This window comes from Staurois parvus, unplaced genomic scaffold (assembly GCF_062004578.1).
Source record: "Staurois parvus isolate SC_StPar_1 unplaced genomic scaffold, SC_StPar_1.0 ptg000087l, whole genome shotgun sequence".
Lineage (NCBI taxonomy): Eukaryota > Metazoa > Chordata > Amphibia > Anura > Ranidae > Staurois > Staurois parvus.
The window spans coordinates 9,651,143-9,723,231 of record NW_028317883.1 but is presented as its reverse complement, the minus strand read 5'-3'; the positions used below and the strand labels follow the sequence as shown (position 1 = coordinate 9,723,231).

Genomic DNA, 72,089 nt, shown 5'->3' with positions numbered 1-72,089 from the left:
TTCCTTCTTTCCCATTTTCTTTCCCTCTTTTCTTCTTTCCCTCCTTCCCTCTTTCTTTCCTTCCTTCTTTCTCTCTTTCTTTCCCTCTGTCTTTCCCTCCTTCTTTCTTTACCTTCTTACTTCTTTACACCTTTCCTTCTTTCCCTTTTTCCATCTTTCCCTCTTTCCTTCTTTCCCTCCTTTTTTCCCTCTTTCTTCCCCTCCTTCCTTCTTTCCCTTCTTCCTTCCTTCTTTCTCTCCTCCTTACTTCTTTCTTTCTTTCCCTCTTTCCTTCCATCCTTATTCCTTCTTTTCTTTCTTTCTTTCTTTCCTTCTTTCTTTCTTTCTTTCTTTCTTTCTTTCTTTCTTTCTTTCTTTCTTTTTCTTTCCCACCCTTCTTTCCCTCCTTTCCTCCTTCAGTCCCTCCTTCTTTCTTTCCCACCTCCATCTTTCTTTCCCTCTTTCCTTATTTCCCTCCTTTCTTCTTTCCTTCCTTTCTTTTTTTCTCTCCCGCTTTCTTTCCCCCTTTCCTTCTTTCCCTCTTTCCCTCTTTCTCTTTGCCTTTTTTTCCCTTCTTCCTTCTGTCCTTTCTACCTTCCTTATTTCCCTTCTTCCTTCCTTCCCTCTTTATTTCCCTCCATCTTTCTTTTCCTCCTCCTTTTTCTTTCCCTCTTTACTTCTTTCCCTTCTTCCTTCTTTTCCTTTTTCTTTCCATACTTCTTTCTTTCTTTCTTTCTTTCTTTCTCTCCTTCCTTCCCCCCTTCATTCCTTTCATTATTTTCCTATTTCCTTCTTTCCCTTCTTCCATCTTTCCCTTCTTCCATCTTTCCCTTCTTCTTTCCCAGTTTCTTTCCCTCCTTCTTTCATTCCCTCCTTCTTTCCGTCTTTCCTTCCTTCCTTCTTTCCCTCCTTCTTTCTTTTCCTCTTTCCTTTTTCCCTCCTTCTTCGTTCCCTCTTGCTTTCCCTCTTTCCTTCCCTTCCTCCTTACCTCCTTCCTTCCTTCTTTCCCTCCATCCATCTTTTCTTCTTTCTTTTCCTCCTTCCTTCTTACATTCTTCCTTCTTTCCCTCCTTTCTTTTTTTCTTTCCCTTTTTTTCCCCTCCATCTTTCCCTACTTCCTTCTTTACCTTCCTCTTTCTTTCCCTACTTCCTTCTTTCCCTCCTTCCTTTTTTCCCTCTCTCTTTCTTTTCCTTTTGTCCCTCCATCTTTCTCTCCTTCCTTCTTTATTTCCTCCTTCATTCTTTCCCTCATTCCTTATTTCCCTCTCATCTTTCTTTCCCTCTTTCTGCCTGTCCCTTCTTCCTTACTTCTTTCCCTCCCTCTTTTTTCCCCTCCTTCTTTCTTTCCCTTCTTCCTTCTTTCACCTCTTCCTTCTTTCCCTTCTTTCTCATTTTCTTTGTTCTTTTTTTCCCTCCTTCCTTATTTGCCTCTTTACTTCTTTCCCATTTTCCTTCATTCCATCTTTCATTTTTTCATATTTCTCTCCTTCTTTCCCATTTTCTTTCCCTCCTACTTTCATTCCCTCCTTCTTTCCATCCATTCTCCTTTACCTCCTTCTTTCTTTCCTTCTTTCCTTTTTACCGCCTTCCTTTGTTCCCTCTTTCCTTTTTTGTTTCCCTTCTCCCTTCCTAACCTCCTTCCTTCTTTCCATCCATCCATTTTTCCTTCTTTCCATTCTTCCCCTCCTTTCTTTCTTTCTCTCCCTTTTTCTTTCACTCCATCTTTCTTACTTTCCCTACTTCCTTCTTTACCTTCCTCTTTCTTTCCCTACTTCCTTCTTTCTCTCCTTCCTTCCTTCTTTCCCTCCTTCTTTCTTTTCCTCGTCCCTTTTTCCCTCCTTCTTCGTTCCCTCTTGCTTTCCCTCTTCCCTTCCCTTCTTCTTTACCTCCTTCCTTCCTTCTTTCCCTCAATCCATCTTTCCTTCTTTCTTTTCCTCCTTCCTACTTTCTATTCTTCCTTCTTTCCCTCCTTTCTTTTTTTCTCTCCCTTTTTCTTCCCCTCCATCTTTCCCTACTTCCTTCTTTACCTTCCTCTTTCTTTCCCTACATCCTTCTTTCCCTCCTTCCTTTTTTCCCTCTTTCTTTCTTTTCCTTTTGTCCCTCCCTCTTTCTCTCCTTCCTTCTTTATTTCCTCCTTTATTCTTTCCCTCATTCCTTCTTTCCCTCCCATCTTTCTTTCCCTCTTTCTGCCTGTCCCTTCTTCCTTCCTTCCTACTTTCCCTCCCTCTTTTTCCCCTCCTTCTTTCTTTCTCTTCTTCCTTCTTTCACCTCTTCCTTCTTTCACCTCTTCCTTCTTTCCCATTTTCTTTTCTTCATTCTTTTTCCCTCCTTCCTTATTTGCCTCTTTCCTTCTTTCCCTTCTTCGCTTTCTTCCTTCCCCTAATTCATTATTTCCCTTTTTCTTTCTCTCCTTTTTTCTTTCTTAATTTCTTTCTCTCTTTCCCTACTTCCTTCCTTCCCTCCATCCTTCTTTCCCTCCTTCCTACTTTCTTTTTCTTTCCTTTTTTCCCATCTTCCTTCTTTCCCTCTTTTTCTCCCTCCTTCCTTGTCTCTTTCCTTCTTTCCCTTATTCCTTCTCTCTCTCCCTCTTTCTTTCCCTCCTTACCTTTTTCTTTCTTTCTCTTTTCCACCCTTCTTTCCCTCCTTTCTTTCTTCCCTCTTTTTTCCCTTCTTCCTTCACACCCTTTTTTTTCCCTCCTTCCTTTTATCCCTCTTTTTTCCCTCTGTCCTTCTGTCTTTCCCTTATTTGCCTCTTTACTTCTTTCCTATTTTCCTTCATTCCATCTTTCATTCTTTCATATTTCCCTCCTTCTTTCCCATTTTCTTTCCCTCCTACTTTCATTCCCTCCTTCTTTCCATCCATTCTCCTTTACCTCCTTCTTTCATTCCTTCTTTCCTTTTTACCGCCTTCCTTCGTTCCCTCTTTCCTTCTTTGTTTCCCTTCTTCCTTCCTAACCTCCTTCCTTCTTTCCATCCATCCATTTTTTCCTTCTTTCCATTCTTCCCCTCCTTTCTTTCTTTCTCTCCCTTTTTCTTTCCCTTCATCTTTCTTACTTTCCCTACTTCCTTCTTTACCTTCCTCTTTCTTTCCCTACTTCCTTCTTTCTCTCCTTCCTTCTTTATTTTCCTCCTTCCTTCTTTCCCTATTTTTTGCCCTGTCCTGCTTCCCCTTCTTCCTTCTTTACCTCATTCCTTCCTTCTTTCCCTTTTTTCTTCCTTCCCTCTTTTTTTCCCTCCTTCCTTCATTCTCTACTTTCTTATTTTCCTCTTTCCCTCCTTCCTTCTTTCCTTCTTTCCTTCTCCCCCCCCCCACACCATTCCTTCTTTCTTTCCTCTTTCCTTCCTCTTCTTTCCATCCTTCCCAACTTCCTTCTTTCCCTCCTTCCTTCTTTCCCTCCTTTTTCTCTCCTTCCTTCTTTTCATCCATTCTTCTTTCCCTTCTTCCTTCTTTCTTTCCCTCCTTCCTTCTGTCTTTCCTTCTTTCCCTCTTTATTTCCCTTCTTTCTTCTTTCCCTTTTCTTTCCCTCCTTCCTTCTATCCCTCTTTTTTCCCTATGTCCTTCTGTCTTTCCCTTATTTGCCTTTTTACTTCTTTCCTATTTTCCTTCATTCCATCTTTCATTCTTTCATATTTCCCTCCTTCTTTCCCATTTTCTTTCCCTCCTACTCTCATTCCCTCCTTCTTTCCATCCATTCTCCTTTACCTCTTTCTTTCTTTCTTTCTTTCTTTCTTTCTTTCTTTCTTTCTTTCTTTCTTTCTTTCTTTCTTTCTTTCTTTCTTTCTTTCTCCATTTCCCTTCTTCCTTCTCAACTTCCTTTTTTCTTTCATTCCATCCATTTTTTTTCTTCTTTCTTTTCCTCCTTCTTTCTTTCCATTCTTCCCATCCTTTCTTTCTTTCTCTCCCTTTTTCTTTCCCTCCATCTTTTTACTTTCCCTACTTCCTTTTTAACCTTCCTCTTTCTTTCCCTACTTCCTTCTTTCTCTCCTTCCTTCCCTCTTTCTTACCCTTCTGTCCATCCCTCTTTCTCTCCTTCCTTCTTTATTTCCCTCCTTCCTTCTTTTCCTATCTTTTTGCCCTTCTTCCCCTTCTTCCTTCATTATCTCATTCCTTCCTTCTTTCCCTTTTTCTTTCTTTCCGATCTTCCTTCCATCTTTTTTGCCTCCTTCCTTCATTCTCTACTTTCTTCTTTTCCTCTTTCCCTCCTTCCTTCTGTCCTTCTTTCTCCCCCCACCCCCTATCATTGCTTCTTTCTTTCCTTCCTTCTTTCTTTCCTCTTTCCTTCCTCTTCTTCCTTCTTTCCATCCTTCCCAACTTCCTTCTTTCCCTCCTTTTTCTCTCCTTCCTTATTTTCATCCATTCTTCTTTCCCTTCTTTCTTCTTTCTTATCCTCCTTCCTTCTCTCCCTCTTTCTCTCCTTCCTTCCTTCCTTCCCTCTTTATTTTCCTCCTTCCTTCTTTCCCTTTTCTTTCCCTCCTTCCTTCTTTCCCCCTTTATTTCACTCCTTCCTTCTTTCACTTTTTCTTCTTTCCCTTCTCCTTTCTTTCCCTCCTTCCTTTGTTCCCTTCTTTCTTCCTTCCTTCTTTCCCTCCTTCCTTCCTCTTTCCAACCTTCCTTCTTTCCATCTTTTTTCTCTCCTTCCTTCTTTCCCTTTTTCCTTGTTTCCTTCTTTCTTTCCCTCCTTCCTTTTGTCCCTCCTTCCCTCTTTCTTTCTTTTGTTCCCTTCTTCCTTCTTTCCCTCTTTCCTTCTTTCTTTCCCTCTTACTTCCCCTTCTTCCTTCCTTCTTTCCCTCTTTCCTTCTCTCCCTCTTTTTTCCTTCCTTCCTTCTTTCCCTCTTTTTTTTCTCTCCTTCCTTCTATCCCTTTTTCCTTCTTTCCCTCTTTCTTTCCATCATTCTTTCTTTCCCTCTCACTTTCATTCCTACCTTTTTTTCTCCTTCCTTCTTTCCCTCCTTCCTTCTTTCTCTCTTTATTTCCCTCCTTCCTTTTTTTCTCCTTCCTTCTTTCCCTCCTTCCTTCTTTCTCTCTTTATTTCCCTCCTTCTTTTTTTTCTCCTTCCTTCTTTCCCTTCTTCCTTCCTTTTTTCCCTTCTTTCTTTCTTTCTTTCTTTCTTTCTTTCTTTCTTTCTTTCTTTCTTTCTTTCTTTCTTTCTTTCTTTCTTTCTTTCTTTCTTTCTTTCTTTCTTTCTTTCTTTCTTTCTTTCCCTCTCACTTTCATTAGTTCCATTTTTCTCCTTCCTTTTTTCCTTCTTTCTTTTCCTCCTTTCTCTCTCTCTTTCTCTCCTTCCTTCCTTCTTTCCCTCTTTATTTCCTTCCTCAGGCAGGGCTGGCGTGCGGTCTCCCCTCTGGCTGGAGTCTCAGGCAGGGCTGCCATGTGGTCTCCCCTCTGGCTGGGGTCTCAGGCAGGGCTGGTGTGCCGTCTCCCCTCTGGCTGGGGTCTCAGGCAGAGCTAGCGTGCGGTCTCCCCCTTGGCTGGAGTCTCAGGCAGGGCTAGCGTGCAGTCTCCCCTCTGGCTGGGGTCTCAGGCAGGGCTGACGTGCGGTCTCCCCTTTATCCTTGGGGTCTTGGCAGAGTTTAGCCATGAGGGTCCCGCCGCAGCTGGGCTCCCTCAAGGGATGATCGGGAAGAGTCCAGAACTGATCTCTTAAACCAGTGTAGGACGCTTCCCGGTCGCCCTGGCAACCAGGGGCGAGCCGTGGGCGGCGTGCCTCGTTGTTCGGCAATGGGGCTCGGATTCAAAGAGACGAGGCAGGATGAGAGATAGCAGGGGGGTGGTCATCCTGAAAGGGGGGAAGTGGTTAACGAAGTTTGGGCTAGAATACACAAATAACAGAGAGTAAATTGTTAACAAAGTTTGGGTTGGAATGCATTATTGCAGGGGAGGAAAGGCATTAATTGAATTTGGGAACATAAAGCAGGATGACAGTGGAGGAAATACATTGATTGAATTTGGGAACATTTGGCAGGATAACAGGGGGAAATGCATTGATTGAAGTTGGGAACATTTGGCACAAGAACTTAAGGAATTAATTAAGGATGTACTTCATTTGGGCACAAGGAATTAAGTATGGGAATAAGGAAGAAATTAATAATTGGGGCTGGCAGAGAAGCTATATTGTGACAATTTCCCTCCTTCTTTATTTCTTTGCCTCCTTCCTTCTTTCCCTCCTTCCTTTTTTCACCGCCTTCCTTTTTACCTCCTTCCTTATATCTTTCTTTCCTTCCCTCTTTGTAAAAAAATTAAGTAAAAAATTAAATGAAAATAAAAACTTAGTGACACTAATGGTGGAACTACCAGGGCTGCAAACATCGCTCTTGCGACCGAGCCATGGCGTTCTGCCACTGGGACCAAAAAAAAGGGTCCCCAGACTTGGGGCTGCTCAGTCCAAAATGCCCGGACCTTTTTTTTTTGTCCCAGTATGGGCCTGGTGATAATGATATCACAACCAATACTGTATGTTGTGCTGTTTCTGTGTTTACTACAGAAATGGAGAAGCTAAAAGATGTATTCAGTCTACTGTGCATCAGTGCATTTGGAAGCATCTCTAGGGCAGACTTTAACAAAGGTAACTCTACTAGGATTGTAGGGTAGGGGTACAAGGGTGTCTGGCATAGTTCCTTAACTTGGCCACTAGAGATCACTATATTAAAAGTGAACCTTTCCCCCTTCACATCAGCATGAAGTTCTACATGCTGAATGCTGATGTGAAATCACCTAGCATTTGTCTTTTCAAAACATTTTTTTCATTTACCCACCATTTTGTGTTCACTTCCTGGTTTCCTTGAAAACAATTGTGATGTCACCAGTGCCTTCAGAGAGAACTGGAAGATCATGAAAAAAGTGTTTTTTACAGATTAGTGTACTTTTTTATGATTCATGCATGACATGAAGCACACAAGCGTATGTGCCAATTCTCATGCATGCATCATACAAAATTTAAAACATGTTTGAAAAAAAAAGTAAATTTTTTTTCTGAGATTTTATGATGTCTCAGGGGAAAACCTTTTTTTTCTTCCCATTAAAGTAAAGCGCTATGACATGCACCAGATGAGGCAAATTGTCACTTGCATCCACCTTCTTCTATCTCTGTCTCAGTGACATCATGCATCTCATGCATATGTGCCTTACCAGATGTTGACCACATTAGTTTATGACCAGCAGGGGACATGAGTCCTGAGACTTGGGAATCTGTGTAAGTAGGGGACAGGTGAGTACTACTAACTTTTTTAGTTTTAGTTAGTAAAATGTTTGCAGGTAGTCAGGTTTATTAGGTCATTGAAGGGAGAAGGTCCACTTTAAGGTCAGAAACCTTATAGTTATAGTAGGCAATGTAGGCAGGGCATATTTACCATAAGACAAACAAAGCATTTGCCTAGGGCAGCATGTTTCAGGGGGGCAGCAGCATTTGTCAGGGGGCAGTGCTGCCTCCCTGAAAGAAGGGTTGGAAGATGGGACACACGCAGCATGGGGAGCAGGTGGGATCTGAGAGAGGCTGCGGGCTGCTTGATGGTGTATGCAGAGCCTGACTCTTGTTCCTGGGGATGTCTGGAGCTGTGAAGGTGTCTTCTCTCTCGTGAGGGTGGTGGGAAGTTGTCAGTGTATGGGGGGTGGTGGTAGTGGAGGGCTCTCTTGGGTGTGGGGGGTGGTGCTGGGGTGTTGTTGGTCAATGTCATGCTCTCTTCATGGGGGAGGGGGGTGTTGGTCGGTGTCAGGGTCTCTCTGTGGGGGGTGCCGATATTTGTGGTGCCTAGGGCAGCATGAAACCTAAATACACCACTGAATGTAGGTGCCTAGGTATCTTCTAGAAGTCCTCTGAGTCGTGGGTGTTGTGTACCATAGATAGTGAGGAAGTGCTAGCCCTGCCACTGGCACTGTGGGGCATCTTGGGAAATGGGAATCTGTATAATTAGTCTAGTGGGACTCTGCCTGGTGGTTGATGTTCATGGGAAGTAGGGATGAGCTTAGGGTTCTGTCTGAACACAAGTTTGGACTAAATCTTGGTTGTTCAGAGGAACGTTTGCACGTACTTCTGTGAGGCGGAAGACAAACCTCATATACAACAACAGTATTGTAACCACTATTATACATGAGAGCTTCCATTGTCAATGGTTGTTAAGAATGCCAGTGAGTGTAGACACTGCTGAGCCAGGGATAGTAGAAAAAAAAGGTGGACCAAACCATTTAGGTCTAGTACAAATTTTAAGGGGGACCCCATACTTACAAAAACAAAAAACAGCATGAGGTCCCACCCCCCACCCCCTCCCAAATTTTATACAAAACTCTTCAGTTCTGGTATAGATTTTAAGGGGAAAACTTATGAAAAAAAAGTAGGAGATTTCTCCTAAAAAACATACCAGACCGTTATCCAAGCATGCAACCTGGCAGGGGGGAACAAGTCTGTGCCCCCCCCCTTCTCCTGAACCATACCAGGCCACATACCCTCCTCATGGGGGGATATCTTTTTAGGAGGGATCTCCCTTGCAAATCACCTTGTCTCCATCTTGATGAGGACAAAGGCCTCTACCTTGGCACACTGCTTGTGGGGGTTTGTGGCAGGGGATTATCAGAATCTGGAAGCCCAATTAACAATAAGGGGGCCCACAGATACTGCCCCCTCATTTTTAATGAGTTAGGCATAGTATCCCTACTCATTTACAAAAAATATGGTCTTTGACCATATATCAACATGACTATATATGGACAATGAAGAAATATTAGTATTAATCTTCCAATGACTGCAATAGGGTTCGGATTCAGCACTCGAACTTTAGTCATGTTTGCTGAACCCTGCTCGAACCAAGCCCAGGTATGTTCAGTTCATCACTATTGGGAAATAGTGCAAGAGCCAAGGCAGAAAAGAAGTGATCTTTGAGGATCTACCTTATGGGAACTACCCCCCTTAGAGGGGAAGCAAGGAAGGAGTGGTGCAGGGCTATGGGACTACCCATATCCCTGTGGTTTAGGAGGAAAGACTTTGGCAAAACCCTTAAAAGGTATAGGATGCTCCTTGATTCTACTGTCATCTTTGTTGTTATCTCTTTACAACTGAAAGAATGTGCCATCACCATTGGGATGACTAAAAGATTACTGTGTAAATATGTATATCAAATGAGTTCCAGTAAAAGTAAAGCCTGAGGGAGGTATGTGACAGACTGCTGTTGGTGCAGGCTAGGCTGTGCTGAGGGCCTCCCAGAGGATGCCTCTGTCATTGTGGCCAACGAGGAATCTGTGGCATAAGCGGCTCAGGGAGTCTAAGGAATCCAGCCTATGCCAAGCAGGAGTTGGTTAAAGACTACCAGTGCCTCTACATCACAAAGCTTTGCAAAAGGAGGACATGCAGACCAGCTCATTGCAGAAATTACAGAGCCAGGGTGGCTGAATTATTGGTTGTGCCACCAATAAAAATGTACACATTATGAAAGGACAGTTGCTGACAGAGTTCTCATTCTTATTTTTCCATATCTCTGTTTAAACGCAGTTTCTCTAACACTATTACCACCACTTCTGTAAGTACCACTGTAACTAGTAATTTGTGGTATTGCTCAGTATTTCAGTAATTATATTTATAATAGGAGTAGGAGGGCAGGAGTGCTTGACTGACACCCTATATGGCCAAAAGTTTGTTGATACCTGACCATCTCCCCTATATAAGCTTGCAAGACATCCACTTTTTGCCTGCTCATCAACCCCTTCCCAATTGTGGCAACCATTTCATGCCTATAATACGCAGAAGAGCCTCATCTTATAAGAACTAGGCTGAAGAACCTGAGGGGGTTCCAATTTAAAAACTTGAAAACTATTTTGGGCTGGTTTTAGCATAGCTAGGGCAACCACACTCTCCTTTCCTGCTTGGTATGAAATATAAGCATGTCATACCCATTGTGTTTGGCCCGAGAGATCTTCACATTTTAAAATGTGTGCAAAAAATGTTAACATGTTAGAAAGAAGAGAGAATGGGGCGCTCGGGAGCAGCGCAGGGAATGGCCGCCTAACCTCCGTGCTCCTCCGCCGCCGGGCACATTTCTTCATTAATTGGCCTCCTGGGGAGCCGGTTCCATCCTCCACCTTTGAACTCACTCTCCGCTGACTCCCCCGCTACCTATGGGGAAAAAAAATGAGGCCTCCCGCGCCTCCAGCACCTCCAGCGCTCGATTACAGAGCCAGCCTGCTGATGCGGCCTACTCATCGGCAGAAGCCCCGGCCTCGATTTTGGCCGCATCCCCGCTGCTACCCTCGGGCTGGCTGGACACCTTCTCGGACATGGAGAGCCTGACAGACAACTCTGCAGACCTCCCACAGCCCCCTCTGTGGGACACTGACCCCCCACAGCCCTCCTTGCGGGCCACAGACCACCCACAGCCCTCCTTGCGGGCCACAGACCACCCACAGCCCTCCTTGCAGGCTGCAGACCACCACAGCCCTCCTTGCGGGCCGCAGACCTCCCACAGCCCCCCTTGCGGAATACGGACCTCCTGGCCAGGTTTAAGACCATGCTGCAGCAGGAGCTTCACACCGTTACATCCAGACTAGCGAATCATCTCACCCGGAAAATTCACGAATTGGGAAGCTGCACTGATGTTCTTGAAGATAAGATGGACGCCACGGCTATGGTGATCAAAAATAATGAACAGGACCTTTCAGATCTGAGAAGAGAGCTTGACGCGACTCTCTTGCGCTTGGAAGATTTTAAGAATAGGTCCCGTCGGGGTAATCTTCGCCTGCGTGGCCTGCCCGAAGCCATCGTTGACCTCACGTCCACTGCTACCGCGCTTTTTCAAGAGTTGGATCCGGCGATACCGATAGACCGTCTGGAGTACGATCGCATTCATCGTGCCCTGGGTCCGAGGAGGTCTGAGGGTCCTCCTAGGGACATCATAATTAAATTCACCTATTACCGTACGAAAGAATCGCTCCTTCGCTCAATGCAAGACAAGCAGGATCTTCGCTTTCAAGGTCATCCGAACCAGCTGTCTGCGGATCTGGCACTATCCACCATACAGAAACGTCGACAGATGAAACCCTTCACGTCAGTCCTCTTGAACCGTCACATCAAGTACCAATGGGGCTTTCCATTTAAGCTTACGTTCGCGTACCAAGGTCGTAGCCATGTTGTCCACAATCCGGAAGAGGCCAAGTCGACCCTGGAGGCGCTACACCTTCTGCCCTCGCAGGATACCTCCGACAGCCCGGTGCGGCCCTCCGGTTCCCATCCTCCTTCATCTTAGCTGGGGCGTATATGGGAGAAAGTTGGTAGCCGTAAACGCTCCCTCCCTAGTACCCCTCTGTTGTCCGGATCCTCCTGCTCTGATCCAGGTTGAGTACGGTTGGATGGGTAAGACTTTTCACTTTTCAGATGGCTTGATCCACACTTTTTGTATGTTTTTGATGTTGCTTTTTTTAGTTTTACAGTTTAAAATATTCTTCTATGCAATACTGGTCTGTACTGGTGGTGATCCTCGTTCCCCGACGGCTCCTTGTGATCCAATTTTAAGTTGAATTTTTCATTTTTTATTTTAATTTTTTAATTTATTTTTAATTTTTTTTATTTCCGCTAATTTTTTTGTTATATTTAGATTTTGGTTATGTGGATCCCCGGCTCCCGACAGCTCCTTGGGTTTTTTTTTGGGGGGGTGTTATTGTACCTCTTTATATATACCGGTGGCCTCCCTGGCTCATGGTCCTATGCCTTATATGATTGGTGGCGGCTTCAGATCTAATGGGGCCATGACCCGGCAATGCCTCATTTCTATTTTGCTGATATGTCTGTGTACCTGTTTACATTTTCTTTATATATTATGATCTACACCTACCCTCTTTAACCAATGCAGCCCGAGATGCCCTGAATGTGGATATCTCTGAATCTGAACTCTACCAAGCCATCAAATCTTTGAAGGCCTCCAAGGCTCCAGGCCCAGATGGGTTTTCTGGGCTCTACTATAAAAAATTTGCCACCGTTCTGGTTCCTCATTTGACGGCCAATTCTTTGAAGCAGGGTTCCCGGCTTTCTTTGGGGTCTCTTCAAGCGCATATTACTATGATCCCTAAGAAAACTGAAGATGCCTTTGAACCGCAAGCTTTCAGACCGATCTCGCTGCTAAATGTGGACTTGAAGATTCTGGGAAAGGTTCTGAGCAATTGATAAGTATCTACTCTCACTTATTCATCGAGATTAGGTTGGCTTCGTTCTGGGCTACAAGCTGCTGATAACATCCTTAAAGTCATCCATCTCATTCATATTTTACATCGCCGCAGGATACCAGGGTTCCTTTTATCCCTAGACATTTATAAAGCGTTCGATTCACTTTCTTGGGAATATTTGACATATACGCTGTCTAGATAGGGGTTTGGTGACACACTTCTGGCTTGGTTCTCGGCTTTATATATTTCCTCCCTCGGCCTCTGTTAAATATGCATTTTTTTTTTTCCTCATCCTTCCATATTTTCAGCGGCATGAGACAGGGTTGCCCATTATCACCTGCTCTTTTTGTTCTTGCTCTTGAACCTCTAGCTGCATCCATTCGAAATCACCCAGATATTTCTGGTGTCCCCTATGCCGGCACTCAGTACAAGGCCAACTTTTATGCAGATGATGCTCTTTTGGTTTTAAGCAATCCTCTCATCACTCTCCCCAATCTCCAGGTCATATTGGACTTTTTTTTGACTATATCTGGCATTCGCATCAATTTGTCTAAAACCCCGGCATTGAATAGTACACTTATTGTTGACCAGGTTGAACAGTTGCAGACACAATTTCCCTACCGTTGGGCATCCCATTCTCTGGCTTATATTGGCATTACACTTACTTCCTCCTACTTTGCCTTATTTTCAGCTAATTATTATCCCTTATTACACTCTGTTACTTCCCTGCTTCATTCTTGGCAGTTTCCTTTTTTATCATGGATTGGCCGGATGCATGCTGTCAAGATAACTATCTTGCCGAAGATCCTGTATTTTTTCCGTACTCTCCCTATTCATGTCCCTGCGTCTTTTGTTCATGCACTACAGAGACGGATTCTCAGTTTTATTTGGGCTCATAAACATCCCAGAGTGCCTAGAGCCACTCTGTATATTCATAGATTACAGGGAGGTTTGGGAGTTCCACACTGTCAGGAATGGATTCAGCACTGGTGGTGGGACTCTCCTGCCGTGTGGGCTGCAGTACCAGAGCTGACCAGCGGGTGCTCTCAGCACTGGTGGTGGGACTTTCCTGCCGTGTGGGCTGCAGTACCAGAGCTGACCAGCGGGTGCTCTTAGCAGCCAGAAGCTCACAATCAGCCAAACCTGGGGCTGATTACAGAAAGGTGTATATAAGCCATGACCAGGCCTGTGCTCTGGGCCTTGGTGTATGTCCCCCATGTGCCCCTGTATCCTGTGCCTAGTTCCTGTGAGAAGATACCTTGTTGCCGACCCTGTCTGATCCTGATTCCTGTTGACCGTCTCCTGTTCTGACTACTGGCTCATCCCTGACTATTCTTCTGCCTGATCCTCTGTACTGCGCTGTCCGTGAGTTACTGAACCCGGCTTGTGACCTTGACCATTCTCTGCCTGCTCCTTTGATACCTTGCTGCCCGCACGTTGCTGACTTGGCCCGTCTGACCACGCTAACTACTCTGCCATCCATCCATCCTGCACGGATCCAGCCGTACCTGCACATACCTCTGGCGGATCCCTCTATCACTAGCAGGTGTACTCAGGGGCCACGACCTGGTTCCTGTCTGCTCCAAGTCCATCCCCACCATCAGGGGCCCTGGTGAATAGCAGACTGGGACTTAGACTCCGCGCCCTGGGGAATCCTGCCCTGAGGACCGCTAGAGGTACCACCAGGCAGTCGTTACAGAACCCTACGGCCGGCCTGACCATTCCACCTCTCCAGCCCTGACTACGCCTGTGTTCCTGCACCTCCTAAGATTAGTGGAAGGTTAGTTTGTTCACTGTGCGTTTATATATATATCTGGGTGGCTAATAATACCTGTATAATACTATACCTGAAACCTGCGTTTCCCTGTGTCAGTCCGCACCTTTCTGGTCATTCCTTGATTCCTGACACACACTTTTCTAGATACTCTTTGGCGGCTCAGATTTCCCAGTTGTCTATGCTTCATGCCACGACAAATATCCCATTATGGGTACTCTTAGAATTACCCAACTGTGCTCCGCTTTCCTTAACTACATTGCTTCAGCTCCTGCCTAAGTTGCGCCCTCCGGATTTGAGCCCTATCATGCTTCACAGTTTAAGAACCTGGGATTCTGTAAATTATTCGGGTAATTTGATTTCGTCATTTCTACCTCTTTTGCCGATTATGCATAATCCTTTATTTCCGCCAGGCCTAGAACATCACCCTTCTTTCTCTTGGTGTACCTCCCGTGGCTTTGTTATTGCACATGATTTTCTGAGCACTCGTACGCTTCCATCTTGGAAGTCTCTTTGATAATCAAGGAGGGTCCTGCCACAGGAATACTATCGGTATTTGCAATTGCACCACTGGGTCCTATCCCTCCGTCGTACCTCTACATACCCTTAACGCAAAACTCCCTTTGAACACGCTTGTCAGCATTCCCCAGGGTCCCCTGGTCTCATTTCTGTAATTTATGCCTCCCTTAACAGTAGGTCTTCCTCACCATGCCTGTCTTATGTCTCTCAATGAGAGCGAGATCTGGGTGTCTTGATTGCGGAGAAGGATTGGCGTAGGGCCTGTGGGATGGTGGTGAAATGTTCATTCAATGAAGTCACTCTTGAGGCAGCCTACAAAGTTCTACTGTAGTGGTACTCAGACTGCTCACTTTAATACGACTGGCACAGTTAGGTGTTTCCGGAACTGTGGTCTACACGGGAAAGTCTTGCACATTTGGTGGTTGTGCCCGTGATTGATAGGCTTCTGGTCTAGGGTTTTTGGTTTTCATATTATGGTCCATAGGAATACAAAGGTGGCCCTCCTGCATTTCCCAATTTTGGGTCTGTCTAGGTCTCAGCAGACATTGGCATCCTACCTATTCATTTCGGACAACCGTGCTATAGCTCAAGCTTGGAGAACCCCTTCTGTAGTCTTCCAGCGGGTGAAGACCCGGATGAATGCTATGTTGTTCAATGAACAGATGTCTAGCATTCTTCATGATTCTCACCTGAGATTCCTTAAGGTTTGGGAACCTTGGATACGTTATTCCTTGCCATCCCTGCCTCCTACTAGTTATGGCCTCCTATAGTCGCTGCCTGTGATAGCCCTGGATCCGTGATCCCTCTAGTTTCCCTTCTTTCATGTTTTCTTTCTGATTCCCTTTTGGTTTATTTTCTTTTTATTTTCTTCTAACCTGTTTTCTTTTCTCTTCTTTTTCGATATTGTGTTGGATTACTGCTGCTATTTGGGTTGGCTTTTTGCCGTCCCTTCTTCATGTCATTGAACACGTTATTTGGCTAATACAAGTCAGCAGGATGTCTCTGTTTATGTGTTATTGTTCTGCTCTGCCCCTGCGAGGGCGTATTTTAAGCTTGTTGTGTTCTTAAAAACAAAACTTTCCTAATAAAAATATTGAAACAGAAAGAAGAGAGAATGTGAAATTTCAAACCTTGCAGAGAAGATAATTGTTGATCTTTAGTGGTAAAATTTTGAAGGATTTTTTTGTCTTCTGAAACACGCATAAATGTTGGAAAGATATGGCAAAGAGCACATATTAACTCCAAAACCAGTATTGGCATTAGTACAAAGCTATATTAGTTTTAATCTGATTCTGTTCTGAAGTCTGAACTTCAGGCAGAAATAGAAAACACAGAATAATGCTGTTATGTATTCCTTAAATTTAAGGAATATGCTTTTAAATGTATCTGTTGCAAGTACTTAAAGTGTTACTAAACCTACAACAGTAAAATCAGTCTGTATATGCAGTAAAGCATGCTTGTTATACTCACTGTAGAACCTAAGGGGTTAATCCTCCACATTGTGTAAAAAGGCTGTTTGCTCCTGTTTCCTCTGATCCTCCCCTTCTTCTGCTGTCCCCAATCCATCTGCTGATAGTTTGGAGCTCTAGAAGTCACTCTGCACATACTCATTTTGGTGTGTAATGAAGAGTATTTTTGTTTTCTTTTTTCTGGGAGGGTATTTAGCAGTTTATATTTACTAAAATAATTGCATTTCCATGTTCTGTGTAGTGTGGGAGACCAGATATAGTGAATGCAGGGTCCTGGGTAGTAGCACTTTAAATCTGACTTCATACCAGCTTTTTGTAATCTACTGTGCAATATATAGACTCATAGAGAGAGTGATAGCTCTAGGAACCAATTAAATGTCCCGTGTGCACATGTGCTGGCAGGAAAAGAGAGCTTAAAGAGGATCTTATCAATTTGTTGCTGTTTGTTCATTATTCAGTAACAGGCTGGGTAAGAAGGTCACCAAGCTTTATTGCTTACTGTAGTAGAAAAAAGTCAGGTCATCAGGTTGGCTGTGTGACATACGGTAGGACTATGAACATCTAAAGCAATGAATGGATGCAAATACAGTTGTGACCAAAATTATTCAACCCCCACTGAAATTGAGTGTTTTGGCCAGTTTGACATTGCTTTTGATCATTCAGTCATCTTGCTTACATTTACATTAAAGAGGCACTTGTAGGTCAGACAAATATAACATAACAGTTATAATGAAATAACCACAAATGTCTTTTCTGTGCTCACAGCATTATCAGTTTTATTCAACCCCCAAGTGACATTCAATCTTAGTACTTAGTACAGCATCCTTTTACAGTTATAACAGCTTTTAAACGTGAAGCATAGCTTGACACAAGTGTCTTGCAGCGATCTACGGGTATCTTCGCCCATTCTTCATGGGCAAAGGCCTCCAGTTCAGTCACATTCTTAGGCTTGCGCACTGCAACTGCTTTCTTTAAGTCCCACCAGAGGTTCTCAATCGGATTTAAGTCTGGTGACTGCGATGGCCACTCCAAAATGTTCCAGCCTTTCCTCTGCAACCATGCTCTAGTGGACTTGGAGGTATGCTTGGGATCATTGTCCTGTTGAAAGGTCCAACGTCTCCCAAGCCTCAGGTGTGTGACGGACTGCATCACGTTTCCATCCAATATCTCCTGGTACTGAAGAGAATTCATGGTACCTTGCACACGCTGAAGCTTCCCTGTACCTGCAGAAGCAAAACAGCCCCAAAGCATGATTGACCCTCCACCATGCTTCACAGTAGGCAAGGTGTTCTTTTCATCATAGGCCTTGTTCTTCCTCCTCCAAACATAGCGTTGATCCATGGGCCCAAACAGTTCTAATTTTGTTTCATCAGTCCACAGAACACTATCCCACAACTTTTGTGGTTTGTCCACATGGCTTTTGGCATACTGCAGTCGACTCTTCTTATTCTTTGGAGACAGCAAGGGGGTACGCCTGGGAGTTCTGGCACGGAGGCCTTCATTACGCAGTGTGCGTCTTATTGTCTGGGCTGAAACTTCTGTACCCACATCTGACAAATCTTTTCTCAGTTCCTCAGCAGTCACACGGGGACTTCTCTCCACTCTACGCTTCAGGTAGCGCACAGCAGTCGAAGTCAGCATCTTCTTTCTGCCACGACCAGGTAGCGTTTCAACAGTGCCCTTTGCCTTGAATTTGCGAATGATGCTTCCTAAGGTGTCTCTTGGTATGTTTAACATCTTTGCAATCTTCTTATAGCCATTGCCCTTCCTGTGAAGAGAAATCACCTCTTCTCTTGTCTTCCTGGACCATTCTCTTGCCTTCACCATGTTTGTAACCACACCAGTAAATGTCTAGAAGGAGCTGAGTATCACAGTCATTTTAAAGCTGCCTAATTGGTGCTTATTATGCTTGATTGCTGCTCGGTGACATCCACAGGTGTTTTCAATACCTGATGGAAAGCACCTGTATGAACCTCTGTTCTTCAGAGTGGTAGTCTTTAAGGGGTTGAATAATTGTGGCAATGAAGAAACCACATAAGAACCATTTACTACTGTATTACATAAACAATTGATGTCATTTTAGTTGCATTTGGGTAGTTACAACGTCCTTGTAGGATTTGATTCTGAATACAATTCCAAATGTACACTATAGTCCCTAAACCCCTTTACAGCATTGGGGGTTGAATAATTTTGGTCACAACTGTATCTTATGCAGGTACAGTATCTCCCATTTGCAGTATGTATTTCAGCTATGTGTATAGCTGGTTGCCTGGACCTATGCTTACATTTTTTTTTTTTTAGATAATGCCCATATTTCCAGTGCAAAATAAATAAGGCTCTTTTATTCCCAGGAGCTGTTACAGATAAAATGTATTACAATATACTGTATAAAGCATATTTATTATACATGAGAATTACTGTTTCCTAAACCCTCTGTTTTAAAGATCTGTGGAATGCATGTGTCCTAGGCTTAACAAGCTAAAACATGTTGTATACTTATTCCTTGCCAGCAAAGCTGAACAAGGCCTTTTAAAACAGGGGCATACATTCTACTTCTTGACATTACTTTTCAGCTTATATGAGGAAAAAAAAGGAGATTTACCAATCCAAAATCAGACAAGGATATTGTGTTTATTAAATGAAGGGCCAATGTACCCAGAAATAGGGATGGGTTCAAATGAAGCACGTTAGAGGTATTTACAATAGTATAGAGTAAAGGAAGAACTGACAGATCTTAGGATAACACTGTGAATATTAAATGCAATAGTCATTGCAGTGATTAAATGTAGCCATTGGATTTAAGAAGAGTCAACCACAACCACAAATGGCAAACACTCCTAAATTTTTTTTCTTAATGCAGACCTCTTCTTGTAGCAGCTGCAGGAAGATATTTGGATGTGAACCACCTGTAGACCCATGTGTCCGAATCTCATAGTTCTCAGCAAACCATACACATCTTGCAAAGGAGTTGTGTGAGCATGCAAGAGGGTCAAGTCATTTTAAATTATGTATACTAAAATTGTACTTACCTGCTATAGGGGCCATAACTGACTGCTAAACCTTTGTGAGGGTTGGTAACTTCCATTTGCATCTTTTCCAGTTAGTGGGCATTGTTATTTAATGGTAAGACCAAGCAGGCACTAAAGACGTTTATTATTACTTGCAAGTTAGGAGGAGTTTCTTTAAAAGTGTTAATAAACCCACAACAATAAAATCAGTCTGTATATGCAGTAAAGCATGCTTGTTATACTCACTGTGGAAACTAAGTCTCTAATCCATCTGTTGTCAAAACAGAACCTTGGGGGCAAGCTGCACATGCTCATTTTGATGTGTATTGGGAGAGTGTATGTGATCAGCGCAGGGCCAATCAGTGCTGTCCAGACAGAGGGTCAGGGGTTTTGCAACCACATAGGATAATCAGGGTAGAATGAAAACTCCTCCTACAAGCTTTAACCGGTGCTCTGCTGGATACTGATAGAACTCACAAAACCGATCTAACTGCTGATGAGAAAAGGTATTTAGCAGTATATATTTACTAAACTAATTGCATTTCTATGTTCTGTGTGCTGTGAGAGACCAGATATAGTGAATGCAGGGTCCTGGGTTTAGTAGCACTTTAACATTGCCACTTGTTCCTGTAAAAACTATTTTGAATTATTTGACACAAATTGTACTATAAAGTACATCCCAGTCAAATGCAATTAAAGTTTTTTCTTTAATCTTGTATAAGGTAACTCAGTGGCTAGCAGTTAGCACTTGTGCCTGGAAGCACTAGTGTGGTCAGTTTGAATTCCAACCATGACAGTACCTGCCTGGAGTTTGCATGTTCTCCCTGTGCATGCATTAGTTTCCTTCAGGTATTCTGGTTTCCTCCCACACTCCAAAGACATGCTGGCAGGTTAATTGTCTCCTGTCTAAATTGACTCTAATATGTGTTTGTATGAACTTGAGTTATGGACCTTGAGGGTTAGAGACTGATCTGCATGTACAATATACAGTATATGTAAAGCGCTGCATAAACTGATGGTGCTATATAAGTACCTGTAAAAAATAAATAAAAAGACTGGGGAAGGGCTGGTGCTTATGTCAGGTTTCAATGCTGTCCTGGGTGCCCGCTAGGGAGATTTGCTCTCTCTATGGTAAAAATAGGAGAAAATCCACTATTTTGTGTTGTCACCAGAGTAGGAATAAAGGGAATATCTTCCAATGGGAACAATTGTTTCAATGACAGCTGTCTTAGCAGGAGAAATTTCCTCTTGACTTCTTGTTGTGCCTACAAAATAAGAAGTGAAGGGAAGCCCAAAGTAAAGTAAATCAGGAGAATTAACAGATCACAGAATAATATTGTGAATTTTAAACACAATTGTTAAAGTCTTAGTTCAACATTACAGAAAAAAATGTAAAGGTGAATACCCTCCCCACTCCCACTGTCCCCACTGTAATTAACTCATGGGTTGCTGAACTGTCATCACCCTCGAAGCTGCTCCAGTGGTCCAGGGATTTGAAATCCCTGTTCTAGTCCCTCTTCTCTGCCATCACTTCCAGGATAGATCAGATAGATTCTGAATGGTCAGCACACTGATCAGTGGTCACATTGTGAACAAGGAGAAGGGATTTCAAATACCTGGATCACTGGAGTGGCTGTAAGGATGCTGACAGCTCCTTGACAGGTAAGTACAGAGGAGTCCAGAGGGGATGGGGAAGGTGTCCAAGGTTAGTTCAACTTACATTTTTTTTTCGTAAAGGGAAAACAACCCTTTAAAAGCAGAACAAGAAGTGAAGGGTAGCATTCCCAAGGAGATAGATGGCAAAAGAAAAAAAAAAGTACAGAGGTTTTAACTCTTGCTCACTGTACGCAAAATGAAAAAAAAATGTTTTGAATTTAGATGTATTTTCTTTCAGGTGAACGCACATAGATTATGGTATTAATACAGCTGGTTAGCTGATCAGAAAATGTATATATTAAAGTGGCCACTGGATGATGTGCTCTATGCCCACCTATAATGGTAATGAGGTCTAAGGAAGAGGGTGTCATAACTAAGATTCATATTTTGCCATACAGTTCTGAAAATGAGTGCTCACACGTTTGCAATAATATATTACATCTAACGTTTGTGTGTCTTATTACAGTCAGCCAGCAGTGACCCTCCTACACTGCACAACACAATCAAAGAAAATGATAAACAGAACTGTCCGCTAAGCTACAAAAAGAACATAAATATTCCTTAAATATTCCCTAAAGTGGAGTTCCAGCTGAAAATACATAAAAGTCAACAGCTACAAAAACTGTAGCTGTCAAATTAGGGTACCCACTCCCAAAAGGTGCCAATGGGGAGTGGGGGACAAAGGCTTAAAATGGAACTTCCCTTTTTGGGTGGAGCTCCTTTTTAAGCAGGCTCGAAATTTGGCTGGTTCAGCAGGGACCCAGATGAATTTAGGTACATGTATGGGCAAGCTGGTTGTACAGAAGTTAAATTGCCAATCGACTTCAGTACAACTAGCTTGTCTATTTTTTATGATTGTAACTACTTTGAAGAGCAGTTATTGTATTAAACATCCAAAGTCTTGTGTTTTAATGGTTGTAATTAGCTGCTGTAAAGTCACTGAGCAAGCCTACATTTAAGAACTTGCAGGATCTGGCCTAGAAATTACATTTTTCAGGTAATTCAGCTCTCAACATTTGCACATAATTCACAATTTCTGTTTTGATTAAATTACATTAGTAACAATCTGTTCCCCAAATGTAGAAGACCATTGCATTAATTTTAAGAATCAAAAACATCAGGGGGCCAAGAGGACATATTATCCCTTTTTAGAGAGTCACACATAATAGATATGCCAACTTTAGTCATGTTTAAATTGTGAAAGCACAATGCACTATAAAATAATGAATGCTAGAATAGGTATTGGTAGAGTAAGTAACTGTATTTGGAGGAAGGTCTGTTGATTACCAAGGAACACTCCCACATCCTTCAGCCCTCCTCAGTCTCTTTAATTAGTCAGGTCGTCAAACTCTCCATCTACTACCCAAAACTATCTCCTACATGCTGGAGACAATGTGGTGAGCCAGGCTCGACACTACATATTCTGTGGTCATGCAAGTCACTTTGATCCTTTTGGAATACTACTTTTCAATGAATATCCGAAATAAACAAAATTTTGAAAGCCCCGAACCCCTCATTAGCACTCCTACACATCGGAATTGAGAAACTCCCTCCCCAATCCTGAACAATTATCACCCACATACTCTTTGCCACCAAAATTAATATCACTAGATTATGGAACACAAACAATACCCCCTCAATCACTTCACTAATTACAGACCTTAACACCCAATGTCAAATGGAAAAATTATCCGCAATTAACACTTCTTCCTATTACAAATTCAATATCCAATGGACCTGATGGCTAAATCACCCAAAATGCTCAGTACAACCCTGATGACATTTCATGAGATGTAATCACACCCCATACCAAGACTGGTATCTCCTCAAATACCCAGTTACATCCCTCCTCCCTTCAATCCTATCCTCCCCTATCTCTCCACCAAAAACCCCTTAACACCCCAAACTCATCACCAAGGTTCATCAATTGCACACAAATACCTCTGATGATATTGCTAAACAAGACCAACACCTCATCCGTCCAACGGGCAGAACTACAACAAAAATAATCAACTATAATTTTCTATTGAAATATTGTATGCATGAATTAACCATATCTCTTGGCACTGTTTCCTTTTTGTCCTGTTTATCTCTAAAAAACTTAATAAAAATATTGAAACATAATTAGTCAGGTCAACACCCTCCTCAGGGACCAGAAAAGAGAGCTGAATCTGCATTTTGACAGCTGTCCATTCTACATCAGAATATATGCATTCATGTTGTGAATCATTCTAAGGGCCAATGATTCTGATACTTTATTCTACATTGTATTCGACTCTACCGGCACCAAAGACCAAGAACCTTGCTGAGCACTTTTTCCTTATTAATGCAATCATACTTCCTGTTTCTGCAGTTTTTTAGTTTGTGTGATCTTTCTCTGTAAATATTTTATTTGCACCGTTTTGTGTGTCTTTTTTCCTATTCCTTTTACTGTTATTATTAAACATTATTTTAAATTGTTATGTCTTATCTTTAACTAGTTCCAGACTTTGGGCACACTACACATGCTCAAAAAAAGGGCTTTGTAGTACACAGGATGTGTGTAGCATGTCCAGTCTTTCTGCCCTGCTCTCCTCTCACAGTATACAGTAATTCAGCTCTGATTAATCAAAACTTGGATTAACCACTTGGCAACCGCTCTATAGCCGAATGATGAATCATGTCCAGTCCTGGGAGGCCATCATATGACGTCCTCCCAGAACATGCCCTCCCACACGCCCCCCAGCGGCGTGCACCCGGCGATCTCCGTGATCGCTGTGTCCTACGGACACAGTCGATCACATGATGTGGTAAAAGGCCAATCACAGATGGGCGGGGTGGGTTAGGGAAATATTGGAAAAGCTAGGATATAATGCAAAAATCTGCTATAATTGAGCAGTTGCAGCAATCATTGTGTTATGGGAAAGATTATATTAAAGATGAAATTTGAAAGAAAAAAGGCCAATCACAGAGACCTTTTGCCATGTGATCAGCTGCGTTCAATGGCACAGCAGATCACCGGATAAATACAGATCGGCACTGATCATCAGGGCACTGATGATTAGTGCCCTGATGATCAGTGCCCTGCAGTGCCACCCATCTGTGCGCATCAGTGCCAACCCACCTGTGCCCAGCATTGCCAGCCACCAGTGCCCACCAGTGCCCCCCACCAGTGCCACCCATCAGTGCTGCCCAGAAGTGCTGCTCAGCAGTGCCGCCAGTCAGTGCCATCAGTCAGTGCCGCCCATCAGTGCTGCCCATCAGTGCCCATCAGTGCTGCCTATCAGTGCCCATAATTGCTCCATGTCAGTGAAGCATCATCAGTGCTGCCTATCAGTGCCGCCTATCAGTGCCATCTTATCAGTGCCCATCAGTGCTTTCTATCAGTGCTGCCGATTCGTTCCACCTCATCAGTGCAGCCTCATCAATGCACATCAGTGAAGGAGAAAAATTACCTGTATGCAAATTTTATAATAGAAATAAAGAAAAACTTTTTTTTTTATTTTTTGCTCTATTTATTTTGTTTTATAGTGCAAAAAAAAAAAAAAACCACCCAGCGGCAATTGAATACCACCAGAAGAAAGCTCTATTTGTGTGAAAAAAATGATAAAAAATGTCATATGGCTACAATGTTGCACGATCGCGCAATAGTCATTCAAAGAGTGACAGCGCTGAAAGCTGAAAATTGGCCTGGGCATGAAGGGGGGTATAAGTGCCCGGTAGGTAAGTGGTTAAAATGTATACATAGAGAAGGCTTGAAGAAGCTACAGTGGGAAAATGGTTATCAACATGCTGCTCAGAGCTAGAAAAAGATACAAAGTAACATATTGTTACTTTTGTATCTGTTCTGCTCATTCATCTGCTGATCAAAGGGATATCAGTTAAAGCAACCTGACAAGTGAAAAAATATATTTTTTTTTTTATTTAGTTTAATGGTGTCACAGCTAACAGAGGCCATTGGTATTCTACATAAAGCATGCCCATTCTTCCATTCCTCTCAATATAATGTTTCTCCATCTCTCTCACTTCTCGTCCAGCCTCAAATTCTGAGAAGTTTCAAGACTTCCTCACCATCATCTATATATCTTTTCCTCCCAATACATATTCTGTCCTTTTGTAAATCTTATAGCTAGTAATTCTGTTCTGTAATATTTAAAGAGTAACTCAAGGCATTTTTTTAAATTGCAATGTAAAATTAAGCTATGTGTCACTACCATTACTTTAGATTACACTCTTTTCTTCAAGCTAGATGTTGCTTGCCCATCCGTCCTCTCCCCTTACCCATTCACAGAACACTTTGCAGTCTGTCAAACATTCACAGAGTTCAGCCATGACAAAATGTTTCCAGATTTAGGTATTACTTTAGAATTTCAGTATTCTTAATATATCATAATAACCTTCCAGGAACCTCAGCTAAAAAACTAGGCAGTTCTATTGGTAAATCAAAAAGCCCCAATAAAACCATCTGTTTTATCTAGTCTGAAGAATGGTTATTTTTTAAACTGTATAAAATAAAATTGCTGAAGTTATTTAAGGTAATGTTTTATTAATAGGTTAAAAGATTTATTTTTAAGGTAAGTGCCCATTGTACAGCATAGTTTACCTATATTTGTTTAAACAAATATGATGTGTTGCTGATGATGGACAGTCACCTAATTTTAACCTTGTGTTAGACAAAAGCTTGCCATGACAACTTGTACTTGTTGTATTTTCATACCATGTTGCTGTATAACAAATGTATGTACAGGTAATAATGTTCTTTAGTCATCAGTCCTATGGTTGTGCAAACCTCCGATCAGTCCTGAGTTCATGTTCATAGTTTATGTTCTGTAATCTGAGCTAATGCTGATTTAAACCAATTAATAACACAAATGTTTTAGTATATTTGCTGTATATGCTTTAAAAAATCTATTGATAGACAGATGAATGTTGTGACAGGCCACCTGCCAGCCTTAAATTGAAACATCATTTTTCCATCATATCTGACATAACCAGGCCATAGGGAATGCCTCTGGTAAAGTGCATAACACTGGGTAATTTGTAGCACTACGTGGCTGGAAACATGCAAAGGTCTTTTGTAACATGATGGCGCTCTCTGTTAACAAGCCTGATCACAATCATACTTTACATATTGACGACATAATAAGGAAAATTACATTTTTACTTTTTCTTCAGCTACAGTAACATCTGCATGGGATTTAAGTTCTACTGTTATTCATGATTGCTCATTGTACTTAAACCTGGTGGCTGTAAAGCCTAAACATTTTTTATCTTAATATATTACCTGCTTTAAGGTAAAAAATGTTGTAGCACTATACTGTATGGGAATTACTCCCTCACCCCCTTATACCTACCTGAGCCAGATTTCAATCCAGCTCTGTGCCGTCTGTAGCAGTTCTCTCCTCTTCTCCCCATTCTCACAGGCTTTGCTAAAAGAGTCAAATCCCGTGACAAGGGAGCAGGGGGACTGGGGTTTGGATGTGAAGGGTGGGCTGGGGAGTGTCTATAGACACAGGTAGCATAGCTCTGGAGCGAGCCCACAAGTGTGTCACCATAAAAATCAGATTCCTATGGTGGCACACCAAGAAGAGAAGGATCTAGGAGTGCCGGCAGGGGGACCCGAAAAGAAGAGGATCTGGACCGCTCTGTGCAATACCATTGCACAGAGCAGGTAAGTATAACATCTTTGTTTTTTTAAAAGAAAAAACAATGACTTTACAAATGCTTTAAAATTTGTGGAAGGACATTTAAAGAGGTGAATGCTCTTTTTAAAAGCTCACTTTAGGCAGGAAAATGGTTGGAAATAGTCCAGAGTACTGTGTAAATTCTGGACTTTAAAGTGATCTAAAGAAGATATGGCTGCAGATAAACAAGTACAACCTATGTAGGAGGATTTGTATCATCTCTGTGTATCACCTGAGGCTAGTCACTTCACTGGGTTTAGGTAAGGGTTTACAACCTGTGACAGACCCAACTGAGACAGGGGCTTTTGGAGGGGATTAGGGGCTAGCAATCTACCCACTGAATATGACCCATGAAGGAGACCCGGGATTTTGTCTGCTTCTCCCAGTCAGAGCATGGAAAAGAGCTCAGTTCAGCCTCTAATCACATGGAGAGTGTAATTAGCGCGATGTTTGGATTAATTGTGAGTAAAGACAATACAACTTCCCTTCTGGGGTGGATGGAAAGATGTAATAGTAATCTTATACAGGTTAATGGTCAGAGGAAATATGGTGGTCCTCCTGCAGAGTGGGTGGGAAAAACTCCTCAACTTGGGACAGAAATATTTATCAACAACCTCCCTCAAGAAATCTATGAAGATAAATTAATTCCACTTTTTCAGACTGTTGGAATATTGCATGAGTTTTGTCTCATGATGGACAGATTGCACAGGTAGGGGACAGTCAACTGAAAGACAGCATATCTAAGGTACTTTGTTAATTTAGGGTTAGAGGTACTGGCAGTGTTGTATTTTGGTTTTTTGCTGCCCTAGGCAAGACTAAAATTGGGCATCCCCCCACATCTAAATATGCCCCACCCCTTCCTGTTTAAGATCCACCCCTTCATCTGTAAACCCCACCCATTTCTATTTAGGCTCCACCTCTTCCTATTAGAGCTCCGCCCACTTATAATGCTGGGCCACTATTCCTCCCACTGACATCAATAATGGGGCACTATTTCTCCCACTGACACCAACAATGGGGCACTATTCCTCCCACTGACACCAATGATGGGGTACTATTACTTCCACACTAACACCAATGTTGGGACACTATTCCTCCCACTGACACCAATGATGGGGCACTATTCCTCCCACACTGACACCTATGATAGGGCACTATTCCTCCCACTGACACCAATGATGGGGTACTATTACTTCCACACTGACACCAGTGATGGGGCACTATTCCTCCCACACTGACACCAATGATGGGGCATTATTCCTCCCACACTGACACCAATGATGGGGCACTTCCTCCCACTGACACCAATGATGGGGCACTATTCCTCCCACTGACACCAATCAGAGAGATAGAGGAGGGAGTTAGAGAGAGAGGAGAGAGAGGGAGAGGGGAGAGAGAGGGGGGAGAGAGGGGGGAGAGGGGGGGATAGAGAGAGGGGCGGAGGAGAGAGGGGGGGAGAGAGGGGGGAGAGAGAGAAGAGAGGGAAGAGAGAGAGGAGATAGAAGAGAGAGGAGAAGAGAGGGGAGAGGGGAGAGAGAGAGGGGGGAGAGAGGGGGAGAGAGAGGGAGGAGAGGGGGAGAGAGATGGGAGAGAGAGCAGAGAGAGAGGAGAGAGAAAGAGAGGGGGGCAGGGGGGAGAGGGAGGGAGAGAGGGGGGAGAGAGAGGAGGGAGGGAGAGAGAGAAGAGAGAGAGGAGAGAGAAAGAGCGAGGGGGAGAGAGAGATTGAGAGAGAGAGAGAGAGAGGGGGGGGAGGGAGAGATAGGGGAGAAAGAGAGGGATAGAGGGTGAGAGAGGGGGGAGATAAGGGGGGGAGAGGGGGAGAGAGGGGGGGAGAGAGAAGAAGAGAGAGGGGGAGAGGGAGGGGGAAGAGAGAGGGGGGAGGGGGAGAGAGAGGGGGGAGAGAGAGAGGAGGGGGGGAAACAGAGAGGGAGAAGGGGAAGGGGGAAAGAATACACAAGGCTGGCTGGAAGTGTGGGTGGGGCAGACACAGGAGGAGAGGGCGGGAGGAGCAGGGACAGCTTTCTCTCCCCTCTCCGGTCTGTGTGAGGGGAGGGGGGGGAAACTGTCAGCACTGGGGACTGCATATGCTGACAGGACAGATCCTTGCAGTGCTGGAGAGGGGGGGGGCGGCCATGGGGGAGCATACAGGAGCTGACCGTATGCAGGGGATGGATAGGGGAGGTGACTGGTGGCACATAGAGCATAGAGAGAAATGCACGGTCCTCTATGTGCCTCCCGGCCCACTCTCCAGCCGGCTCCATAGCTGACAGGTTCTCTGTCTCCTCGCTGATGAGCACACACAGGAACCTGCCCGAGCACGCCCCCCTGGCCAAGCACAGCCCTTTGCAGCGACAGCACTGGTCCTTTCGGCTTGGGGGCGGTGCCACCCCCCTGAAAAGGCAGATACGCCCCTGGGTACCGGGCTGTCTGGGGTGGGCTCCTGGTTGGCCTGGGTGCCTGGCTGTTGATTAGCTTACTGTCAATTAGATCACTGTTAGCTGTATTAGATTAGATGTACTGAAGATATTACTGTTTACCGTTTGCACTGTTTAGGATAATGTGATCAAGCTCTTACCTAATCAGTGTGGAATGTTTATCCACATGTGTAATATTTGTTTTTATTGTTCATTTGAGGACTGCCCTATTTCTAAAGTGTATGAAAACCTGTATTTCTGTTCAATAAACAGTTCCTGTTTTGCACCTAAGTCATCTAGTCCTTGGGTGCAATGCCCAGCTATATTACCTTGGTTCTGTGTCACAACGGCAAGGAAACAGTTCTCTAATGGAATCACTCAGGCGGTCCATCACCCAACCATTTTAAGGCAAAGGAAAATGTTAGTGCCTATGTTCTAGCTTTCTCAGTATGTGCCTGAAACAGATTTTTGAATTTGTCTAGATATCAGACACCTATAAACTGTTATGTACCAGCACTCAGGCTAGAAGAGGGTGTGACAGAATAAAAGAAAAAAACACCCCCTCTAGGTGATATACAGGGTTAGACAATAAAAATGGAAACACTACTTGATTTGCAGTGTGAAAGTGACTACATGTTCCGTGTTGAAAGCAAAAGTGATGTAACACTGTCGTGAGGTACAGTATCAAAGGTTATGATGGCATATGCAATTTCCAGGAAAACATAGTCTGATAAGCAGAAGCTCAGCCAACATGGTCAACTGAATGAAAGAGACAAAAGAACATTGCGCAGGATTGTGATCCAGAGTGTGAAAACAACTGTTGCAAAGATGACTGCAAATCTCAGTGTGAAGACTGAGATTGAGCTCTGCAGATACATTTGCAGTAGGGGAATCCACAGTGGATTGCTTTATTGAAAGACGGTTGTCAGATGGCGGGAAGGAGATGTATGCATTGCTTACAGCTGCAGTGTGGTTGCAATGCGACCCCATTCACTTGAATGAGTCATGTTCAGCTACTGTGGTGCCTGTCGAATGCACCAGAGGGTATAGTTTTTGCAAAGCACCATGGCTGTGGTATGTGTAAAACTTCCTCTGGCTACTACAGTATGTTAGCCTAAGGGGAGCAGCTGGTGGTGGGGGGTACAACTGTAGCTCAAACTCCTATTTTTATCACCTTTCAGGGGCATGTGTAAATAAGCCCTTAGGGAGTGTCTTTATAAAATGAAACTCCTATTACAGAGGAAGCCTAAAATTGTATGTATACAGTATCTTAGTGCATGTGTCTGGAAAAATCAGTGAGCCAATCATACAAGCAGGAAATTACATTTCTGGGGGTGTTCTGTACACCAACAGTGTACAGAATGCCTCCAGGTTGCCATGTTGCATTGAATTTGAACTGCAATGAATTTTTTGACAATTTTAGAAAATGACAGTAGCTTTGTATTGAAGTATAAATTCTGATAACATTAACCTACAACATTGTATGATGATTTTATATGCTATCATATTTTCTTAACTGAAGTATAATTATATTTTAAAGAAATGCTTTCCATGTTAAGTGGTTTATTCAAAGAATGATTCAATTCAGAGGCAGTAATCCATTAGCTTTAAATATATATTTCATTTTGTTTTTTTAACGTTTGTCTACTTTATGCTTTTTGACACTGTGGTTAATCTTAAGAGGCTCATTAGAACCATCATCCTGCATAAATATTTAATTCTGATTTTACAGCCGAAGTGTGAGTCAACAACAAAATTTCACACACCGTCACATCCAAAATAAACAACACAATTTCTTCACACAATGTTATGGTGTTGCAAAATATTTCTTTTTCCCATCATATAATTTTTTTTGTTTTTCTTTTTATAAAGATCAATATTTTCTATGCTTTACATTTACCTCAAAGAACAATGGCGTCCATGATAGTTCACTTATTTTTAGAGTGTAAATGATTCTGTACATAAATAGCACTAATCATCTGTTTGAGAGAGGATTTAGCCTGCTTTGTCATTAATACAAACAGTGCTTACTGCAATAGGGCCAATTTCTCATCATTGTCCTTATGTCATGGAGATGTCAGATGTAACATTCATTCCTACACTTTTGGATGCCACTGCTTTATAAGCTTCTACAACATTTTTAACAACCAGGTCTATTTATCAAAGGAGAAAAACAGCAAATTTACAGTTGTACAGGTTAACTCCAAGGGTTCTTCAAGGTTAGGTTCTATGTTAAAATGGATGTAACCCCTACAGTTGTGCTCAAAAGTTTGCATACCGTTGGAGAATTTTATACAGTATGTACCATTTATAAAGAAAACATGAGTGTGCAAAACACATTTATATTATTTCTATATGGGATTCGTATTCAATTGTAGGTCATAACAGAATGGTACAATCATGAAACATGGCAACATAAAAAAAGGAAATGACCCACCCCTATTGAAAAGTCGGCGTACCCTTAGTTCTTAATACTGCGTATTGCCCCCTTTAGCATCAATGACAGGGTGCAATCTTTTGTAATAGTTGTCTATGAGGCCCCAAAATTCTTGCAGATGGTATAGCTGTCCATTTGTCTTGGCAAAAGACAAAATGCCTCCAGGTCATGCAAAATCTTTGGTCACCTTGCATGAACCTCTCGTTTGAGATCTCCCATGAGTGGTTCAATGATATTAACCTCCCTGGCGGTATTCCCAAGTGTAGCTCAGGGTAAAGTTTCAGTACCACAAGCGGTAACCCCGAGCTACACTCGGGCTTACCATGCAGCGCTGCTCCGCGATCCCTCGATCACTTACCTTGTCCTGCGCTCCCGCGATGTCCCTCCTGCAGTGTCCCCGGCAATGTAATCTGGCGGATGCCGGCATCTGTCTTCTGGGTTCCGTCCCCTGCGAGCGTCGGGACGTACGGGGGAAGAAATGGCGGGAAATGTGAAAATGACAAAAAGTGACATTCACATACATGTTGTCCCGAGTGCTTTGTCCTGTGCCCTGCCTGCATTTTTACTGTTCTTTCTGCCTGGAAACTGAGAAACGTCCATGGCGTCCAAAAAGTGTCCCTTTAGGTCAAAAGCTGTTTTAGACCAGCTAGAGAACAGCGATAGTAAACTAGAACTACTTGCAGAATTGAGTGATAATGATTTGTGGGGAAATTCGTCATCAGACACTGAAAACAATTTTGCGACTGAGCTCAGTGATGTGCAAACTTGGCACTATATTTCACATTTCAGTGTTTTTGGTTTGATTATATTATTGAATTAAATTTATTATTATTATATTATTATTTTTTATGATTATTTATTAAATTATAATTTATGATTTTGTGTTTCACGTTTTATCCTGTTTACTAGACTCTTGTTCGGACAGATTTCAGTGAGTTATTCCTAAAAATTACAGGCCTGCAATAAAAAAAATACATATTTCCATGCAAAAAAATTTACCGTTTTGAGCACAGAAATATGGACATAATCAGACCGCTAGGGAGGTTAAGGTCAAGAGATTGTGATGGACACTCCAGAATCTACACCTTTTTCTGCTGTAACAAATGGAGGGTCAACTTGGCCTTGTGCTTAGGGTCATTGCCGTGCTGGAAAGTTCAAGAGTGTCCCATGCGCAGCTTTCGTGCACAAGAATGTAATTTGTCTGCCAGTATTTTCTGATAACATGCTGCATTCAGCTTGCCATCAATTGTCACAAGATTATCAGTGCATTTAGAGCTCACACACCCCCAAAACATCAGTGAGCCACCACCATGCTTCACAGTGGGAATGGTATTTTTGTCGCTATACTCCTTGTTGACCCCTCTCCAAACATTGTGCTCTATTTTGGTCTCATCACTCCAGATTACAGTGTGCCAGAAGCTGCAAGGCTTGTCAAGGTGTTGTCAGGCATATTGTAACCAGGCTTTTTTGTGGCATTGGCACAGTAAAGGCATCTTTCTGGCAACTCAACCATGCAGCTCATTTTTGTTCAAGTATTGTCATATTGTGCACCTTGAAACAACCATGCTGTCTTTTTATAAAGCAGCCTGTATTTATCCTGAGGTTACTTGTGGGTTATTTTTTGTGGCTGCAATCTTTGTTGTTCTACCTGACCTTGGCATGGTATCAAGAGATCCCTGAATTTTCCACTTTTTAATAAGTGATTGAACAGTACCGACTGACATATTCAAGGCATGGATATCTTTTTATATCCTTTTCCATTACCTGGTTATGCAAGTTCTTTTCTGCTCCCTATGGTTTAGTGTCTAGCCTGCTCAGTGCATCCACATACGAGCTAACAAACTCATTGACTATAGACAGACACTAATTGCAATTTAAAAAGCCACAGATGTGGGAAATTAACCTTTAATTGCTTTTTAAACCCGTGTGTGTCTGTACCAAGGACAACAATTTCAGAGTATGGAAATTTTTGATCAGGGCTATATGGGTGATTTCTATTACATTATGATATACAAATGAGCCAAATAACTATATGATAATAAATGGATTCATATGATCACTATCCTTAAATAAAGGTTTTTTGGCATGATCAGTCATATTTTCAATATTAATGCCAAAATGTCACGATTTCTGCCAAGGTATGCAAACTTTTGAGCACAGCTGTAAATGAATGGCATTTAGTTTCCTAAAGTAACTGTGGTGCAAAGAACTGAAACATTTTAAATAAGAAATTTGTGTTTACCTTTTTTTCTTATCCTTTGCTGTGGCTCAGTGTTGCTGATCTCATGCAGCCTCTTTGGATCCAACTTTGACAGTACCTGCATTCCTCCAAACAGTGAACTTTTAGTCTGTTTGGCAGGATCAAGCATCATATAGAGCAGTAGCATTTCTACCACTGCTATATGTGACAGCTTCCTATCTGTCAATGATTGCTAAGCAAATTTGACCACATTCATTAACTGGATGTAAATCCTTGGCCATATACACAAAGGGGTACAGGGATAGCCTGATGCCATTGACTAAATATGGCCATGGCCATATCTGGTCATTGGTGTCACCTGGGAGACCCCAAGTCTTCATTTAATTTAGCAGCAAGGCCCTGGAGATATCATTTGGCAGGAGTCAGCCATGGAATTGGATGTGCCTGTTGGTTGGTGGGAACATTCATCATGGCTGATGTGGATCTGCATCACTGAACGATATGATTGACAACAGATATACATCATGGGCCTTTTTTTGATAAAGGACCTGCTAAAAACTCTATTTTTGTTTACCGTTTACTGTTTTGTGGGGGTGAATGCATTTCTGGGGGGAATTCATTGCTTTTTTTTCTTATTGTTGCATGGATGTCCCCTAAAATTCATAACAGGCACAAAGGGTCTGGTATAGAATTTGGGGGGGATACCACACACACATATATATATATATATTATTTATTTATCTCTGTGGGGTTTCCCTTGACATCTATGCCATACCTTGATCAAGGATAGGGGGCTGGTATGCAATCTTAGAGGAAACACCATTAATTTGTTTTTCATGTGAGAGTTTCATATTAAAATCTATGTCAGACCCTCTTCTAGGCTTTGATATAAATTAAGGGAATTCCAGTCATTTGTTTACAACAGAAATAAGCAGCTGAAAGCTGTCATTTTCTGGTAATTTAAACAGATTTGTTTGCTTTAACAATTGTATTTTTGTTGTAATATATTGTATACATTGCACAGAGACACCACTTCACAGGCAGGTTAAAGGCAAGGTATGCTATTTAAAGGAATTTTGTATCTTTAACGGATTTGTAAATATCCCCCAGGGCAGTGCCCAGCCCCCGTACTATTTGTTTGATAATCAGTTGCCTAGTAGCCTAGAAAATGGTCAATACTGTTTTTTAACATTCATTTCCCATTGAATTCAATGGGGTTCTGATTCAACACTTGAACTTTAGCAATGTTACCATTTAAATTGCCAGCAAATTACATTCATGAACATCTTCCATGTTTCACTTTAAAGTGGTTGTAAACCTCAGACATGAAATCTGAACAAAGCACATTCTTCTATACTGTGTACTTGTCTCTATTCAAAAGCACTGAGTGTAATTTCTCTCTACTGCCTTGTTCCCCTGTTATCTGTATGAGTCACTTCTGACAGCTTTTCACGACACCTATTCTCTGCATAGCATGAGGAAGGTGGTGTATACCTTCCCTGCAATCAGGACTCAGAGCTCTTCTTCCCGATCTGTGCAGTGTGTGACTCCAGATCCCCATCCCCTGCTTTGTATTGCTGAGAGATGTTAGAAAGTTCTGTGTAAATTCTGAATTTTACAAGACTCTACAGGACAGATAGCTGCAGATAAACAGGTACAACCTATGTAGTAGTTATGTTTCATCTCTGCATATCATCAAAACCCATTCACTTCACTGGTTATATGTAAGGGTTTGTGACCACTTTTAGCATTTAAAAAAATCACTGCACCTGGTGTAATTATTTCTGTGTTTTTTTTTTTTTATTTTGCATTGGTACATGCTCCCCAAGGCAGTAAAGGCTATTTTATGACACCTTCTTCCCTATTAGCCCAGAAAATGGGCATTTTTTTGTTTTTGACAGATTCAACCCCTCTTGATTACATTGGGATTCATGTTCTTTGAAGTTTGCTAAAGCTCACCGGACCCTGCTAGAACCAAACTAGGGCAGTTTGGCCCATTACTACTTTTCATTTCCTGTAGTAAGCTAACAATGCTGTCTCTGCTGCATTAAAAATATCTACATATATTATTAGCCCTACCTGGGTTTTCTGCATCTGCACAACAGGACATCCCCTCTCCTAATTTCCATAACAAAAAGGGGGAGGTGTTCTGTAGTTCACCAGACAATAATTCAGGTATGGCTAACAACCAGCACTGTTTGATTTCAGCAGAGAAGAGACAGTGTTGTTAGTGAAAACAAGCTAGGATCTCACTGGATTTCTGGCAGTAGCAATTGCTACTTTTATGCATTTGTAGGGGTTTATTTTCTAAAGCTGGTTAACTCAGAATCTCGTGCACTTTTGCATGGAAACCAATCAACTTCCAGGTTTTATTGCTAAAGCTTCATTGAACAAGATGAGATTAGAAGCTGATTGGCTACCATTGACAGGTGCGAGATTTTGTGAACCAGCTTTAGTAAATCTCCTCCGTAGTGTCTTTCCCAAAGCAAAATGCCTGTAACAAGCAAAGGTTACCTAGTACATGCGGAACACAATCTTATACTCGTGTATAAAACATAAAAAGATAAACTTTAAAAATTGTTTCACTCTTACAAGCATTTGTAGATTTTGAAGTATAAATTAATTTCAATTTTGAATTGTTTCCCAACTGTTCCTCCAATCTGCAATACAGTGCTCCAGCTGAACTAATATGAATCTACAATATAGTAATAATAATAATAATACTTTGTTGGCTTTCTGTCAAATGCAGCCAATGATGGTGAGCCATATTTAAACAAACAGCACTAAAACTCTACAAGTAATTATGTTAATAATTGAAAATAACATGCATCATGCAAAGTCTCCTTTTATTGGGCATATTTGAGGTTTATAGAAAGGCAGGTGTTGATTTGGGCTGCCAACGAGCACCTGTTGTGAAGCTGCCTCATGAGTGATATCAGAGGGAGCAGAAAGCCGTACAGTACACAGTAGCAGAGCAAGTTCTTGCTAATTGTTCTTCTAAACTTTAAATTGTATTTCCAAAGGCTAACCTTAAAGAAAAAATGATTTTATGTAGGGAGAGGGTTGGGGAGTTAGTTTGCTCTAAGTATCCCTGTCTGTACTGTATTTGTAGACCTTCATTATCAGTTGTAAATTAGATGTTCACACTGTCTGTCCTAACAAATGGTTACCAATCTCAAAGCTTGGGTGATACATTGTATGTTAATGCACTTAAAAGACTATCCCTACACCCCTGTCCCCCAACTGCACATTGCAAGCTATTCTGAACAGTTTTAAGCTTCTTATGGAGTCCTATGTAAACTTGCTCCAAAAAAATAGTTAGAAAAGTAAGAAATATTTTTTTTCCAATAAGAAGAAATGTAATTTTTAACTATTTTTAGGTATGCTGTGTGAATGGGAGCACATAACAAACATATTGTAGGGGTTTCCCAAATTTGACTGCAAAAGTGGAAATGCACTTTAATCACTGGAAGACGACAAAATTGTTTCATCTCCTTCCTGCCTAGGCCATTTTTCAGATTTCATCACTGTCACACTTTGAATGACAATTACTCAGTGATGCAATGTACCAAAATTAATTTTATACCATTTTTTGAGATAGATAAAGCTGTCTATTTGTGTTTTTTTTAATTTTTTTTAGAAAAAACACATTTTATTAATTTCTGTGATAACATTTTGCAAATAAATAATCTTTCTTCATAAATTTAGGCAAAATGCACTCTGCTACAAACCAGTGTATATTATTTAGTCTGTGTGAAAGCCTACAAGCTACAGTATATACAGTTGTGTTCAAAATAATAGCAGTCAGACATCACTAACCTGATCAATCACTGTTTTTGGTAGAAATTATATTTCTACATGGAAAATAATTTACTAGCAGGTGTAGTAGAGTAAAAGAAATCCAACAGACCCAACATTCATGACATGCATGCTGCTGATTCTGTGTAATGGAATCACTAATTGAAAGGGGCATGTTCAAAATAATAGCAGTGTGGAGTTCTATTAGTGAGGTTATTCATTCTTTGAAAAACAGGTGGCAATTATTGCTCTTATTTAAGGAAGGAAGGCAGCAAATGTTGTACATGCTGGTTACAGTGCATTTCTCTCGGAAATTCTGAGGAAAATGGGTCGTTCCAGACATTGTTCAGAAGAACAGCGTACCTTGATTAAAAAGTTGATTGGAGAGGGGAAAACATATAAAGAAGTGCAGAAAATGATAGGCTGCTCAGCTAAAATGATCGCAAATTTAAAATTGCAACCAAAACCTGAAAGACGTGGAAGAAAGCGAACAACTACCATTTGAATGGATAGAAGAATAGCCAAAATGGCAAGGACTCAGCCAACAATCAGCTCCAGGAAGATAAAAGAAGGTGTAAAGTTACCTGTGAGTACTGTTACAATTAGAAGACGCCTATGTGAAGCCAAGCTATCTGCAAGAAGCCCCCGCAAAGTCCCACTGTTGAAAAAAAGACGTGCTGAAGAGGTTACAATTTGCCAAAGAGCACATTGACTGGCCTAAAGAGAAATGGTGCAACATTTTGTGGACTGATGAAAGTAAGATTGTTCTTTTTGGGTCTAGTGGCCGGAGACAGTTTGTCAGACGACCCCCAAACACTGAATTCAAGCCACAGTACACTGTGAAGACAGTGAAGCATGGTTGCGCAAGCATCATGATATGGGGATGTTTCTCATACTACGGTGTTGGGCCTATTTATCGCATACCAGGGATCATGGATCAGGTTGAATACATCAGAATACTTGAAAAGGTCATGCTGCCTTATGCTGAAGAGGAAATGCCCTTGAAATGGGTGTTCCAACAAGACAACGACCCCAAACACACCAGTAAACTTGCAACATCTTGGTTCCAGACCAACAGGATTGACGTTATAGAGTGGCCAGCCCAATCCCCGGATCTTAATCCAATAGAAAACTTGTGGGGTGACATCAAAAATGCAGCTTCTGAGGCAAAACCAAGAAATAGAAAAGAACTGTGGAATGTAGTCCAATCATCCTGGGCTGGAATACCTGTTCACAGGTGCCAGAAGTTGGTTGACTCCATGCAACACAGATGTACAGCAGTTCTCAGAAACAGTGCTTATACAACTAAATATTAATTAAGCAATTCAAAGGAAAGCAAAATCTTCAAACATTTTTCAGTTTATATAGTGAATGTTTGAGTTGGTAAAGAAGAATACAAACGCTGCTATTTTTTTGAACAGTCTAATATTCACTTTTCTTCAATTTCTTTAGAGGAACAACACAAATTTGATATATTTTTCTTCATGTTTTGATTTGGAATAGAATGTGTAGTGTTCCCAATGCATTTGTGTGTATGGAAATAAAAGCTATTAGAAGGATTTTGAGCTTTATTCACTTTTTTCAACACACTGCTATTTTTTTTAACACAACTGTATATTTGAAAATTGGTCAATCCTGATGTTCTGACTTCTTTCTTGAGACCCTAAAATGCCAGGAAATACCCTTCACCAATATGACCCTTTTTGGAAAGTAGACAGCCCAAGGCAGTAAGAGGCATGGTAAATATTTTGAAGTTTTCATTCTTTGCCACAATTTTTGGGAAAATGAAGAAAATTAATACAAATCGTAATTTTAAAAGTTATCATTTTATCAAGTTATTTTTCATGCACGGTATAGGCATACTTACAATTACACTCCCAAGAAACATTCTGCTATTTTCCCCAGTATGATGATACCGTATGTGTGAGACTTTTTCACAACATAACTGCATAGAGGGGCCCCATTTCCCAGGAGTACCTTCAGGCTTTCTAGGGATATAAACTATGCATTTAATTTTCTGACTGCCTTTTACATTGTTAGAGGTCTGGAGCACCAGGACCATAGGAAAACCAACACAATTACCACATTTTGGAAAGAAAACACTCAAGGTATATTTTAAGAGACACAATGAGGGTTTTTTTTAATACCATTTTTTTGCCACAAGTTTTTGGAAAATGTAGAAATAATATGACATTTATTTAATTTGCATGAAGTTAGTGACTTAATAGGATATTTCTAACACACAGCATAGGGATACTTAGAATTACATCTCAAAACACATTATGCTACTCCTCCTGATTATGGGGATACCACATGTGTAAGACTTTTTCACAACCTAGCCACATAGTGAGGCACCAAATTCAAAGACCACCTTCAGATGTTCCAGAGCCTTTCACATTTATGGAGGCTCTGAAGCACTGTGACAGTGGAAACACCTACAAGTGACCACATTTTGGAGAGTAACCCCAAAGTATTTTTCTAAGAGACATGGTGAGTCTTTTGAAGACTCCTTTTATTGCCACAGGTTTTGGAAAATGAAGAAAGAAAATCTAAATAATTTTTTTACACCAAGTTTTCAGTTTTATAAGATATTTTGCACACACAACATGGGCATACTTAAAATTTTGCTTCTAAAACATTCTGGTACTCCTTCTGAGTATGGGGTTGCCACATGTGTGAGACTTTTTCAGTATTTGGGCTGATTATATACCAACCAACACTGCATAGAAAACAATGTATTGTAATGGTCACCTCTATAAGAGTGGTCAGGGAATATAGCTTAGTACAGTCACCCATAGCAGTCCCCATTCCTATAAGCCATGCAAGCCTAGCTTACTGGTAAGTGGCTGGTCCCAGGAATGCCATGTTCATTAGCCAGGAGGTGCAGGAGGCCAAAGAAAGGAAGAACAAAAGAGTTCCTGTGGTTCCAAGAGTGCAGTTGTCCACAAGGGACGGCTGGGACTGGGGTCACACAGGAGCGTAGTCAATGGGAAATGCAGATGAGTCAGTTCAGGTGGCAGGCAGCAACATGGTCAATAAATAGGCAAACAATCAGTCCCGACAGCTGACAGAAACAGGCCATGGTCAGTACAGGTGGTAGGCAGATGTATCAATGCTTACCCCATACAAGGGCCATGTTTACCATGCATAAATATGCAGGCATTGGTAAGGACTCATTTATACCTGTGGTTGGTGGGGTGGTGGGAACAGAAAATCCTTTGGTTGAACCGCATTTTTACCACCCCTCAACCACTCTCCTTTTAGCTATGAAGGTAGCAGCCAGGGGTGTATGCATACAATGGCAGGAATTATACCCCCTGTCATGTTCATAAGGCATTACCATCGACTAAGCACAGCTCATTCTAGTGAGTGGGGATGCACTGTAACTGCCTTGCAACCACACACAACACGTACAGTTGTGGTATGGTAGTCCAGCATTTAAGTGGTAATATTGGTTAATGTTCAATATAAATGTGGATCGCTCTTTAGCGAGCACCACAAGTGTGAATGTGCCCTTCATAATTTTTTTAATTATTTTAAACACTTTTTTATTGTTAAAACCTCTAAGACCTCTATGGCTAAGCCCTGGTGGGCAGGCTGAAACATGACAGAGGGCGTGGCTTGTGGAGTGGTGAAAGGTTGAGGACATCTCACACATGTTAACATGTTAAGTATACTAGACACTACTGGATGGTGATATTTCATTCCTGAGCACCAGAGAGACAATACACATCTTCCTTTTTTGCTTAGAGTGGCACTATAAGTACAGCAGGTCACAGAACAGTGCATTGTCACTAGTAGACATGTGCACACCAGAAATTTTTGTTTCGGATGCATCTGTTCATTGAACAATTTTGTTTCATCATATTCATTATATTGAACTGATTAATTTTCAGAATTAATTTCATATCTTCGGCATTCTTTTCACATATATGTTGGGATGGGTGGATTAAAAAAATATTGCAGTTTTTCCAGAACATTGTTATACAGTATATTCCATATATTATTAAACCAGACAGATTCAAATCAGAAGGATTCAAAATTTTCGGATGCTAGTCCAACTCACCCAGAGAAATGGCATGAGCTGATTAGATAATATCCCCTGGCGTCATGTGCATTCCAAATTGATGAATGGAACAAAATTCAGATCCATTCATTATCTGAATCTGAATTATTGAAAGAATTTGGAAAATGAAACAAGCTTGCTATGGGGAGACTCAGAAGGGAGCATGAGCCAGGAGCTCTAGTGGGGGACCTGAGAAGAGGAGGATCGGGACTGCTCTGCCAAAACCCTAAGTATATGATGTTTGTTATTTAAATAAAATGCAAGTTATCAGCAAAAAAATGTTATGTACTGGACCCCAAATCAATGCCAGTTGTCAGGGTCAGCTCTGGTGAGATGGGCCAGTGGCTCTAGGGCCATTATAAATAGAATGGGGCAGAGAGGGCAGTCTTGACAAGGGCATTACCTGCAAATTAGCTGATACTGAAAAGGGTAAGCTATCTGATGAGGGTGGCAAAGCCAGGGCCATCCAGGGCGGAGACCTCCTATATAGTAATCTACAATTTATTCTGCTTATTATGAAACCAGTCAATCAGTCTAGTTAGTTCTGTAGCTAAGTGATATAAAGAGAAGCCAGAAAGAGCTAGACCACCACACGATTTGGGTTGTATGAAGATATTTCCACTGAGCCTAGAATGTCCTGGATAACATTCCACATAGTAATATGGGTCAGATAATGCTTTGAAGATTTTTTTGGCACAGTTTAAAATATATATAAAAGAGGAACTGAATAATGCAAGATGTGTGATACTCCTGTATACAAGTCTCAGCATTCTTCGCATCTTCTAGGAAGTGTGTTTCTATAGAAGAAGAGAAAGCGACACTCTGTATACATCAATTTTTTCCCTCACAAAGTAGAATGGAATTGGCTTGTGCATGTTGTAGGTCTAAATGCACACAAGGTATTGCTAATGTGACACTGATAAAGCTGGTGGCTTGCCCTGGTCTTCATATAAAGTCCCACCTAATTGTCCAAGCACCCAGAAAACTAAAGTTCTCCGCTGCATATGAATACCATGAAGTTGCAAATTGGCAAATCTCCTGCACTTCCTGATAGAGTTTGCCTACTCTCTTCTACCTGACACATATTACTATTGGCCAAGCAGACAGTTCACCATAGTAATGGGTTTGTTGGAATGTGGGTTAAATGGTAGGAAGCAGGCAAGCTCCAACAATACCCATGATAGAATGAAAGAGAGCTGTTCTCAAGAGGCAATTCTAGATGCTTGTACTTTACTCCTACTGGCAGCTCTCTTTTTTAAGAAACAGTGTTACTTAAAAAGATATAGCTGCCCCCTAAACAAATACAGTTTACTGTGCTTTAGTTATGAATGATCACAGTGAGTGATAAGTACCAATCACTAATTGTGTTCATTCAAGAAAGGAAGGGACTTGTAAATGTGACTTATTTACTGGACCCTTCCCCCCACCCTCCATCCTGAAGGATCCTATTGTGTGCTTCCAACTGCCACATTGTAGCAGAGGATGGAATCTGGCAGTACTGTGGGTGTTTGAGTGTGTAGGGGGGGTACACAGGGGGGCCTGGATAGCAGGAGGAAATATATGGTGCACAGGGAGAATAATGGGTGTGGTGGTGGTGGGGGAATTACTGGAACTGATACCCTGTATGGCTCTCTCTGCAGCAGCTAAAAGTCAATGGGAGAGAGAAGAGAAAAAGTCAGCTTTCAGGTGCTGCAGAGTAGAGAGAGCCATACAAGGGATTGGTTCCAGTAATTGCCCCCCGCCCACCACCATCTTCCACAGCCCTAACAGCATATGAATAGAAGGATTTGCATTTTCTCTGTCTACTTTTCAGCTAAGAGAACACTCTAGAGATGAAAGAAAAAAGGTCAAATTATGAGCTGTGTCCTGCTTTATTGTAATGGCTCCACCTAGGCCTTTCTATAGTTAACTTACTATCCCTGTATTACTAATTAGCACCGAACATTAGTCTAATTCAACTGTTATAGAAATTTAAATCTTGTAAGTAAGCTCATTGAACTAAGTCCTTTTCAGATTTGATCAATGTCATCTATGCAGTACTAATTTACAAAGCTGCTAAGTCCCTATAAAAGATTTGAAAACTGTTCCGGAATCTTATTACACACTCGTATTTCATTCTGGGCACCATCAGGCAGAAAACTAAAGCATTTCCAAAGGAAAGACAAAATAAAAGCATATAAATAAGAAAACTAAGCTCAATGTGGAGTGGTACATTATTAAACCCATAGAAAAGTAATTGAGAAATGTTTTGAAATGCAAAGGTTATTTAAGGTCTGTAGTACTGAACACATTGATATCAGTGTTGAACAACATCAGACAAGTTCATGTTTTCACAAGTCTGCACTTCTGATATCACTATTGCAGTGGATGAAGACTATGAATAACTTGCTTTCTCCAGTAGGCGTAGTTAATTTCTCAGTCAAATAGCAACAGTGCACCATATTATATAAATCAGAATTTATTTTTCATCTCTTAATGAACTTGACTACTGAAGGCTGTATGATTGGTGCTTACTTTGCTAAAATACATGATTGCTCTTGTGTGTTATTAAATAAATAATATAAAGTTAAAGTGGTTCTGAAGGCTGAGGATTTTTTTTTCATGCATCCTATGCATGAAAATAAAAAAACTTCTGTATGCAGCTCCCCTGCAAATCCCCCTCTTATACTTACCTCAGCTGATCTCGATCCAGCAATGTACACAAATGCAGTGTCTTTCCTTGGTATCTCTCTCTCCTCATTGGCTGAGACACAGCAGTGGGAGACAATCACAGCCAGTGAGGAGGGAGTGAGGGGCCGGGCCAAATACTGATGTCTGTGTCTATGGAAGCAGCCATAGGAGCGAGTATGCATGAATGCCCTCATAGAAAGTGGTTTCCTATGGGAGCACTTGCTGAACAGGAGGAACCAGGAGCACCAGCGGGGGACCCAAGAAGAGGAGGATCAGAGCTGCTCTGTGCAAAGTTATTGCACAGAGCATGTAAGTATAATATGTTTGTTATTTTGTTTTACCTTTACTTTAACATGTATGTAAAACCAAACCTTTACATGCACAAGATTTTACTTCTCACCGCATGTCAGATTTGCCCTCCCTGTTTGTCCTGGTCACCATTGTCTGTAGTGCACAAAGTGAAAGAAAATCCAAAATTGCACAGCGGCAATAGGTGAGGGGAAATCTACTAATGGTAACACCTGTTCTAAGGACAACTTTCTATAGGGGATAACGCTTGACTTTAGAGAGATTGCCTATTACATCCTGCTGTGTATCTCAGACAGGAAATGAAAGGAAATCTCCTTGCTGGAAAGCATAAAGAAGCAAAATCGGGCAGAACAAACATTACCTTTTGCTTAAAAATGTGTTGAATGAATACAAATTGAGATACAGGTGTTAATCCTGCAATGTTCCTATTTCATTAGACAGGCAACAGTAACCTGCAGCTGTTATAAATTTCAGATGAACTATGTTTTAGACATTGGAAGAGTTTACGAAAGTGTTGAAGGGATGGGAGCACCACACCAGTTTGTATAGTCCTTTAATAGATTATATTTTTGGAACACCCAATGTATTTCAGGGGCTCAGCATTCCCCCTTCATCGAGGCTAAAAAGAGATCATGCAGGTGCCTAGATAAAAAAATACCATTGGTAGGTAAGAAAATTAAAAATAATTATCAGTTCATACAATACTGATATGTGAGTTTTTTTCTGTGGACATTGAGACAGATCTGTGAAGAGTATGCCTAAACTGATTTTTCCAAAATCTGGGCCTGCTGAAAAGTTCCTGCAGCTACTGCTAGAGAGTTTTAAATTTTTCTTGGGAGGGTGCATGTGATTAGCACAGGCCCAATCAGCAGTGTCCAGACAGAGGGTCAGGGGTTGTGCATTCTAATAGGACAGTGAGAGGAGAATGAAAACTCCTCCTACAAGCTTTAACCAGTGCTCAGCTGTACACTGATAGAGGTCACAAGACTGCTTTAACTGCTGATGAGAAAAGGTATTTAGCAGTTTATATTTACTAAAATAATTGCATTTTCATGTTCTGTGTACTGTGGGAGACCAGATATAGTGAATGCAGGGTCCTGGGTTTAGTAACACATTAAAGCTTCAAAATCATCATTGAAGCATCACTGAAGCATCACCGAAGCATCATCGAAGCCTCACTAAAGCATCAAAAACACATCAAAAAGCATGTCAAAGTGGTAGGTGCTTTAATGTGTGTTGAAGCCAAAGCAAGTGTAAATGAGCCCTAAGAGTGAATGCAATATAGTGGGAAAGTGTTATACTGGTGGACCACAAGGCGCAGCATAACTATAGATAAAATGTATATACATGAAAGAGATAAGCATATAAAATCTTAAATCAGTAAATACAATAATGGGGCATATATACTAGCGCATTTAGTAAAACAATAAAACTGTGATGGTGAACTATAAGTCCCAGCATTAAAGTAAAAAGCAGACATAACTATATACATCTATATCCTCATATAGAATAAAAGATAATAAAACCCATCTATAAGTCACAACTAGAATTTAACAATCATGAAAATATAAAAGAGAGTTGTAAATACATTATAAAACCACAGTATTGCAGGAAGTGAATTTCTGCTGTGCTCTGGTTTTGTAATAAAGTAGGAATAAAACAAGACGTATTACTAACCAGGATATTCTGTGTGTTCTAGTTCATGACAAGAAGATGTTTATACAACAAAAATGAGTTTGTTACAATTTACCTAATAGTAAAAGATTTTGTTACAATTTAAGAATATTTTGTAACAATCTACAACTATGTAATACAGTAAAGACATTTTTATTTAAAGCACTGTTGTTTATTATGGGCACTAGCATTCTCTACTAGATCTTCTATATATTTAAAAAAAGAGAGTCACTGCATGTTAGGCTAGGTTTACATCTCTGCGGTTCAGGAACGTGTGAAAAATTGTGCACATTCGCGACTTGCAGAGAAAAGCGCTGCACTATAGCCTTTATTTTTAATGGCACCCCTATGCATCAACACCCGCTGCACTTTTTTCACAAGCGCCTTGCAGCATGGTACTCTAGCACCATGCAGCTCAGTGCTACACCATTAAAAAAAAGGACAGGCACTTCTTTCTCTGTGTTTCTCAAGGGTAGGGCAGTCTATTAAAATAAATGGGCTGCTCTACCAGGATGTGCATGCACAAACACACAAGTACATATGTGAACCAGGCCTTAATGTGTATAAATTAATCACCTATAGCAGGGGTCTACAAATGTTAAAAAGAATGAGCCTGTTTACTGTCCTTCATACTTTAGGAGGGCCAGACTAAGGCCAGTGGAAGTATAACATGCTTCAGGAGTAAAACAAAGCACCTGTGGTCAGTAAGAGAAGGAATAAAGCCTTATCATTGGTATTAGTGGGAGAAATAGAGCCTCATGATGGATGTCAGAGAGAGAAATAGTGCCCCATCGTTGGTGTCAGTGAAAGGAATAGTGCCCCATCATTGGTGTCAGTGGAATGAATGTAGTCCCATCATTTCTTTAAGTGGGAGGGATAGTTCCCTATTGTTGGTGTCAGTGGAAATAATAGTACTCCATTGTTGGTGTTGATGTTCTGTCAATGGAAGAAAGTATGCCCCATCATTGGTGCCAGTGGATGAAAATTAAAGACTTTTATGTTTGTGGAAAAAAGGCTTTGCAACGGATCTAGACCACTACCACAGTAGCTATTATCCCTGAACTTTACACTAGATATACTCCACTAATTTTTAATTATGTTTTCCATATGTCGATATTTTTGATGGAATTTGGTGATGAATTTAATATCAGAATAGTTTTTCCCTAACAGTACCAATATTAGATTGTGGTACAAGAAATCCGAGGTATGCTTCCTCTACAGTCTCTTTATTATAACCTTTATCAAAAAATGTATCAGTTAGGATTCTCCTGAGTGCAGTTTTTCTAAAGTCCCGCTGCCCGCACGCGCAATAAGAATATCGGACTAATGGTCATCCATTGTTTTCTTTGCATGCAAGTCTCATATTGAAGGTGAAGAGGTTACTAAAGTTCTGAAAATTCTTGTATGCCAGAATTAAAATGAGAGTGATGTAATGTATTGTATTGAATTTGCATTGTATTTTCAGATGAAAACTGTACTGATTAAATGAAAATCGTGCGATCTGCTCTCGTACGAAAAACATTTTCATGCTTGTCCCTTTGAATAATTTTGGACAAAAGCTGTGTACTAATGATCAGATTATCATACCATTGCTCCAAAAGTGGTATTTTTTGTACAATTTTATGATCGTGTATAATAGGCTTAACTACTTCCCGCCTGGTCTATAGTAAAATGATGGCTGGGTGAGCCTCTCGTCCCTCCGGTAGGGTGTCTTATGACGTCCTTCCAGGATCACGGTTTGCGCGTGACCGCAGGGCCACGCTATGGTGAGATCTGTCACTGGCTGGGTACCTCGGACACGGTCGATGACAGATCTGTGTACTGGTCCCATTGCCAGTACCATGTGACCTGCTGTGACTAATCACAGCAGGTCACATGACAGTTGTATACAATGGGTGGCTTCCTTTCATGCCATCCATTGTACACAAGTGTGTCTAGCTGTGAATGGTCACATTGATCACATGCACAGGCTGGGCCAATCACAGCCCATCTGTGTCATGTGATTAGATGTGGCCAATTACAGCTAATCACAAAAAAACACCTGAATGAATCAATTTCATTCACTTAAATGCTTGCTTATAGCAAAGAAATTCTTTGCTATAAGCAATCAAATTGTGTTAAAAAAAAAAAAAATACTGATCACTTCCCCAAAGTAGTACAATGTTACTATGGTAACATTATACTACTTTGGTCATAGCGTAATATGAAAAAAATCTTTAAAAAGAAAAAAAATGTAATACAAATAAAAAATGTTAAAAAAATTATCAATTTTTTTTTGTACTGTCACCAGTCAGTGTCCCTGACCACCACCACACCAGTTATATGATGATGCTGTACTGCACTGGTGACAGTATGTAAAAAAAAAATTGTGACAATTATTTTTTTAACTTTTTGATTTTACAAAAAATTATTACAAAAAAATTACAACTTCAAAAACTCACTATGCCTCTTATGAAATATGTCAAACTGTCTACTTTGCAAAAAGGGGTAATTTGGGGGATATTTGTACTGTTCTGACATTTCTCAAGAGATTAGATTGGCAGTCAGTACTTCAGGATTGATCAATTTTCAGATATATCCCATAGTTTGTGAACTCTATAACTTTCCTACAGACTAAGGTGTCCGTTTATGAACCAGCGGTAAATGATTGCTGCTCAGTTCTCCGGAATTCTCAGAGAACACAGTTCTCTTGCGAATGCCTTTTATGAAACGGTGTGGATCAGTTCTCCAAACGAAGGGAGAACGATCTACAAACGCTGGAAAACGGCTGCTTTTACTATAATCTGATGAAATTACAGTAAAAGATCAGTTTACTAAGCAGAGGTAAATTATCGCTGCTTAGTTTGCGGTTCCTCCGATTCTCCAGCTCTGGGCTGGAGAATCTGGAGGGAGAACACAGATCTCCAGTGAAGGGCTGAACATGTTCTCCGCTGATCTCCTGAGTGTCATAAACTGTGAATGACCAGAGAGTAGCTGCAATCCTCTGAATCGCAGCTATCCTCTGTGTCATAAATGGACACCTAAATAATAAACACTGATTTGGGTTAGTTTTCACCAAAGAAATGTAGCAGAATACATGTAACAGAATACAGGCCTAAATTTATGAAGAACACTTATTTATTTGCAAACTTGTATAACAGAAACAAAGAAACATTTTTTTGTTAATTTAGCAAAAAATAAAAACCCCAGTGGTGATTAAATACCACCAAAAGAAAGCTCTAGTTGTGTGAAGAAAATGATAACATTTTAGTTTGGGTACAGTCAGTGTTGCCTTTAGGTTTCGTGCTGCCCTAGGCAACACAAAAATTGGCTCCCCCTATTGACCAACACCCCAGACCCCCCACCCCCCCACCCGAGAGAGCCTTCCACTACCACCACCCCCATACACTGGCAACCCCCACCCAGACAAGAGATAAGACACTCACTTTGACAACTCTGGACATCCCCGGGAACAAGTGTGTCAGGGATCGCGGCTCCGGACTCCTGTGTCACAACGCCGTCCCCCGCGCATGCGCACTGGCGGCGGATCGCGCCGGGACACGGGCACTAGGTCCCGGCTAGCCGCGGCTGACAGGGAGCCGCGCATGTGCAGTAGAGAGCCGCGGGCGCGCCTCAGGCGTCCAATGACAGTGCAGGGCGCACTATTTAAAGATGCCCTGCACTGTCACCAATTGCCGCAAGGTCTTCCTGTGATCCTGAGTTCCTGCACCCGTTTTGTGACCCTGTTTTTGACCCTGACTACGCTGCCTGCCCCTGTGATTGACCCGGCTTGCCCTGACTATTCTACCCGCTCCTGTGATTGACCTGGCTTGTCCTGACTATTCTGCCCGCTCCTGTGTTTTGACTCGGATTATCCTGACTATTCTACGGACTGATTTACCTGGCTGACCCTGCATGTGACCCGACTACTCCTTGCCCGCCGATTCGGTACCCCGCTTACCCCCACGGGACCACTATCCGTACCACCCTGCTGGGGCCGCCATCCTCTTCATATCTGGCTCTCCCGGTACCTACACACATCCCCGGAGGCCTCCTCAGCCGCTGGTGGGCCTGCTCAGAGGTCGTGACCTGGCCCGGGACTGTTTCAAGTCCATCCCCACCATCAGGGGCCCTGGTGAAGGCACAGCCCGGGCTTAGACCCCACGCTCTGGGTTGGTCTGTCAGTTGGCAGCTGGAAGGCTCCGCCTGGCGGATCATAACAAAGTGTTAGGCTCTGCATACACCACCAAGCAACCCACAGCCTCTTTCAGATCACACCTGGTCCCCATGCTGCGTGTGTCCCTTCTTCATTGTCATTCAAAGTGTGAGAGTGCTGAAACCTGAAAATTGGCCTGGGCAGGAAGGGGGTAAAAGTGCCCGGTATGGAAGAGGTTAAGAAGGCAGAACTGACTTTTGGGAATATTTCTGATCCACATGGGTTGATGACAACTTAGTGAGTGAAGGTAGGAGTTTCATGATGATGGTTTATAGTGATTTTTCCTTGTGATCTAGTTCCAGATCCAAGAACACTAATGAGATGGAATCACATATCTTGGTAAACAAGAGGCCCATGCCTAACAGCACTGTAGCTTAAATGTCTAGGTGTCACTTAGAATAGGCAGTTTTGATGAAGAGGGTATTACCTAGAAATGCGCTGTCTTTGCCTTAACATAGTTCCATCTTCCACAAGTCCACAGAGCGCCTGAAAATTCCAGTACCTGTCACCTCCTGAAGCTGATCCAGAATGCCTGCAACAAGGGGCTCAACAGATATCTACCTGTGCTGCATGCAACTACCTGGCAGCTGTAATATTATAGTCAGAGGTCAGGCTTGGAGACCAGTAGCTATAGCAGTAGAGAGGCTCCCACTGACCAGCAGGACAGGTATACAAGCAGGTCACCCTGGAAGATGACTCAGGCTCACCTGAGGTGCATGGTCTAAGTACTAACTGGTATTCGGCAGGGTTCCTGATGGTGGAGATGGGTTTTACTGCATGTTAGTACCAGGTCACAGTCCTCAGGATGGCTCCACCAGTAGGTGAGCAAGCAGGAGTCCAGCATCAGGTACTGTAATCAGGGATCAAGCAGAAGCATAGTCAGTAAACAAAGCAAAGGTCAGTAACTAGTGGTTGCAGGTTGGGATCAAGCGGAAGTGTAGTTGAGGAACAAGTCAAAGGTAGGTAACCAGTATTAGTGAAGAACTGTAGCAGGAGTGACAAGAGCAAGATATTAGCCAGAGAAAGCACAATAATCTGACAATCAGAAAGTGCAGAGACATAGTTTAAATCAGAAAGTTTATGGGAGGAGCAAAGAGTTCAAGGTTCACCAGTAACAAGGCACAAAGCACCTGTTCAAGGTTCACCAGTAACAAGGAACAAGGTCAGATTGTTTAATGGCTCAGACAGGGTGTTGGCCAGCATCACAGGTGGCTCAGCAAGAAGAGCTACTGCTGGAAGCAGCAGAGGCTGTGGGTTCAGATGGCGCTCTGTGGATGCTATCTGGAATGGAGACTGGATACTTTGATGTGAGTGTGTTATAGTTCTTGCTCCAATACATCAGCTCAGTTTTTAACTCTTTCCTGGCACTTGTTTGTATTATCCTGCTTCAGATGGATCTTCCTGGATCTGTGTGAGGTTTAACATGATCAATACATTATGGACGATATTAAATGATTAGACTTTTCTGACCGTTACAATCACACAAGTAATAATCCATGTGCACCATTAGTTGTTATTTGCCAATCTGGGAGAGTGGCTGGTATTTCTACATACCGTTTATGGAAATGTCAGGACATACATCTGCCACAGTCCTGCAGAGGTATATTATATGAACCGTTTGCTATTATTTTATATAAGGATCATACGAGCTGTACCAGGGGCGGAATGACCATTTGGAAACTCGGGCACTGCCCGAGGGACCGGGGTCAGTAGGGGGCCCTATGAGATGCCCCTGGTACCTTTTTCATAGGCTTTTTTGAGTTTGGGCAAGGACACAGGGGCCCCATGATCCTCTATTGCCCGGGGCCCCATGAGTTGTCAGTCCGCCCCTGAGCTATACATATTTACACAGTCCCAAATACTGACACTGATACATCCAAAACTGGTTGTACAGTTTGTAAAAAGTTCATGTGGCCTTTGAAGAAATCAAAAGGACACAATTGATACCACAACAGTAAATAGATGTAAACTGATAGCTTTGGTGATGCCCATTGAGATTAATTAACAAGACAACTGCAGTATTTTATAATTTTTCAAGAACATAAATGATTTATTTGTTTATTTTTTACTTGTTTGTATTACTGGTATCATGTGTTATGCAAACCTGGTATTTTCTTCAATAAAGCAATGGAAAGCTAACTACAGACTGGCATTCTGTTTCTGGCAGGAAATGCTTTGTGGAACTTAAGAAGATTGACCTTTCTCTACACCTAGCTTTTATTAATGTTAAATGACAGTTGGCACACTCTATAACCATCTTTAATTTCATTAAAACTCAAAGAAAAACATTTAAAAACATTTAATTCAGGGATGTCTAGTTATGTAGTCTATAAAACACTATGTGCATTAAATTAAACAGACTTAGTATTAGTACCTGAATCCAACAGGACATTAGTCTCCTGTGACCCCCTCCCCAGTACCATACAAACTGGAAGAGTTAGAGTTAGCAGTCCAGGAAAATGTTGGGTTGTATTGTTTACAGGAAACATGTTTTCAGGATTTGAGAGCACTGGGATTGCCTCAATGGTCCTTTTACAGGCTGGGATGTGTCCTGGACCAGGCATCATTACTTAAAGCAGAATTGTACAGTGGGTGAATGACAATTGCACTTACCATATTATGCCAGTATGCTATATATGTTTGCAGGTTCTGGCAGAACCCTGGGTTTTCCTCCTCCAACGCCAACAACTCAATTATCCTTGTCATTGTTCTATTATCATCACTACCATCTTTCTTGCTGCTTTCCTAATGTCTAATGATATCTCTTTTTGGCCATTGAAGGCCAATGATGATGTAACTCCTGCTCCCGGCCCCATTCTCTCCACTGTAGAGATGCTAGAAGTGGGCTGGAAGTAAAAACTGTACTCTGCATGTGCCACAGACAGTGCACACTAGTCATTTCACAGAACATGCATACAACATCTCTACTTCCAGAAACCTCCTATAATTTTGAAAGAATGTATGTACCTAAGAGGTTAAGCAGTTAGAGGTCAGATAAGGAATATGTGTAGGACATATTTATTTATTTGATTACAGGTACTTATATAGCGCCATCAAGTTATGCAGTGCTTTACATATATTGCACATTCACATCAGTCCCTAACCCTCAAGGAGCATACAGTCTAAGGTTCCTAACTCCCATTCATACACATACTAGGGCCAATTTAGACAGAAGCCAATTAACCTTCCAGCATATCTATGGAGTGTAGGAGGAAACCGGAGTACCTAGAGGAAACCCATGCAGGCACAGGGAGAACATGCATACATCGCTCCTCAAGATTGGAATCATGCTTTGCACACAAAATGCATGTGTTCATGTACCATCTGCCTTTGAGCTTAGGACTGCCTGTTTGTGTTAATGAATGGAGCATTGGCATGCAGGAATGTCATCCTGGCTGGGATTGTTTGGGTGTAAGGGTGACTATGCTGGGGCATCAGGGTTCCCTACAAGGCAAGTTTTTCTATAGATCGAAAGGGGGAGTTAATTGTTTTAAAGAGAAGAATGGCCAAAGCTTGTCTAACCATTTGTCTCTTGTGGGTCACAGGCCTGCACTTATTCTGGTACTCCTGTGACCCAGAGATAGTTTGATCAGGATCCAAAAAGCTGCTTGATCCTTCAAGCTTCTGGATTGAAAGTTGCCTCTGCCACTGGAGGAGCACAGCGGAGAGCAATTACTATCGATCACTATTCTCCACTCTGCGCAGACCAAGAACTGAATGATCAACAGTCATACGATCACTCAGTTCTCAGTTTAAAGCTGACATGGTACAGAGATTCACTTAATTTGCAGGGATTTCCTCTCACTTCCTGTTTTGGCTATGGGACAGGAAGTGAAGGTAAATCTGCCCATTGGGAGAAAAAGGGCAAAAATAAACCTTACAGGAGTTATAACCTTTCCTTACTTTATCCAAAATTAAAAATGTTTTGCCTATAGTTTTACTTTAAAGTTTATATATAACTCAAACCTTTTCTTCCTTTTAACAAAGTAGGAAATTAGTAAAACTACTACCAGTTTATTTATTTTCTGGTTGAATCCCTTTGCAGAGATTTCCCTTGACTTCCTGACCAGCAGATGCAACAGAAAGTAAATAATTCTTTATAAAGTGGTGGGGGGGGGGGTAGCTATAACAAGAACAGGTGTCCTGATTTGAAGATATTCTCTCACTTCTTGTTCCAGTAACCACTGTAAAATTTCATATTTTACATCACTTTTTGTCTTGGAGAGACTAGAGTGGGCTTTTTCCTAGTGGGATCACAGAAGTGGCTTAACCAACATATGCACACGTATTTAAAGCAAACTTTATTAGTATAAAAAATGTATAGCACAAATATATTTAATAATAATTATAGAAAAAAGTCCTAATATTATTACTATATATATTTGTGTTATACATTTTTGACACTAATAAATTTTGCCTTTAATAATTGTACATATTTTGATTTAAGCCGCGTCGATCGCCTAATGTAACTACTTTTTTTAACTTGGGTGTCTGTGTCTAAGTTTATTTGCCTTAGCTATATTTCTGGTTATGGAGACAACACTAAATTTAGTGAGCTGGCAAACAAAGAAACACAAATTGAGTGAACCAATATTCTTTTTTTCTCTAACAGTGGACACAGACAGTAACTAAGGTTGTACACGCAAATATCTCCCAAAACAACTGGCTGGAGACAGGGCTACTGTTAAGAATCATGGTGCCCCATACAGCCTATCTGATTGGCCCCTATCCCCCCTTCTCCCCACACATAGAAGGGTTCATGAAGAATAAAAATGTCAAATGATATTTGTGCAGCCATTTGTAAAATGCTAATTTTCACAAAAAAATACACTCAACAGAAGCGCCTCTAAGTGCAATAGATTTCTTTATTAAAGTATACAGTATATGTGTAGGAACACTCACATAGATATGGTAATGGTAAGCATAAAAACCTTGGTAAAACAGTAGGTTTGGTGTTTGGTGGTTTCCAGGGTGAAGAGCCGTCATCTGCTGTGGTGTAGAGCAGTCAGCAGGCCGCTGAAGGGGAATAGCGGTGTGTCTGGCCACCGTGCACGTCCTCCCTTAGAGCTAGGTGGAACGCACGCTGGAACGCGGCGGCGGTGTGACCGTGAAGACGTCAGATACCCAGGATGCACTGCGACGCGTTTCGGAGCATGTGCTGGCCATGGAAGGTAGAAGTGCGCTCCTTTTTCAAGCAGGGGGAGGTGGATGTGCAAGGATGAATTTATGAGGGGCAAAGGGCCAATTAACAATTAAAGAAATAAACAATTAACCAATGAAGAGACCACAGGGGCCAATTACCAATTAAACAAATAACAAAATAAACAATTAACCAATAAAGAGAGCACATCAATGCGAGAAGTAATTTGCCACTGTCACAAGGTGAAAAGGTGGGGAAAAAAAAAAAACCCGGGTGTACAAAATGTCAGAATGTCAAAATGGCAAAGAAAAAAAAAATATATATAAAAAAGAGAATACAAAAGGGGAACAATTTAATGGAGAAATATATAAGAATGAAAAAGGTTGGAAAAATAATGATAACAATAAAAATGAAAAAATGAAAAATGAAAACATAAAAATGGAAAATTAGGAATGTGGAAAATTTGTCGGGGGAAATAAAATAAGGATGCAAATCGAAAATTACAGAATTAAAAAATTACAGAATTACAAAATAAATAATAATAAAAAAATATTATTATTGTAAAATTAAACTAGTGTGGGAAATAGGGATCACCTTGCAAAATTGGCATATCAAAATAGGTAACAGTGGTATGACATACAAACAATGGTATGACAGCTTAGTTGCAACAGGCGACGTGTGATTATGGCCCTAGAGCGGCTTCATCACAATAATATCGTAGTTAGTATGGTGATGGTGACAATATTATAATAATATTATGTTACATACAAATGATAAATACAAAAAAATGGAAATAAAAATAAATATAAAATTAAAATTAAAATAATTATAAAAATAAAAAAAATATAAAAAAAAAATATATATATATATATATATAAAATATATAAATATAAAAATCATTATATATATGTGTATATATATATATATATATACACACATATGCGTGCATGTAAACACATATGTGATATGTGATAATGATATCACTTTTGGCACTACCACTCCCATAAATCATCACCCAAACCCCAATCACAATCCCACCCACCCTTTTCCCACAAACACCTCACCGTATTTTTTAGTCCAAAATCCCCCCCACTGAAAAAGGCTGTAGGGGGGGGGGGGGCGAAACAAACACCGCATCTCACACCAAACACAAACATTGCAAACTGTAAAAATCTTCAACCTATCCATCCACCAATTATCAGAAACTGAAATTTCTCTGCTCAATCGCAGTCTAAACTTTGCCCCCACTTCCCCACCGAACCTATTCACACTATTCAAAGACTTGAACAAATGAATACGTAATCTCACCTTCAAAAGATTCTTTCACATCCAATTCAAAAAAACCCAGCCCACAGGAGCCTCACCAGATATGGAGGACATCAACCTCCCAACCCCATCTGATTCAGACGTTTTAGACATACTAGAACAACTATTCACTGAATCTCACCCGGATGGTTGTCCACCTTTAGATTTTACACCCACTCAACTTTCTTCACTACTCATCAATCCCCCACCCATCGCCCACACTACGCTTAGACCTAAATCAATATTCAATTCCACACACTCCAAGGGTCCCTACTTAGAAAGTTTCTGTCAGGAGCCACTGGCGGTAGCCTCTGGGCGATTCACAAGCAGGAATTCCCCAGGGCACAGAGTCTAAGTCCCAGCCTGCTGTTTCACCAGAGCCCCTGATGGTGGGGATGGACTTGGAGCAGTCTGAGACCCGGCCGCGGCCCCCGAGTACAACCAGCTGTGGTAGAGGTAGTTGCCAGTGGCAAATAGCAGGTGAGAGCCAGATGTGAAGAGGTGGTACGTAGCGTAGTCAGACAGGTCCTGTTCGGTAACAGCAGAGGCAGACGGTACAGAGCGGCAGGCAGAGGATAACTGGTCACAGGCCAGGTTCAGCAACAGGAGGTAAGGCAAACAGGAGAAGGCAGAAGAATGGTCAGACAAGCCAGGGGTCAGAGCAGAAGGTCACAGCAATCCGGGTCAGGCAGGGTCGGCAACAAGGCAATCTCTCAGGAACTCAGGAACAGGGACAACAGGAATAAAGACCATATGGCAATTTGTGCACTCCACAGGTGTGTTTAAATAGGGCGCCCTGCGCTGTCATTGCTGCCCGGCATGCACCTGCGTGCACGAGTGCGCATGGGTCCCAGCGCCCGCATGTTGCTGCACCTAGGCAATTTGCACCTGCGCAGTCCCATGCGCTGCGGTGAACTCCGGGATTCCTGACAGTTTCTATAGAGTAGTCTACTCAGAATTCATCAAACTATGCAACCCCAGCCACCATCAGTCCTCTTCCAATCTGCCTAAAACTGAAAAAGACTCTATCACTACTTTATCAAACAACAAGAACATTATAATCAAACCAGCCGACAAAGGTGACGGCATCGTACTTCTTAACACCACTGACTATATAGGTGAAGCCCACAGACTCCTCTCAGACACATCCACTTACCTCAAACTAACCAAAGACCCGCTACCTGAATTTAAACAAGAAGCACTACTACTGACGAACATAGCCTTATTTGATGGTGTCATCACCAAGCAGGAAGCCTCCTTTCTATCCAAGGACTTCTACAACACCCGTACTTTTATTTTCTCCCCAAAGTACACAAAAACCCACTTAATCCACCAGGGAGACTAATTGTAGCGGCCACAGGAAGTATCACCAGTGGCTTCTCCCAATACATTGACCACTTCCTACAACCCCTGGCACAGACCCAACATTTATACATCCGGGACAGTGGGCGCTTGCTAGAATTACTCAAAACATACTCCTGGGAACCCGATTATTGTTGGGTCTCGCTGGATGTCTGTTCCCTATACACCTCAATACCGCATGACGTAGGCATTACTGCCATCCAGCACTGTCTATCCTTAAATCCAATCATTCAATCCCAAACAATCATCCTTCATAGTAGACACCACTATATTTTGCCTCAAACACAACTATTTTACATTCAAGCACGACTTTTACCTACAAACTCAAGGCACAGCCATGGGAGCCTACTTTGCGCTCTCATATGCCAACCTGACTATGAGCTTCTGGGAGGACCAACACATATGGCGCAATAACCCCTTTGCCCCACACATCATCTTTTACGGCCGCTACATAGATGACATCATCATCATTTGGGATGGCCCTATGACACACATAGACCAGTTCGTTACCCATTGCAACTCCAATCCCTTTGGCCTATCCTTCACCTCCACTCACCACAAACACACTCTTGTATTCCTTGATCTCGAACTGTACCATGACAATCTCAAAATACAAACAAAGAATCACTTCAAACCCGTATCTGGCAACTCATACCTCCACTTCAACAGCTGTCACCAATCCTATTGGATCCGTAATATACCTAAAGGACAATTCTGTCGTCTCAGACAAAACTGCACCACAGACTCAGATTACAACCTCCAGAGCGACATTCCAATCAAGAAATTCCAGGACAAAGGTTACCCACACAAGATGGTAGATGATGCCCACTCCTTCTACCGAGAGGGCAGACCCCCAAGACACAACAGTACAGAGCCTCCTTACCAGGTCAGATTCATAACTAAATTCCACAACAACTTTCACAAAATGGAGTCCATCATCAATAGACATTGGCCAATACTTCTACAGGACCCTCATCTAATAGACATTTTAGACAAAAAACCCAAATACACTTATCGTAGAGCCACCAACCTTAAAAACAAGATTGCCCCTAGCAAATACAACCCACCCACCAACACATCCAACACACTGTGCCTCGTACCCATTGTCGGCATGTACAGATGCAATAAAGCTCTATGCAAAACTTGCCAATTTGTCAAACATGGCCAAAAAACCTTCACCACAAAAGGTAAAACCTACACATTCAAAGAATTTTATAACTGCTCCACCGACCATGTGATCTATTGTTTATCCTGTCCTTGTGGCCTCCTATAAGTGGGGTGCACCATCAGACCTCTCCGCGCCAGATTTGGCAAGCACAGACGTCTCATTGAAGATGGTAAAGACAAACACAGCGTCCCCCGCCATTTTCTGGATTACCACCATAAATCCACTGACGGCCTACAAGTCTGGATTTTAGAATCCATCTCCAACAATCTTTCAGAATCTGAATGCTTCAGTAAACTCTGTTCACAAGAAACCTATTGGATATTTATATTAGACACATTGTCCCCAGGTGGATTCAACAAGGAATTAGACATTAACACTATAATATAAACACCACATATTTCCAATCCAAAGTCAATCACCATATTCCTGGACCCACACTGATTCATTTTTCCTATGATTATAAATTTTATATAACCTTTTTTTTTTCATATATATATATATTATTTTTTATATATATATTTTTACATATATATATTATATATATTTTTTATGATTATTTTTATTCTTATATTTATTTTTATTTTGTATTTGATATCATTTTTATTAACATTGATCCTTAGACATTCTCCTCTTATTTCCAATTATTGTTTATGTATGTGTGCATGTGTGTACACGCACGCATGTGTGTGTGTGTGTATATATACACATATATATAATGATTTTTATATTTATATATTTTATATTTTTTTTAATATATATATATATTTTTTATATTTATTTATTTTTATTTTAAGTTTATATTTATTTTTATTTCCATTTTTTTTGTATTTATCATTTGCATGTAACATAATATTATTATAAATATGGTTGTCACCATACTTACTACGATATTATTATGATGAAGCTACTCTAGGGCCATAATCACACCTCACCTGTTGCAACTAAGCTGTCATACCACTGTTTGTATCATCCGTTTACCACTGTTACCTATTTTGATATGCCAGTGTTGCAAGGTGATCCCTATTTCCCACACTAGTTTAATTTTACAATAATAATATTTGTTTATTATTATTTATTTTTTAATTCTGTAATTTTTTAATTCTGTAATTTTCGATTTGCATCCTTATTTTATTTCGGACAAATTTTCCACATTCCTAATTTTCCATTTTTCCATTTTTTATTTTTATGTTTTCATTTTTCATTTTTTCATTTTTATTGTTATTATCATTTTTTCAAAACTTTTTCATTCTTCATTCTTTTTCACTGCAGCAGATGACGGCTCTTCATCCTGGAAACCACCCTACTGTTTTACCACGGTTTTTATGCTTACCATTACCATATCTATGTGAGTGTTCCTACACATACTGTATATACTTTAATAAAGAAACCTATTGCACTTAGAGGCGCTTCTCTCCTTCTCTCATCTACAGAGTCTGCTACAGCCTATTTGGAAGCTTTGCCCTCAGTGCCATACGGATCCCCACGCTCTACATATACCTACCACAGCTACCACCATTACTCCATACCAATATTACCAAGGACGTTCAGCAGTTTATGCGCTGATACAACCCCCTTATCTTTTTTTAAAATTGTGCATGCCTGTGAAATGGCAACAAACTATGGTACTGTTACATAGACAACACTTTTACAGGTTATGAGTCAGCCTTTACAGGTTACCAATTTAGAGTTAAACTCTGGCTCTAGAATTATTGCTTATTCACACTTTTTTTTTTTTCATTCAACCCTATTCATATCACAAAGTATGAACAACATCTTTGTTATCATAGGTACTCTTTATGGAGAATAGATCCCTGATCCTTCCTCTACCCTCCAAAGCAGCCAGTCAAACACAGATCGGTTTGATTGGCTGTTTTCCTGGCCTGTACCAATCAGGTCAACATAGAACCAGAAGTGTCAAATTTCTCATAGCTTCCGGATTCATCACAGAGTAGAAGGAGATATTGATGTTCCTTCTTCTCTTCTCTGTGCTGCCAACCCAGCCACTTACAGTGGTCCTGGGCTTCCAGATAGAACAGGACAGTCCAAGAACAGTGGTGATAGAACGCAACAACCAGGATAATTGTTGCTGTGCATGGCCACAGCCAGGGGCGGACTGACAACTCATGGGGCCCCCGGGCAATAGGGGATCATGGGGCCCCTGTGTCCTTGCCCAAACTCAAAAAAGCCTATGAAAAAGATACCAGGGGCATCTCATGGGGCCCCCTATTGACCCCGGGCCATTGGGCAGTGCCCAAGTTTCTAAATGGTCAGTCAGCCCCTGGCCACAGCATATACCATTCCCCCTCTGCTGCCCCTGCAGTATAAGGGGGAGCAGCTGTGGATGGTAAAAACACACAACTGAGCTGATATTTTTACTGCCCCCTCCCAAATACAAGTGTAAATGAGGCCTAAAGATTCATTTTACTGTACTTATGTGATTATCATCATTATCATTATGATGATCACACAGTACAGGTGTTGTGACTCACAAGCACAAGTACTGTGTAATTATTATGATGATAATGATGATGGCTACATTCACATAGTTGTATCATTCATCATCATGTGTATGTCATTGGTGGTTTTTGCACTTTGTTTATTACTTACTGTACTTTTGTATGAGAAAATAAGTGTCTGAATCAGTGTGCTCTGTCTTTGCTGATGACTTCCAGCCTGTTGCTGATCCCTCAGATCCCTTACTAGCCGAAGTGGGCAGGCAGTGATGAAACTAGTGCCACTATGCCAGGGACTGGGGCTGTGGGACAGAACATTCTTTTTATTATCAGCAAATATGGTACTGGCGTGTGCTTATCCACATGTGCGCAAACAACAAAAAATCTCTCCCGGCTACAGACTCCTGGACACTCTGATGAGCTGTTGGGGCACAGGAAAATGTTATGCATCTGAATTAGACCACCTGAGAGTCATGGGGAATTATAAATAAACTGCATGCATACTAATGAAACTTAAAGTTGCCTGCCCTCCCCCCCCCTACTGTTAAAGTGATGGGGCCCAGACCCCTACAGGAGGACACCACCCTTTCAGTTCACCCACGTTAGAGCCCCTTAGAATTACTCATCAACCAAAACTCAGTTGCAAGTAAAACAAAACACAAAGAAGGTTATTGTACAAAATATATATATTTCTTACAAAATGGCAGTTTTTTTAGTTTTGTTCATTGTTCAAAGTAAAATTTGACCATCACAGCTGAGACAGGAAGTCACATATAAAAAAAAAATGGTTTAGAAAGAAAGAAAGACAAGTGTACAAAAGGTACAAAACATTTGATTAGCGAGCTCAATTTTTATAAAAAAAGGAAATGATGTATTTGTTTAATAATTTGGTTTAGCTTTAAGCTGAACTCCACACAAACAGCTAAATACAAAGCTTAAATATGCCTTCAAACATTATTTTATCCCCCCAAAAAATCCATTGGTATTCTCTAAAGACCATGTTGCCATCAAGCTAACTCTGCCAGACAGAGTAGCCAGGTCTAGCAACCTTACTGCTGTAAAACATAAATTTGCTCCTCATGTTGGCCATCCTTCTCCTAGGCTGACTGCTTCATAGGAGGTCTTAGGTATTTACATTGATTGTCTGTATATATTTTTTTAATGAAAGTATAAGTGTATTAATTGGTGTTTTATGTCTGCCTGGAGTTCAGTTTTTGGTGTGGTAATCAGGCTTTATTTACAAAGTTGTACAAAACAGCTTTCCCTTGTTTTAAGCAACATATTCTTGTTCCTAACTTAGCCAAATCCACACCTTGAAATGGCCTTGTATCAAACAAAAAAAAAGAAAAACTCTTTCAAGTAGTGACAATCTTGGAATTTAAAGAATTTTGTTTGAGAAGCTTTGGCTTTGACAGATACACTGTGTGAACCTGTTCAGAGAGTGCAAAATAGATTTCTGTGAACGTATCTAAAAAGAAAAATATATAGTAAGTAGTGTCTATTTTCTGCTATAAATATCAAATATGGGCATAAAGAGACATTCATTCCCATGGGAAAGAAGTATATACCCCATGACTTTACTCCAAGGTAAGTATATATTTTCTTCCTGTGTTTTTATAATAATTATAGCAGTATATTCATGTAACCATATAAATCTTCTGGGTTTTTTTTTATCTCACAATTCATGGAGTTTGTAGTAAGAAATTATGTATATGTATGCAATTTTGTATGTTTTCTGAGAAATTGTCTTAGTTGATTAAATTTAGATATAAAATCCCTGTATACTTTAATAAACATTCACATAATTCAGAAAACCATCATTGCATTGGTCAATATTTATGATCAGTAAACTAATTGAAACCATAAAATACTACACATGTGCTATAAGGAAAGCAAGCCATGGGATGCTCTTTTTATATTAGGTCCAGCCAGGCTAGAACCACGTGCTCATTATACATATGAACATTGTGATTGATTGCAGGAATGACAAACCTTCCCATGAAGAAAACAGAGAACCCTTGCTTAAACCAAGCTACCCTACCCTTCCTTGTTTTTTCTGTTCTAATTACAGGTTCCTGATACCTGGAGGGGGAGGGGGTGTTGGGGGGTTTGGGTGGTGGGGTGGGGTTGGTTTGGCTTCCTACATTTGTTTGATCCTTAATAATACCTTTGATCTAGTAGCCACTTGTATAGCCATTCAAGTTGTTCACTTGAATGGCCTAAACCATATTATAATTTCCCATCCTCATTTCTGAAAGTCACAATCTTCACAGTAGTCTAATTCTTTCCCACTCACAAGCACTGAGCATTCTGGATTGATAAGAGTTATCAGCTTAAAGTTTTTTAAGAACAGTTAATCTTATGAATTATGTACATGGATGAGAAGATTTTTGAAAATCCATGTCTCATCTAACATGTTCATATAATGTTCCTCTATATGCAGGGCAAGCTTCCCATAACTTTCCATAGACAATGGCCTATCTCTGCTCAGTCAAGGCACTTGGCCAAAATGTTCATCCTCACAAATTCCTTATCAGCATCTCCTGAGATCACTAATACCTCCTATATGAAGACATTATGATAATATTGGGCAGTTTTACTTGGATGGAGCAACTATCCCCCTCCTGTACACAAAGTTGATGTTAAAACAAAATTATAATTCCTAAATGTATATAGCATTGATCATACACTGTCTCATTTTTAAAATTAAGGGTTGCTCTATGCCTCTTCAGTTTTACTGCAGGTAAATTCCTTGAATCAAACACTTACAGCCATAGAAAGCCACTACCATAAGATAAAGCAATATGCTCTTTGGCATACTGTATATAAAACTATTGCTAATAATTATGAAAATGTGAAAGTCTGTGGCTGGATTTTATCTTTTGGCATTGTTTCAGACCACATATTGTATATTGTTTTGTATTTTTTCTATACTACATTGAATATAGGATCTTATGGAGAATAATTGTACTAACTGTTTTGTTGAATGTATAATATGTCACAATGAAAACAAAAGTATAAGGTTAGGCAGCCACATATTTTGTCCTCAACAAAATCCTTTTACATTTTGTTTTTTTTTTTATGTAAATGGATTTATATTGTAATCAGTGCATCACCTGGCTATTGTTAAACTGTTACATCTTAGGAAAATGTGATTACTTGTTAAATGTAACACATGTCATAACTGTTCAGGTCCTTTGTAAAGATGTCCTCAGAGGATGTCAAATATCCCATGTAGTCCATGTTAGTGTAAGAATACGAATCTTGCTCTCTCGCTGATCCTTGATAGTCCATGGAGCAGCAAAATGCACAGTAACAGAAGTTGGAATTGTCCTGGTGCTGCTGGTAGACATGCTGATTCATTCCAGCGTATTCACAGCTCTTGGGGTCAGGCTGAGAAGGGGAGCTGCAGCTCTGTGGAATAAACTCTACACCTTGGCAACTTGGAGAGTATTCAAAGGAATTTGACCTGTCTGAAGATTCCGAGGGTGACTGTGGGGTCTGTAACAGAGAAACATATAGAACTCAAATGATATATAGAAATATATACTATATGTTTTTAAACATGCTTAATTACCTTAAAATTAATTATATTCATACCTCCCTGCCCCCCTACGTCCCTCAAAAAGTTAGTGTATATTATGGAAATTCACAAAGAGACTGTAAAGGTAAAATAGATACATAGGAATTGTCCCAAAGGAGGAGATTTACTAATATTGGTGCAGCTTCTAACGTCAGCTGTTCAATTGAGCTTTGGCTATAAAACCTGGAAGCCGATTGGTTTCTTTGCAGAGCTGCACCAGATTTTGCACACCCCAGCTTTAGTAAATAACCCCAGTGGCCTTCCCTGCTACTAGCAGGCCTTATTCTAAGGGCCCGACTATCTTTTTTTTCTGTTGAGAATACTGGATCTAAGGGGCAGCACTAAAAAGTGGCAGAATAAACAAATGGAACCATGGCTAAAGCTGGACCTAAATGCAATAGCTATCAGGGTGAGTAATGCTGATCAATTAACAAAGATTGTAGCATTTGTATACAGTAAGCTTTACATCAAAGATTTGCAAATATCTGATTGATCATAAATGACAAAACGTATTGTGTTGGCTGCAAGAATATTCCAGCAGTATGGAAAATGCTAAACATTTGTTTGTCCTTACAGCTGGTACTTCCGGCCACTACAAATGACTTACGTCACTCTATATACATAATCTTGCAAATAAAGAGTTAAAGTGATAACATCACTACAGCTATCAAGCACAACACTAGATTATTTGAGGAACTCCAAAATATTTGTTTTTTAAAGGCATCCAATAAAAGATTGCTTATCTAAGGCTAGCATTATAGTTCACATTTTCCTCTTGGACACTAGAACACCATTGCTGCCAACAGGGAGCAGACAACAAAGGAAACTACATTTGGGGTGAGTGCATCCAGTAAAATGTACTTCAGATGATTCTGAGTCCAATAGCTTATGGGCTGTTTTGACTAGTCATCTTGGTCAACTATAGATGGCCTACTCAACAAAAATAAGACTTGATACTTGCATCTTTTGCATATGATTGTATTCTAAAGAGTTATCTCATCTTATATTTTGCATGTGGTTCTAGATTCAGGTTCTTTTTTTAACCATTTTGTTATACCTAAATCTTACTTAAAAAAAGTAAAACTTGAGTGGATTATATTTTCCAAAGGTTGGAACACTTGTTTAAGTTATTTCTCCACTTTTTGTCACCCTAAAGTCATTAATAATAATAATAATTCTATTTTTACCATTGCAAGCAATGGTATGCTAATATTATGGGGAAACAAATCAGTGCATGGATGTACCTAGAATTCAGCACATGAAATCTTAAGGGACCATTTGGCCTTCATCTCTCCTGACAAGCCAATAGAGATCTGTGGACTCCCAATCATGGCAAGAGCTCCATGAATATTGTTTTACACTAGACTTATGATGACCAGACACTATAATGGAGGTGGGGTGAGTGTTATTTTTTACATTGCAATCATTTTTCCCTATACATCCATCAGTTGTTATTAGAGATGATTCTTAACAGTTCTCAAGATAAAGTTATCCAGAGCAACCAGTAGCACTGAGGTTGATATCAACATATCAGAAAAGTATAGTTATATTAGTTTGTTAATGAAAAAAAGGCAATCTATCCTAAGATCATACAGAACATATGCCATATATGTTGTTGTTCATGTTCCTTTAATGCCTTAAGTGTATTTCTTTTTTTGCATGCCCTGTTTTCAGTTAAGGAATGTGTAAATACAGACACTTCCATTCCTAGGGTGACAACACTTATGCAGTTTAGCTGCAGTGTTGTCACCTTTTCCTGCTCACTGGTGAATTTAGCTACATGTTATTACATCAACACCCAGTGGGGGTTATTTAGTAAAACTAGAGAGTGCAAAATTTAGTGCAACTCTGCATAGAAACCAATCAGCTTCTGGGTTTTATTGCGAAAGCTTAACTGAACAAGCTGAACTTAGAAGCTGATTGGCTACCGTGCACAGCTGTACCAGATTTTGTAACTCTACCCCAGTGGGGTGAATTAACTAACACTGGTGCACTCAGAATCTGGTGCAGCTGTGCACAGTAGCCAATCAGCTTCTAACCTCCACTTGTTCAATTAAGCTTGGCAATAAAACCTGGAAGCTGATTGGTTTCTATGCAGAAGTGAGCCTGATTTTGCAATCTTCAGCTTTAATAAATCTCCCCCAGAGTGCTGGCTCATTCTGCTGTAGCCACCCCAGTAAAAATGTATTGTCCAGCCACTGCTGGAGAGTGTCCACCTACACAGGAAGTTCATACAGAGTCTACAAGATGTGAGTAGCTCAAGGAGAAAAGAAGAAAAAATAAGGCGAAAACAACTTTAATTAAAAAAAATAAAATAAAAAATCAGTCCTGTTTTACATCAAGTGCTCTTCAAACCTCTGCATTCTTTTGTGAAAGTTTAGTTCTACTTTAGTCTTGTAAAACAACATTTATATAGACATTTAATTACATTTTGGGCACTTTAAATAGTTACCTGCAATCTCCAGGTACAGAGCTACAGTATGTCAAGACCTGTTAACTCTATAGAATAGTTTGCTATAATTTAACTAGAAGGCTCAAGAAGCACTAACTTTCTACCACTGATTACTCAGCAATGCAAGAATCAGGGATAAAGTACATTTCAGACTGTTCTCTAACATATTCACATTGCTTTTATTGTCAAGCCTTCTGTTGTAGGACCTGTCCTATCAGACTTTGCTTTACTGGCTGTTGCCAGTTCCCATGCCTACACCAAAACCCATACTGGGTGCATATATTAGGCTTTTATCATATAGACCAGTGGTCTCCAAACTGTGGCCCTGGTGCAAGGTGCAGCCCTTTGCTTGCCTTTATCCGACCCTTGAGACAATATTCCTGCCACTGACACTAACAGTGGGACATAATTCATGACACTAGCACTCACAAAGCGGCACTATTCCTCCCATTGACACCAACTATTTCTCCTCCTAATGCCAAATATTGAGCATTGTCAACTCCCACTGGGCACAGTCTGGCCCCCCTAAAGTCTGAAGGGCAGTAAACTGGCCATTTCTTTAGAAAGTTTGCAGACCCCTGATATACACTAAGCTCATACTGTGGACCATCTAGTCACTGCCCACATCTGCACCATAATACAGATAACAGAAAAACTGCTTTACCATGTTCTCATGAAAGATGGGAAATGGCTGGAAGGATCCTTCTAAGAAAGTTGGAAATACATTCTGGAAGTCATAGAAGCTGTTGTCCACAATGGTTTCAGGTTGGTGGTATGAGTCCAGTGTCAGCTGATCCAGTAAGCTTGTACTGTCTTCCTGAACTCCATAGCAGGACATTGGTGTGCTCTGTGGGTATTGGGCTGCAGGCACAATAGGTGCACATGCACTATAACATGCTAGGATTAAGACACAAGACCATGGTTAGTTTTAAGTGTACAATGAAAAGATTTGCATGTCAAACAAATGACTATTTTGCATAATCTTGTTTGCTTTTAACAAAAGGTTTCATATTTTAATCATGTCATTAGAACTGCTGAAATGAAGCATATAATACAAGTCTTTGTTTCCATTATGATGTCATCATTGCTTTGGGATACCCTTGCTAAAGCTAAAAGCAGTGGAACATTTCAAAGAGACTTGTTCTTTTCCTATATTGTAGATATAGTTCAGGTGCTATTTCACTAAAGCTGAGGAAAACTGTTACAACAATGGGCTGGTGTTATATATGCCATGCTCCTTATTGTAATGTGACACTTCTGGCATTGATAACCATGCATTGTAGAGGGACTAAGGCAACCAACTAAAGTGTGTAGTCATAATGCTGGAAACTAACCCACCATGTGGTGAACAGAAAGTCACACAAGTTGGGGACCATTATGGATGTAGTACCTTGCAGAGTGGATGTGTTTTAAAAAGACAAATAGTAATAAATTGCTATGTAAGGATATGCTGGAAAATGGAAATTCTCCAGCATGCCGGATGTGGATGTGTTTTAAAAAGACAAATAGTAATAAATTGCTATGTAAGGATATGCTGGAGAATGGAAATTCTCCAGCATGCCGGAAAATTATTGATAGTATAACAAGGTCAGTATGCAGGGAAGCTCACTGAATGTTATTATTGTCGGGACATAAGAAGATCTAAATGGCCTTTCTTAGAAAAGAGACTGTAAGAACTGCTCCTGTGTCAGTGGCTACAATTTATGAACATTTAAAAAAAAACATCCAAAGATCTGATCTTGGGGTAGCTGAGTAGTCTTTAGTATAAAGACCATAATATATGTTGTTTATATCAATAAGTATGACTTGTGTTGTTCACACCAAATCAGTTCCAGGATGTTTGTTGTTAAAACATCTAGAATTATAATTCTAAATAATTGATGGAATCAGAAGCACAACTTATGACCACTTCACAGTCTAGCTGTATCTGTAATCAATACAAAAAACAAATCTATATATAGTTTGTGGCTAAAATAAGCTCATGCATGTTTTTCAGTTGACAGAAATCCTTATATGAATTTTTAGTTTGTCTCATAAAAGAAAACTCCCAATCTATTTGTTAGAAAATCCTAAAAAAGGATAACTGAGCCTACAATACAATTCAGTCTATAAAAGGCAATTTGATCAGATCTCCTTTGTGTCCCAACAAAGACATTCTGCTCAGATATTGAAGCAGGAGATGTGAGGTTTACAATCCTCCAAACACCTCTTATTTAGACTAGCAGATCAAAATGTGTCACATTCAGACATAAAAAAAACCTTACATGGTTATCCTGTTGTCCTCATCTGCATTCCTTCTAGCATTTAGATCTGATTGGTTGGAATAATTATTGAGTGGATCTTAAGTTGAGCTGTGAGCTTTCAGACTTCCATGTATAAAGATATCCTTGTGACTAGGTCATGATTATTTTGTGATTTTTTTTTTTTTTACACTAACCTGGAGGAGGGACTGAATCAGAAAACTGCATTTTGTTCTCCTGGGAGCCCTGCAAACATATAAAAAAAATAAAATAAAATACATTTCAATTTCCCACCTCTCCTTGCATATCTTTTAGAAGAATCAAGCCAGCCAATGATACTGTTGATTAACACTAGGTAAGTGAGAACTATTTTTATACTTTGTATTGTTTTATGTTGCTTGTTTTCCCTGCAGTTATCTTCTGTGCTACAAATGTGTCAATGTGGAATGAGATTTAACAATATATTCGTTAAATCAATAATATCATTGTGAGTGTAGAAAAGGAGGAAGAGTCTGTATTGTTTTTACACTCAAGAAAATATTATTTTTATTGTTATTTTTACTTTTAGTACACTTTTACATATACACTCTACAATTTACTATCTTCTGTCTGGCCAGCTGCTCTTATTCATAGATTATGTTAAATTAAATATGTATAATTATAATAACATTTAAATATATAAAATAAATATGTGCAACAATGTAATTATAAAATAATTAAATAATAATAACAATAATAATGATAATCACAATGTTAAATGTTTATTTAAAAAAAGTTTGGATCCCTGATTGAATGGAGGTGAAATGCAGTACAACATTCCTGCTAAGGTCCAAGTCATGGTGGTTCTGGCCAGCTGATCCAGTGTGGAAATGGTTAATGTTTAAAGAGACTATGAGTGTAATGGGAGGAGAGGGAGGGGTTGGAGAACGACCTCAGGTATTGTTCCTCTAAGACATGCAGGGTTCACTATCACTATTCATGAACCAGGAAGCGCTAATGATTTACTTGGCAGCTCCCAATGCAAATATCATCGACTGCAGATCACTTCCAAGAAATGTGTTTTTCTTTTGTGTTCATTTATTCAAGGGGGTGGCTGCAGCTTGGTTGTCTTTTAACTGAACGATCAAACACTTGTGACCTCTATATTCTTATGTAATACTAACTAAAAAACGAGATTTATTACTAAAACATTGGCAGGTGCTGTGCAGAGTAGCCTAGGATTTCTGACAAGTGTGATAAGAGATGCATGGCATAGCTCTCAAGGGGCCCTCTTTAGGAGGAACAGTTCATATTTTGTCCCGCAGTCCCTCTGTTCTCCCCCCCCCTTGCCTCTATTATTGGTCTTATGTATACAGTAGATCTCAATAAATGTACTACTTAGATATGTAAATCCCAAAACACAGTTTGGATACATACTGTACTTGAGGTAATCTCCTTTACACCTTTAGACTCGGTTCACATTCCATTGCATGTTCTGCATGCAGGCAACCCATTCATTTCATAAAGAAGTCATTGACCCTTTTTTATTTTCATCTGTATTTATTTAATTTTTTTTATTATATATTTTATTTATTTATTTTATTTTTATTTATTTTATTTACACCTTTAGGCTTGGCTCACATTCTATTGCGAGCCACGTTCTGCTGGAGGGCAGCCCATTCATTTCATAAAGAAGTCCCTGATCCTTTTTTTAATTTATTTATTTATTTTTATTTATTTTATTTTATTATTTATTTATTTTTAATTTTTATTACACCTTTAGGCTCTGTTCACATTCTATTGGGAGCCATGTTCTGCCTGTGGGCAGCCTATTCATTTCATAAAGACGTCACTGATCCTTTCTTTTTTCATTTTAATTTTGCTTTATTTTACTTTTATAGATTTTTATTTGTTTATTTTTATTTATTTTATATTTATCTTTACACCTTTAATTTCACATTCTATTTCAAGCCATGTTCTGCATACGGGCAGCTAATTAATTTTAGAAAGAAGCCCTCATATTCCTTCTGTACTGAAATGTATTGTAATTGTACTGTCTCCCTTATATTGTAAAGCGCTGCGCAAACTGTTGGCACTATATAAATCCTGTATAATAATAATAAAGGAGTCCCCGTTTTTTTTCAAAACATGCCAGCCGCATGCGAGAATGGGGTGTGTTTGCTGATGCATAGGGATGCCATTACTAATTAATGCCACCCCTGTGCATCTGCAAAATGCAGCATGTTTTTTCTGCAGGTCTTGTGGTTTTGCATGCATTTCCTTCCTGCACATATGTGGACATAGACGGATTGTAATTCAGTTGGTTCATTAACCACTTGCCTACCAGGCACTTATACCCCCTTCCTTACCAGGCCAATTTTCAGCTTTCAGCGCTGCCGCACTTTGATTGACAATTGCGCGGTCATGCAACATTGTACCC

The 72,089-nt window shown here is 40.8% G+C and overlaps 1 protein-coding gene across 1 annotated transcript; it reads right to left on the bottom strand.

The window, feature by feature from the left end:
- Positions 1 to 62,063: 62,063 nt before the first annotated feature.
- Positions 62,064 to 69,821, bottom strand: POU2AF3 (POU class 2 homeobox associating factor 3). Its single transcript, XM_089670232.1, has 3 exons — positions 69,695 to 69,821; positions 68,095 to 68,327; positions 62,064 to 64,896 (listed from the first exon to the last, which is right to left on the bottom strand). Exons 2-3 carry the CDS (start codon positions 68,266 to 68,268, stop codon positions 64,558 to 64,560), a joined length of 513 nt encoding a protein of 170 aa, XP_089526358.1. The 5' UTR covers positions 68,269 to 68,327; positions 69,695 to 69,821; the 3' UTR covers positions 62,064 to 64,557.
- Between the last annotated feature and the right edge of the window lie 2,268 nt (positions 69,822 to 72,089).

Excerpts from the sequence above, each read along its gene's own strand:
- POU2AF3 (XM_089670232.1), bottom strand. The coding sequence starts at position 68,268 with ATGTCCTGCTATGGAGTTCAGGAAGACAGTACAAGCTTACTGGATCAG. Across the intron at positions 64,897-68,094 it reads CCATCTTTCATGAGAACATG|ACCCCACAGTCACCCTCGGA; the intron begins GTAAAGCAGTTT and ends TCTCTGTTACAG.